The sequence below is a fragment of the Mesocricetus auratus genome, unplaced genomic scaffold, assembly GCF_017639785.1.
Source record: "Mesocricetus auratus isolate SY011 unplaced genomic scaffold, BCM_Maur_2.0 Super-Scaffold_100007, whole genome shotgun sequence".
Lineage (NCBI taxonomy): Eukaryota > Metazoa > Chordata > Mammalia > Rodentia > Cricetidae > Mesocricetus > Mesocricetus auratus.
The window spans coordinates 36,682,584-36,748,141 of record NW_024429191.1 but is presented as its reverse complement, the minus strand read 5'-3'; the positions used below and the strand labels follow the sequence as shown (position 1 = coordinate 36,748,141).

The 65,558-nt window shown below is 44.0% G+C and overlaps 2 protein-coding genes across 5 annotated transcripts; one reads left to right on the top strand and one right to left on the bottom strand.

The window, feature by feature from the left end:
• Positions 1 to 9,423: 9,423 nt before the first annotated feature.
• Positions 9,424 to 21,712, bottom strand: Mfap3 (microfibril associated protein 3). Of its 2 annotated transcripts, none has more exons than XM_005067737.4 (3): positions 21,604 to 21,712; positions 12,146 to 12,580; positions 9,424 to 10,872 (listed from the first exon to the last, which is right to left on the bottom strand). In XM_005067737.4, the coding sequence occupies exons 2-3, from the start codon at positions 12,417 to 12,419 to the stop codon at positions 10,088 to 10,090; spliced, it is 1,059 nt and encodes a 352-aa protein (XP_005067794.3). In that variant the 5' UTR covers positions 12,420 to 12,580; positions 21,604 to 21,712; the 3' UTR covers positions 9,424 to 10,087. The 2 variants fall into 2 exon arrangements, with proteins under 2 accessions (XP_005067794.3, XP_040604623.1); XM_040748689.1 differs by having other exon boundaries at positions 21,583 to 21,607.
• On the top strand, positions 21,683 to 55,367 carry Fam114a2 (family with sequence similarity 114 member A2). 3 transcript variants are annotated; one of them, XM_013111751.3, is made up of 14 exons: positions 21,683 to 21,772; positions 26,014 to 26,228; positions 26,562 to 26,661; positions 26,945 to 27,037; positions 29,985 to 30,073; positions 31,339 to 31,470; positions 31,920 to 32,078; positions 33,386 to 33,509; positions 38,167 to 38,246; positions 44,730 to 44,852; positions 45,654 to 45,793; positions 48,336 to 48,408; positions 52,102 to 52,155; positions 54,090 to 55,367. In XM_013111751.3, exons 2-14 carry the CDS (start codon positions 26,028 to 26,030, stop codon positions 54,222 to 54,224), a joined length of 1,503 nt encoding a protein of 500 aa, XP_012967205.2. In that variant the 5' UTR covers positions 21,683 to 21,772; positions 26,014 to 26,027; the 3' UTR covers positions 54,225 to 55,367. The 3 variants fall into 3 exon arrangements, with proteins under 3 accessions (XP_012967205.2, XP_012967204.2, XP_012967203.2); XM_013111750.3 differs by having other exon boundaries at positions 21,684 to 21,772; positions 26,011 to 26,228; XM_013111749.3 differs by lacking the exon at positions 21,683 to 21,772 and having other exon boundaries at positions 26,011 to 26,207.
• The last annotated feature ends 10,191 nt before the right edge of the window (positions 55,368 to 65,558 follow it).

The following is a 65,558-nucleotide window of genomic DNA, read 5'->3' as shown; positions in this document are numbered from 1 at the left end:
ATGAGAGTGTCAGATCCCTTGGAACTGGAGTTACAGACAATTGTGAGTTGCCACGTGGGTGCTGGGAATTGAACCCACGTTCTCTGGAAGAGCAGTCAGTGCTCTTAACCACTGTGCCATCTCTCCAGCCCAAAGAGTAGTTTCTTAATAAGGAAGAGCCTAAGCTTTGCTCTTTGTTGGAAGCGCCTCCGATACTGGGAAATGAGTTGGCATTTTAATAAGAACAAATGTTTATTAAGCGTATTTTTATACTCTTCACACTGCATTTAATGCTGCACATGAATTATGCTCCTCTAAACACTTGTTTGTCTCCACAGTGCTCTGAAAAGTTCTGCTGTTGTCTGTAATTTACTGGCAAAGGAGTCTGAGCTCTGGTGAATGAGTTTTCACTCCTACAGACACAGCCAGAGAGATGGGAGAGCAGAAATCACCCTAGAACCCGGGGTGCCAACAGCAGAGATCCCTCTCACTACCCAAAGAGACAGAGCTGTGGGGGTGCTCCTTATACACACTTGGACTTTGATAGTCCCCCAGAAGGAACACAATAGTAGTCAACAATCAGTTAAAGCAATCGTGACCATGGCATGGTGTACCCATGCCTCACATAAGCGTCGCAGGTCTTACCCTGGCACTGTGTGGTGGTATGCAGGCCTTGCTTACTGTCTGCATCACCCCCAGTGTTCCCATACAGCACTTCAGGGGGCAGATGCTGATTCCACGAAAAAAATTGGGTGCTCACATGACCCCTGACCACGAGTTGTCCCAGGCTGCAGGTCTTTGCAGGGTCTGAGGACACGCTGTTGTGACAGTGTGTATCCTCAGTAGAAGCAAAGGGAAATAGTATCTATATTGAGTTGAATTGTGTCCCCCAACTCATGTCCACTTGGAGCCTCAGCAAGTGACATTTAGAAACAGGGGCTTTGCTAGCATGAATGTTAAGATGAGGTCATCCTGGATAAGAGTGGGTCATATTCCAAGGACGGTGCCCCTCCCTCTCTTCCTCCCTTCCTCTTTCCTTTCTTCTTTTAATTTGAGATGGGAACTTGTTCCCTGTGTAGCCTAGGCTGATCATCCTTCCCTCGTTGAGTGCTGGGATTACTGGTATGTGATGACAAGCCTGGTTCTCTTTTATGAGAAAATGAGGACAAGGCCATGTGATGGTGGAGGCAGAATTTACTGGGGTGCAGTTATAAGCCGGGAAACACCAAGGCTGGCTGGCAAACGTTGGAAGCTAGGGAGAGCAAGAAGGATCCTTCCCTGGGTAACCTAGACAGCATGGCCTTGCCAAGGCCTGGATTTCACATGTCAACTTCACATTTGTCACAGAGGACATTTCTGTTGTGTTAAACCACCAAGTTCATGGTGATATCGTCCTCCGCATCCTGGACAGGGTTTCTCTTTGTAGCCCTGGCTGTCCTGGAGTTCCCTCTGTATACTAGGCTAGTTAGTCAAATTCAGGCAGTGCTGTCTTGGCTTGAGTGCTGGAATTAAAGGTGCGCACCACCACTGCCATCAACTAGCATCCCCCACATACTGGCAGTAACCTGAGAAAGGTTTTGTCCCCCCCTCCCATGTGAATTAATCACTGGATTGAGATCTCCATTAAGGATACACCAAGAAGGGGCCCTGCTGGGAGACTCTCTGGAAATACTGTGACTCAGAACTGATTTTATTTGTTTGTTTGTTTTTTGAGACAGGGTTTGTCTGTGTAACCACCTTAGGTGTCCTGGAACTCACTCTGTAGACCAGGCTGGCCTAGAACTCACAGAGATCCACCTGTCTCTGCTCCCAAGTGCTAGGATTAAAGGTGTGTGCCACCACCACCACACAGCTTTGGAGCTGATTTTAAAGTCAAGCAAGAGCAAAGGGCCACTCAGAGAGGTCACACGGTGAGGTGGCGGTGAGGTAGTTGCAGGCCTTGCATCTACTTTGGCTCACAGTCCTCTTGGTCTCCAGCAGGTGACCAGCAAATATTTGTTGAGTGATTAACAATCACAATGCAAACGTTCAGTTTCTTTCCCAGAGTTCCTGGCTTGTAGGATAAAGGCCAGTGCTACTTTGTTGAAGTCAGAACCACTTTTCCTTTAGAGGCTCCAGTTAACATCTCCTGGCTGCAGTGACATTATACTATTAAAAATGTCTAGGCTTCTTGGAGACGAGGCCAGAGGACATTTCTAGTGTCAAAGCTCTGCAGGTTTTCCTTTGCTATGGAAAGAGGACTTCATGGGCTGGCTAGATGGCTCAGTGGGCAAAGGTGCCAACAGGCCAACGTGGAAGACTTCTGAGTTTCATGGTGAGGTTGACAACCTTCCTTCCATATCATGGCTTGACTGAACTTCCATGCTTAGCTCATATCTTACCCTGACCTGGGAGCACTGCTGTTTTCCATCATATTTCCTTTTTTCCTATCAGCTCTGTATTACCCTGTGATGAGTCATTTAGCTCCCATCATGTAAATCTCTTTTAGGTGGCTTATTATAGGAATATGGTATTGGGGGCTTACCGTTTCAGAGGGTGAGTCCATGACCGTCATGGAGGGTGTAAGGATTCTGCCTGTCACCTGGCAGAACGCACTCAGGCAGTATCCTGGTCAGCCCAGGGTTCTATGATTGTGTAGTCTGCACAATGGTGCAAAGGGCCCCTTTAAGAGACAGAGCCCCCCACTTATGCTCCCCTTTCCAGCTCTTTTCCCGCTGTTCCCCTGGGACAGATAGGACATTTTCTGTCTCCCTCTTCTCTTCTGTCCTCTCTCTGTCTCTTTACCTCTTTTCTCTTTCCTTCCTCCCTTCCCTTTCTAATAAAACTCACTTAAGCTCTGTCTGCCTGGAGTGTTATGTCCCCAGCCTTGGTCACCCTCGCCTGTCATGGAATCCGCCAAGGTCCCCCATGCAAAGTCCCTCTCAAGCTTTATCCTAACAGAGGGGAGCAGGGGGACAGGCAGGCAGGCATGGTGCTGGAGGAGAAGCTAAGAGTTATCCCCAGGCAGCAGGCAGAGAGACAAAGACTGGGCCTGGCATGAGCTTTTGAAACTTCAAAGTCCACCCCCAGTGAAGCCATACCTCCTCATCTTTCTCTAAGAGTTCCACCAACTAAGGTTCAAATCCAAGCCCCAAGTGATTCTTTTTACTTTTTCAGGAAACTTTTCCTAATGCCAACGAGCTCAGGTCCTTTTGATCAGAGCCCCTGACACGCTGTTGACTGTCTGTCAATTCATAGCCTTAGTTACCTTTACTGTAAGCTTGTCTCCAACCTTCTGCCTCAGGATCCTTGAACACCATACTTGAGACATTTGAAAGGCCACAAGTATAGCCCTAGATGTTCCAGATGTCAGGGGGAAGGAGACTCAGGAATGGTTTGCTTGAGGTCTCTGAAAGAGCAATGAATTTCACACAGGGAGTTCTTTAGGGATTTCCATTCTCTTAGGGACAAGCTGTTTCCCAGAGGGAACCCCTTAAAGGCTGATTCATTGATACTTAGGACACTTGAGTGCTCCTTCTGGAATGGCTGAGCTGGAAGCGACGCAGTGTGCCTAACTGTCAGAATTAATAAGCAGCCAGCAGTGCCACAGGTTCTCTGGCATATGGGGTGACATGTGTGTATTTACATATATACATTGCCTGATTGATAGTCAGTGAAAACACGAAAACTCAGGAACATGGCTGGAATTTAAGGGGCTCCGGTGGAGTTTCATTCTATGAAGAAAATCAGCGGAAGTGTCTGTAAGCTGCAGAGGACTTCAGGAAAACCAAAACTAATAATACTATTGAATATCAACCCCCCTTCTAGAAATATGTAGGCCTCCTTTTCCAGATCAGCTGTTTTTAGCATCTCTTCTGGCAACAGCCTGGAAAAGCTTGGGAATCTACTTGCATCCACGGCCCTTGCTCGTCTGTCTCCTTATGAGCAAAAGGCTTGCTCCTCTTAATCAGGGCCCCTTGCGTTGCCTTTCTTCTGTCTTCATGCATGTCTTCAGGTGGCTTGGTGAGGGAACTTAGTCACCATCCCACATTCTGATTGATGAGAAGGTGACCTTGCTGCACACTACCTGTGGCCTATAGATTTCATTCTTCTATCCCTAAGAAGTCCCTTGGGTAACATACCCAGCCAAAAATACAGTAATCTTAACCTCAATTTTTCCATTTATTTACTATGTGTGTGTGCACACTTACATGCACACATGTGGAGATTGGAGGACACCACGTGGGACTCTTTTCTCTCCCCCCATGTGGGTTCTGGTGATAGAACTCAGGTTCTGCTTGGCAGCAAGCACTTTCACCTGTTTCAACGCTAGGCTTTACCACTGAGCCATCCTGCTGCCCTCATCTCAGACTTACGACTACAGTGGTAACCATTTGTGGTAGTTTACTTGTCTGCTTAGCTGGACTTAAAACTACCCAGATTGTCGAAGCAGACCTCTGTAACGGTGTCTCCAGAGAGGATTAACTGATCCTCAGTTAGACTCACTCTGGATGAGGGTGGTGGCATCTCATGGGCTGGGTGCTTGGATGGGATAAAAGAGGGAAATGGAGAAAGCTAGCTTGGAACTACTATCCGTGTCTCTGCTTCCACGATCTGCTCAGGCGAGCAAGATCCCGCCTCTACATCTTCCCACCATGGGCCGTGCCCTCACAACAAGAGCCCAAGCAACCTTTCCTCCCTTAGGTTGCTTTTGCCAGGTACTTGGTCACAAGATAGGTGACACACCCTAGCCCAGTTCTGGGTGCTGCTGGAGACACACTACATGGATACAGTTTCAGAAAGGTTATTGCTTTCTTGATTAAAAAAAGAACAGACTCAGCCACTGTCTTTTGCCCTTTGATTGTCTGCCCTGAGTGCAGAGCCACGCTGGAAGCAGAAGGGTTGTCCTATTCGCAGGTGCTATTGGCACCCTGCCAATAAATCCCTGCCACTCACTATCCGTTCAATCACCACAGACTTCCTACTGACAGACTCTAGTCTCCACCCAGAGCATTCATCTGTTGAAGGATACTAGAGACCCTGAGAACAGTTTGTAACTAATACGATTCTTTGGTGGGCAGATATCGAAGCTTGCTGGCCTTGGGCAAGACAACTTTAGACATGAGTGATCCCCAGGCACCAGGTGCCCATAGCAGTAACCCACTCTGGAATGTTCCTGTATTGGCTGCCTTCTCCTTCCTGTCTTACTTCCCTGCATCTCTAGAATCATCTCCAAAATAAATTTCTTTAAAAAATGTTTCAGGAGCTCCTTCTAGAACCCAACTATGACATCTTGTGACCATGAGAATGAAAGTCACATACATGAATGGAGAGATGTCTAGGAGCCAAGTTCTCAACAGCAGGCCTGAGCCCTTGTGTCATTCTTGGACTGCCTGTGCTGGGATTATTTGAGAAACACAGTCTGCTTTTGGTAGGACACCATCCTCAGGTTGCCTCAGCACACAGCCAGATGCAGTTTTGAGCGGTGTGAGGAACTTGTGGCTGTCACGTGTTATCATTTGGACATGGCAAGTAACAAGTCTGATACAGCCTTGCGAAGTCTATACACCATGCTAAATTAGACGGCATCAACTCATCACCTAGCCCAGTGAATAAATGTTGAAGTATGTGGTGGGATTCCATGCTGAACTTAAATTTACTCCTTTTTAAAATAACATCAAACTCCATACGTCCATCTTGGACTTCAAAAGCCAGGGGTGGTATCAGGGTCATGCCTTTTGTCACTGAAAGTCAGGCTGGATCCTGTGGCACTTAAATAATGACTGTACCACTCTTGACTTTCTCCTTTCTCTGCTCGGTTCTGTCACTAGTGCCAACACCACACTTCTCCCGGAGCCAATGCTTCTGGCTGCTGAAGCTCATGAACACGACACACCGGGAACACACACCAGTCCTCTGACCTCCAGGCCTTAGTTGGATCTGCTTCCTAGTCATGGAGAGCTTCACTTCACAAGTGGGAAGCTGTGTTGTTTGGGTCCAGAGTGACAGTTAGCCGCTGGCTTGCTATGGGAAGGGTACCCACCAAAGCCTGGCTCATGGCACCACACAGATTAGGAGAAGAATGTTGTGTTGAAACAATCACATTGCATTCAAATACACTCTTGTTTACAATCATAAGGTCAAACTTCAGGGGCTGGAGAGAGAGAGAGAGAGATGGCTGGCTAAGCAGGTTAGGACACTTGGTGCTGTTATAGGGACCTGGGTTTAGTTGCCAACCACCTACATGGTAGCTTACAACCGTCCACAGACATACAAACAAGCAAGCATTCCCACACATAAAATAAGTTTGAAAAGAGATCAAACTGGGTCATATATGAGAAGAAACCTACTCTGTGAACTCAAATAAACACTCCATTTGATATACAACATTCCACTCTGACTTCTTAATTCAAGTTTTTATTAAAATAGCAGTTGAGACACAAGTACTATCAAAACAACACTCATTATTTCCTTTTGTGAGACAAATCCATAAGCACGCAAAAGTTTTCATGAGGCTGAGTGTTGTCACGATCCTGCCCAGGTGAGAAGACTGTGGCTCTGGAAATAGGATGCACTAGTTCCAGCCCCTGGTGTGGGGATGGGGCCCGGATTGTGCTGAGCTGGGCTCTAGACAGCAAGCATGCAGCCTCCCGGGACGCCCAGGGACCCAGCTTAGTCTGCTGTAGGGTGAAACCACATGCAGGGTATAGAAAGCATTGGCCCAAGGGCTCTCGAGGTTCGGGGACTGAAGAGGAAGTGGCACTCGGATGGGGATTTGACCTTAAGCTTGTGGAAGGGAGGCAAAATAGCAGAAGGGGCTTTCTCACAATCGTCCTAGGGTCAGCAGTTCTGATAATGTTTATTTCAATGGGCAGTGGACAGGAAACAGACAAGGTTACAGGGCCTGACTCAAGAATCAAGCCTAAAAGTCAGGCACAGTGGCATATACTTGTAACCCCAGTGTTTGAGAGGCAGAAGCAAGAAGATTGCTTCAAGTTCAAGGCCAGCCTAGCTACATACTGAGACAAAGGCAGATGAAGGCCAGCACGGCAGTCATGCTGTAATTCTAGGATTCAGGAGGCTGAAACTGGAGGATCACAAATTTGAAGCCAGGTTGGAAAATATGGCAAGATCTGCTTTATAAAAAATATATTTAAACCATAATAGACACAACTTTGAGGCTGGGGTTACCAAACTGCTATAAACACAATAGGGCATCAACTCAAAGAGTATATGTGTGGAAGGAGTACATGAAGATGCTGAAATAGCAACTTTTAGTAGATTTATAAGCCACTATTTAATTCTGTAAGGACACTGAAGTTCATTAAATGACAATACAAAATTTACAATATGGCGACAGACCTATTTTAGACACATTTTGCTGCTCAAAGGCATTAAAAAAACTAACCTATAAAATTCAGCAAGACAGAAAGATAATGACACCAGGTGGTAACAACAGCTAAGGTGAAGGTTTACAAACAGATGAGCCTGTTAAGTCCATTTGGTTTGATTAGACACAGACCATATTGACAACTGTCCCTTCACTTGAAAACAAGTTTTGCAAGCCTGCCCTTCCTCCTGAGTTTGACCTACCCTTGGTGATGGAATTCAGAAGGCTCAAAGCAGGGTGGTTGCTTTGGCCTCCAGGTAGGATACCAATGGTGGAGGGCTCAAATCCAGCCAGGCTTAGTGTATGCAGGAAAACTGACCCCATCCCCAACTACATGCCCAGTGGTTAGTTTACGGAGGCTGGGTCTTGCTAGATAGCTCAGGCTGTCTTAAAATTTATAATCCTCCTGAGCCTGCCTCCCAGGTGCTGGGATCACAAGTATGTTCCACCACACCTACTGCCTGCCTTATGTTTTTGTGCTGAACGACCCAGACTACATTGGAGTGGCTCAACTGTTTTGGTAGTTTCTAGTTTTGCAAAGTACTGTTTTCTGAAATTCTGGTCATTAAATATGTCTACCTTAAAGTTGAAGACGTTAATGTCCCTTCTAGGAACATGTGGTGTAAAACCAGTATTTAAGGCAACAAACTTCATTGTAAGAAGTGACCCCAACCTTGCTTTACCAGGTAAGGGACTGCAGATCTGAGGGACAATCAGGAGACTGGCCCCACAGAAGAGATTCTTAATTTTAATATGTCCAGAGAACAGTGTAAGGAGGGAAAACATGTTCTATAATTTAGGATATGTTCAAGAGCCCTTGTTCTGCAGTTGAATGTATGAGAACAGCTTCCCTTAAAGAAATACACACCTGAGCCAAGGCAGGCTTTTTGGTTAAATGATGGGTAGCTTTTGTTTGGCTCTGGAGGTTTCCATGGAAACAGCCTGAGAGATAGAAAAGGCAGCATTACCATATTATCCTTATGCCACCTGATAAAACTGCACACCGATTCATTCATGCTGTCCAGAGCAGAGGCGTCCTATCTGATAAGCTGGACAAAGGCAGGTACTGAGTTCACTAGTCCACTATGAATCTCCTGTTGTCCTGCTGGTTTGACACTTCCAATTAAATTTCTGACGAACACCTCCTCTGTACAGTTCCCTCAGGACTTCTAGTTCAAGCAATGCTTCCACAACCAGAAGCCAAATGAAGCGAAGCATCGCATTGAGCTCCATGGTCATGATTTTAAATTCTACAAGAGCTTCCTGCAGCCGAGGAGATGACTGTGTAGATTATTTATGATCTGTCATGTCACTTTTGGCTAGGCAGAAAGTGGCTGCTTCAGTACTTACTGTACCTGGATGAGCCAGGTGGCACTACCTTCCATTCCCCCCTTATATCTGGATTGTCTGTTTTAATATAATAACTCACTGAACACAACGATCTCATCTGATTTCAGGTAAGTGCTTCAGAAAGGCTGCAAATGCAGCCCTCACTCAAGGATGCATCTGAAGAACAAAACCACCAGCAATGATGAGTCTCAACAAGACAAGAATAGTGTATCTATCACCTTTAGCACCAGGATGAGGACCACAGAGGGCAGGGTGTTGCTGGGCTTGCTCTAAAGTGGATTCTGCAGTTCTGGACCCAAACAGAGCCCACCTAGGATTTCAGTACTCTCAAGAAGAGGAAATCTGAGACATTATTAAAAAGTATCAAAATTGATGATTTGAAAGAGATGAGGTGACATCATTCTTGTTTACAAAACACTGAAAACATTCTTCTTTGGGGGCATTGAGGCCAGCCTTGCTGGACTAAAGGTCTTGGTAAGCTAAAAAGACAGGATGTATTCCCAAGAAGGATACATTTCTCACAGAGAGTGTTTTTTCTTTTCTTCTTCTTCTTTTTTTTTTCTCTACAGTTTTTCAAGACAGGGTTTTTCTGTGTAGCCCTAGCTGTCCTGGAACTTGTTCCATAGACCAGGCTGCTCTTGAACTCAGGGATCTGCTTGTTTCTGCCTCCCCGTGTGCTGGGATTAAAGGCGCGTGCTATCACACCTAGTGAGAGTGGGGTTTTTTTTTGTTTTGTTTTTACAAGACAGGGTTTCTCTGTATTGTTTTGGAGGCTGTTGGTCCAGCCCGGCCTCGAACTCACAGAGATCCGCCTGCCTCTGCCTCCCGAGTGCTGGGATTAAAGGCGTGAGAGTGGTTTTCTAATGGCAATTTGCTCTCCGGATCTGTGTAACACAGTGGTGCCTCAATGAAAAGATCTGCTTGCCCCAGCACATGTGACTGTTCACTCCCCAGGGCAGAGCATCTCCCTGTGTGGCTCTGGTGGACAACCTGAGTGCACACTGAAGTCTCAAAGGAGGGACCAAAGGTCTAGTGAAACGCCGACTTAGAGGTGGGACAGGCGACAAGTGCTGGGCCAGACACAACTCATTGAGAACAAATCCCACATTTCACTGGTGGGGAAACCGGGGCTTCAATGTGTCACACAAGAGCCAGAGAAAAAACTGTGACCAGAAAAGAAGCCTCACAGCTTAGGTGCTTTTCAATCTTAGCACACATCACTCCAGCAACCTTAAAGAAAATGACAAAGTATCAGAAAAATGTTGTCTTGTCACAAGGACTTTGGCAATTCATGGCCTGGTGTGCTTAAGGTTAAACAGAAGACCCGGCCATCTTGTAATAATGCTATGTCCTCACAGCAGGCTCTTTTCCTGAGCACTGGGCAGGCTGTCAGTTGTCACAGCCTCGGTCTCTGTGGTGAGTGTTGCCCTCAGCAGGTGCAGGGTCATCTGATGTGCTGAAGTGACTGCTGTCTTGAGAATCTGTCCCAATACTTTTGGTCTCTGACTGAAGGTGAACAGACACCTGCACTGCTATCTCCTGGCCTTGCTCACTTAGAGAGCCATCATCCGAATCCCCACCAGGTGAGTTACTGCGTCCCAGCTCTGGATTAATCACATAGATGCTACCTTGAGCATCCAAGGCAGGTCTCTCCTTAATTCTCTCTCCCATGTCATCAGGGTCATCCACTCGCACTGCCTCAAACATCTCCTCAACAAAGGCCCGGCAGTTCAGAATAAGGGGCGGGAGAGGGATACTTCTGGCCAGTTCTTCAATGTAGCGGGCAAACTCCATGGTCTTAAACTGGGTGACCTTGGCAAGCTCCAGGGTTTTGGCTGAGGTGATGATGGGGATACGCTTTGCTATCTCAAAGGCCTTCTGGAGTTTTTCAGCCCCCTCAGTCCTGAAGAACTCATTGATGGCCTTCTCGGTCTTTCGGAGATGGGTGCTCATCAGGCATAGCCGAGTGACATTCAGGATGAGTGTGATTGTGAAGGCGATCAGGCAGACAACCATATAGTAGATACTCATGTCTCCAGAAGTGAAGATCACACGGAGGGTAACTGAGTAGGAGGCACGAGTTGGAGAAGTGACGATACAGGTATAGAGCCCACGGTCATCAAAGGCTACATTGGTGATATTTAGGAAGTTATCAGAAACCAACCATTTTCCACCTAATAAATTCAACAGAAATGAAAAAAAATTACAGAGAAGATCAAATGCCGTGCCAATATTCACCTTTTCATAAAACTATTGCAGCTAGTCTGTTAGGCTCTACTGTTTCAATTGTGCTAAAAAAAACAGAAAGAAAGGAAGAAAGAAAGAAAAGCAGACTGCCATGCTTGACAGGATTCCATTAACATAAAACAAGTAATGGAAATTGATCTTCTTGACCATCCTAAGGCCAGCATTTACTTCTCACAGCCAGACACCAAGCATGCATGTAGATCTAAAAGACCAATCTTTCAAAGACATGCTTATCCATGTGTGTAAGACTACACCATACTGCTATGCTACCTATACATTTTCATACCTGAGATGGACAAGTCTCAGAAGTATAGAGAGTCTGTTTATGGGGCGATGGGCTATACACTTTTATCTTTATTGAAATGTTGCTTACTTTTCATCATAAACTCATATGACAATGTACTGAGGTTATTTTTAAGAAGCTGGAGACAGTTCAGTGGGCAAAGGCACTCCTCACTAAGCCTGATGACCTATAGCAGTTGAGCTGAGCAGCAGCATGCTTTCACAGCTCTTTGCTTCCTGACTATGGATGTAATAGAATCAGCTGTTTTGAGCTATTGCCACTGGCTTTCCTGCAACGACAGACTGTAACCTGGAATTGTGAACTATAACAAATCCTTTCTTCCCAAGCACCTTTGTCAAGGTATTTTACTACAGCAACTGGAAAGAGACTAAGGTAACTATACTTTCAGAGCATGGTGCTGGAGAAGCAACCTGGATTTTCTAGGAGAGGACTTAGCACTGACACAAACTCCATGGCTTAGTGAATGGGTATTTGAGAAGGAAAGATCACCTGTCTCTTCTGCTTTAACTTAGTATTAGGAACGAATATCTTCTATGTTTTAGAGTGTTTCTTGAAGTTTAGCTTATGGGGGATTCTGGGAAGGCTTCATCATTTTGGCTTTCATGGTAACTTCTCTTTGAGGTACTTTGTAACTCAAGTATTTATTACAAAGTGCTCTCTCTCTTTATACCTATCCTTTTTTTGTTGTTAAATAATTATACTTCTTTTTGATAGGTATAATACTTCAGACTACCCATCAAACCTAGGGCTTTGTGCATTTTTGGAAAGTGCTCAATCACTGAACTGTATCTCTAACTCCCTTTGAAGCCAGCCCATCTTGGAGAATTATTGCTCAGTATGTCATAACCCCCCAAAGCAGGGTTGAGTCACTGGCTGACTACATCTTACAGGATTACCTCTGTTGTGTAGCCGCCGTCCTTTGGAGTTGTACCAGTAGACATCTCCATACTGATCCATTGTGAGAAGACACTCCAGGGAAACATTTGTTCCCTCTTTGGCTATGATGACATCATCACCAGAGTAGGAACCTGCTGAGAGTTCAAAGCTCGGGAGAAATGATACATTGTAGGAACTGTGATTCGTTCCCAGTGGGGCCACATCTTCCAAAACCAGAACAGCTGGCACAAGAGTGACCACCAGTAAGATGGACAGACGCAGATGCAGCTTCATGGGAAAATCCAAACCAGTCCTCTTTAGCTTGGAAAAATCAAACGTGGCTATGCTGAACAGGATCACAGTGAATGACTTGCTGCTGGTATAAAAGTTTTCCAAAGAAGTGGTCCAAGAGTGCTGAGGATTTCACAACTGAAAGGATGAGTGTGGAGGCCAGCCTAAAAGAAAGCCACACAGTGTTTACCTAACTGAGATTCATCATGGGGTACAGAAATGAATAGACACGAAACCGATTAAGTAACCAATGCTGACAGCGATGATTGCACCAAGTCACAGAGATGGAGAGGCAGTGCCGAGCATAGCACCAGCAGACTGAGTCCAGTCAAACCTTGCTGCCAGTGCTCCCATCTTGTCACGCAGCTTTCTTTGGGCTTCCGCTTTCTCATCTGCCCATTGAAGGGAGGATGAGAGGCTCTCTAAGGATGCTGGTTCTAAATGCTGAGATTCCATTTCACTTGGACAGTTTCTATGCAACAGGGAGCCAATGAGGGCTGAAATATAGTTTCACAATCTTTTATTTCAACCTGCACCACTACCATATGCTATATCAGCATGTAAAGCAACTGATATGTCTTATTCATTACCATTGAGCTCAGAATCCATGTAATAAACTATGTATGCAGATTAAATAATTCAGGGACATCTGAGGTAGATTCTGGTTTTGTTAGGAAAAAACAAAAAAGAAAAAAACTGTGACCTACATGTTTTCAGAATTCTATATAAAAAATTTGTATCTTCTTTACAACTAAGAGACAAAAAGAATATTTAATGGCACATACACTTAGCAAATTTTGAGACTGAACAAAATTGACATCCTAGTTGGCAGAAATCATATACAACTACAAGGAAAGACTATTAGATTTGGAAGAAGAATGAACTATTACTAAAAGCAAAATAAAAGTCTAGGTTGAGCCCAGTTTTTTTCCCCCCAACATAAGGATTCTTTGAGTAGCTTTGTAGACCAGGCTGGGCTCAAATTCATAGAAATCTGCCTGCTTCTGCTTCCCAAGTGCTGGGACCTGGGACTAAAGGCATGTGCCACCACTGCCCTGCTGAGTCCAGGTGTTTATTATTTTCTTCTTGATAATTTGATTCCCCACTTAAAACCACCAGTTTGCAAGGAAAATGTCATTTTACACTTCTATAAATATGTGTCAAGACTCTGCTTTATTTTTTGTCAAAGTCCAATGTAATTAGCTTTGGAGATAATGTTATTTACTTTTATACTCACAGGAAGGCTGCTGCTTGATCACAGAACATAAAAACCAATGGGTCTTTGTATTTTGCCATTACACCCTCAAAGTTTGAATTACAAGTTTTAAAATGTCGTTTAGTTTTCATTAAGCTCTTGAAGGATTGGATGAATAATGACAATAAAAAATCTCAAACTTTAAAATTTAAGGATAGACTATTTAGAATAAAACAAACTTCAGACTTTGGCTCTACAGGATAGATTAAATGTGTGTACTTCCATTTCCTCCTAAAAACCTGCTAAAATGACACAGAAGGAAACAGCATTGGGCATTTAATAAGTGATTCAGCTTAATTTATAGACTTCACAGTGATGACTTGTTAGTTAGGATTATGCTAGAAGTTAATGGGAGAGTCTGATCTAATAACTGAGGTGACAGACACAAACACTGATGAGGACCAGGAGCCAGGCTCTGTGCTAGTATAAGCTTCAAGTTCTTGGTCACTGAAGATGAGCAATATGTGACAGACATGACTGTGTCCTCTTTCTATAAAAGCAGTTCTCATGGTGAGTGTTACAAGTTCTTCCCGGCATATGGACAGGGAGTTCCCAGGCTCATCCGAATTAAACTTCGAAATGTCATTCACTCCATTGCCATACCTTTTACTACTGACTAAAGCAAAATCTTTAAATCCACTCATTTTGTGTATTTATTTTAAAGGGGAAACTCTATACCACTTCTGTGTATAAAATCACCTACATGGTTGGATGTAAAAATGACTCACTCCAGAGTTACTGCCACCTGCTTCAGGCTTAGAGATGGATACCCACTGTCTTTGTAGCCTTGTGATGTGAGGACTGCTGCCAGCCATTGCCTAATGTTGTTTGTCAGAGGAAGGTCTGTTCCCACGCTGTGTTCTCCTCTCACTGCCCTGATCCTACAGCCAATGCCCATTCCACAGGTGAGCCACTCCTCTTGACTACTCCATTCTTTGACCACGTGGATTCTTGGTGTTGGACAAGCATATCCCTTGCGTACCGGTCATTACAATCCCCGAGGCTATCCCTGATTTCATATCAGAACCAAGAATCCAACCCAGTCTCTTTGCTTCCAGAATCAGGATCCAGCATTCTCTGCCTCCTGGGTTTGGTCATGAGATGTACCTCTCATTACAGCTTGTGGCTCTTTCCTGTACACCTCTTGACCAGTGACCCCCTGCTCTTTGCTTGTGCCTTGGCCTTCTAAAAGAGCAGTTCCATTCTTGATCTGCATCCCTCAGATCTCTGCATTGCTTACTGTCTTGGGGAGGCTTTCTGCAGGGAGCACAGCTCCACATTCTGAGTCCTCCTGCATCTGCCCCTTGGGTAGCATCTAGTACAATGCATGTCCTCTGACAGGTTGGCACATAGTATGTGCTCAGTAAAATGTGACTAGATGAGAATCTGGGTCTCCATACTGAAACCCAGTGCTGGTAAAGGCAGAGAGGAAGGAGGTAAAGCAGAACTGGTACAGTCTAGATCTTCCTGGTTTGTATTTTGCTTTCTCTATAAACATGGTGGTGTTCATTTCTGATTTTGAACCAGGTAGCAGCACTTCTAGAGTAATACTGCATTGTTGTTTTTATTTTCAAGGGTACAGACATTTTTTCATTGCAACTTCTTCAGTATCTGGTACTAAAGGAAAAATGTGGAAGTAAAAAAAATTACCAAATTCAGGAATTCAAACCCATCTAAGTATTATCATTACTTGGGAGGCAGAGGCAGGAGGATCTCTGTGAGTTTGAGGACATCCTGGGCTGCAGAGCTAGTTCCAGGACAGCCAGAACTGTTATACAGAGAAACCCTGTCTTGAAAAACAAAAAAACAAACAAAAAAGATCCGATTTGGGCTTGGATTAGCATCCTGGGTAATTCTGAGACAAGGGTCTCTGGACCGACATCAGGCAGCTCCTCTCCTCTCTGCTAGCCTCACTAATGGTTCTCTAGACTGCTAAACACTTCCTTCCACAGAGCTGAGCTGTCACATTCCGTTCTGGCTCTGACCTCCTCTGCCCCAGTGCAACTGAATGCCTGAAATCTGATAAAGTCAGGGTGACAGAGGAGCGGAGTGCAGACTTGAGCCTGGTTTCCTAGATGGGCATTCAGGCCTAGATTCTAACCAGCCCTGTAGTTTTTACAAAGGGCTTAACGTCTGTGTCTTGTCCCCTCATCTTTAAAGTAGGAAAAACAACAGTACCTATTCTTACAGGAGAGTGGCAACTAGAGGTAATTCATGCGACAACACTCATCAAGTGCATTCTAGTTGTTTCTGTTGGTGTTTTTTTAGATGTGCCTATATGCACACCATCTGATAGTTACACCATTAAGCATTTTCACTCAGAATACCACAACAATCTGGGTTGGGAGGCACTGATGAAATCTCAACTTTCAATTCAAAACATCACTTTTCTTATGGTCTCACCACAAATCAGTATTTTTCAATAATGTGAGTCACAAGGGGCACTATATGTCACATTGCCTGTGCCCCATATTTGTGTAGACAAGCTTCCTTATGATCCACTTATCCTGTGGATCCCTTTTCAAGCCCCACTTCTGTTTGGGTCAACCCTGCTACAGGTTAAGTAAGCTAACTGAAACCTTTGTTCTTGGGATTTAGGATGGAGACATTTAGGGTCATTTGAGAAGAACAGGCATTCAGGGGTTGAGACAGTTTGGTTCAGCCTATCTACAATGGACAAGAGGCATGAGGAAAAGAGAAAGCCATGAGAAGATGCAGGAGGTGGAGAAAGAGGCTCATATATGCTGCTTTGGCTTCTACAGAATTCAAGTGGCTGGTACCAATGACTGTTTTTTTCCCTTAAAGAAGTAAACATCTTTATTTGATTTATTAAAAATTAAAACCAAGAATCATTAGAGCTTACCTTGCAAACAAGGAAGCAAATGGGGGACATAGTTAGGTAGGAGAATCATCCATCTTCAATTATTCTCCTTATACTATGGCAGCAGTTCTCAGCTTGTGGGCCTCCATCCTTTTGGGAGTCTAATGTCACTTTCACAGGGGTTGTATAACAGATACCCTGCATATTAGTTACATTATAATTCATAACAGCCGCAAAATTACAGTTATGAAGTAGCAAGAAAATTTTATGCATGGGGTCACCCACAATATGAGAAACTGTATTTTTTTTTTTTTGGTTTTACGAGACAGGGTTTCTCTGTATTGTTTTGGAGGCTGTCGGTCCAGCCTGGCCTCGAACTCACAGAGATCCGCCTGCCTCTGCCTCCCGAGTGCTGGGATTAAAGGCATGCGCCACCACCGCCCGGCCGAGAAACCGTATTAAAGTGTCAACGCATTAGGAAGTTTGAGAACCACTGCACTGCGGGGTGTTTTGAACTAAGTGCCCTGTGGCCAACATTTGTAATCTTTGTTTTATACTGACATAGCCATTTGTGCGGGCTAGGGGTTCACCAACCCTGCCAAACAGGGTCTAGAGAAACACTACAGCTGCCCTGAAGCTGCCCTATGCCAAAAGCAGAGCAGGCTGAACCTGACTTCATGCCAGGAGAAAAGCAGATCTGACAACAGTCCCCAGTGCCCAGTCAGTACCAGCACTGCAGAGCAGTCAGGCCTTGTCATGCCAGCCATGAAGATACAGAACCCACTTGCAGGTGGGAGATGTTGAGCAGCGGGAGAATACAGTGACAAAGTCCGAGGTGACAGCAGAAGGGGAGTGAGGCTTTACATACTCATGGTTTACTCCTCATATGAGATCTTAAGTTAGCTTTGGTGGTTTCAGTGACCATCCAGGGACCATTTCCTTTCCATCAGCAGTGATGATGGAGGTTAGTAACTGTCACTGCTCAGTCCTTGCCCGACTTTCTATCAATTAAGCAGGAACCCATCACAAACAGAAGTACCAATGCTTCAAGTGCTGGTCATGTGAGTCAGACTCTGTCCCATACACTCAGGGATTTACAAACTAGTTTAGAAGCTAAGGGTAATAACGGCTAACTCACACACACACACACACACACACACACACACACACACACACACACACACACACACACACACACGATGGCATCAACAGTGCCGAAGGAAGTGCAACTGTGCTGTGAAAGCAAGAAAAAAGAGGGAGTCATGAATTTCAGGGGTGCGGCCCACTTTTAAACTTGACACTTCCAACACCATGCCTGTTATTCTCAGTGTAGCAGCTGACATGTTAGAATCATGAATAAGCAGAAATGTACATGATTTTACCCTAGAAAACCATTATGAATATTGACTATTATTTTAGAAGTCAGGAAGAGAACGGCCTTCACTGTCATAGCAGACTGCTGGGCTGCTGTTCCTGCCAACTTTGAGTGAAGAAATATTTCCATTCGGCTCTGATTCTCAACAGAAGCAAACAAGGAAGCAATGTGGCCGACTTCCGTTCCGGGGGCTCAGAATTAAGTTGGCTGAAGAAACTGCCGTATTTGGAAATCATTCTGGGATAAGGGGGAGAACACTGGCGCCCAGATGGCAATGTTTTTCACTCCAATTACAGCAGGCTACTAGTGTCTTATTCTCCATAATTAACTGCTCTTTGCTGTATTTACAGCGCAGCCGCTCTGCTCTGCTTTCAGTCACATGTGCAAAGTGGAGGCGCTCCTACAAACTGCCACACAGATGACAAAGTGGCATTCTGAGCTGGCAAGGAGGGAAGCAAGTGGAGAGCAACTTGCATGTACCCTCCATCCACTACAAAGAGCAAACAATTGTGCTGCTTACTGCCAGTGTTGCCATGGGGATCTGTGACATTACAAAGTTCTGGGGCCAAAGAGATGGCCCCGTTGGTATAGACACCCGTTGAGCGAGCCTGAAGACCTGAGTTCCACCCTGGGATCCACACAAAGGTAGAAGGGGAGTTTTGTAATGCTAAAATGATAGGATTATGTAGTTTAGAGGCTAGAAGAATGGGTTCTGGAGTTACAAGTACTCAGTCCTTCACTCTGGGTGAAGCCAGCCTGGAAAAGCCTTTGTTTTCACATCTATTGAATGAGCAGTAATGATCTTGGAATGTCTGGAAGCATGAATGTGGGTACATTATAAATACATGCTGTTGTTATTATTATACTTTGTAGATATTTTCCAGTTAGGTCAAATGTATCTACCCAAATCACAGTCCTTCTATCATCTAAATTGAATCCAACTTCTTGTGATATATCCAAATACTGTCGTTCAAAGAAGGACAAAATCTATTAGGGGACATTTCACTATCCAAGACATAAGCTAAAACTCTAGCTAGCAGCTGTAACTCTTCAGGGGCTGAATATGTAAGCAGCAGTGCATGCATGCATAAACTGCTTGAGGTAGGCATGCTTATAATTTGGCACGATCCTTAGCTGCACCTCTATCACTTGCTGTGCTCTAGGACTCTCTTAGTTTCCATATCTGGAGGCTGATTCCATCACCATCCCTTTCTTGGACTAAAATCATACAATGTTTCCAGTATGTAAGCTTCAATTATCTGTGTCTTACTTTCTGCTGTCTCTAAATAATTTTCAACTTAATGTTCTGGTTCTAGTTGCTCTTTTTGCTTATCACTTCCCTTCCCCTGCGACATCTTCCCATGAAGATTCTACTACTTGCAATTCTCATCTCCTATTATTCAGTAAACCTACTTACCCAAATTCTCCCCCTGCCCTCTTTATTCGGGGTTTCTTTGCTTGGTCAGGTCAGTAAGACTCATCAGTTTCCGTCCAGCTATCTCTGTTTAGAAGCCTGTGAGGGTACACATGCCAGCCTGAAAAACCTCAGCCTTTGACAGAGGCCACTTTCTGGGGAAAGGTGCAACATTTGGAATTCAGATGAGCATCAGTCTGGGAGGAGGAAAGGTGTCCGATAAAAATTTTTGAACTAGTTTTTCATTTTCAGGCTCTGGAAACTGTTTATAAAGAGATCCGAAGAGAAGGAAACAGTCTTGTTGTTGTTGCCTTTTTTTCTTTAGGAAAGGCACTCCAGGGAATTTGATCTATAAATGGCTTTGCAAACTGAACTTTGAGAAAATACCAATTAATCTGTAGTGCTTGTTAAAGATGTTGAGTTCTGGTTTCTCTCAGATGCACATTATAGCTGTATTGATTTACAAATCAAGCTTACATTTCTGTTAACTGTCATGATAATACTGCAATTCAGCAATTCTCACCTGTGGAACAGGGAGTCCTGGGTGTCCCTGAAACAGTTTCATGTCCCTGCTCACAAGTGACAACATTTTTCTAAAGGTTATACAAGGATATCCATACTTCCAGAGAAAATAGGAAGAATCAGAAACCTAGCTGTATTCTAGGAAGCCAAGCTTAGAGAAATTGTATTTTTGAGAAAATGTCTCATGTAGTCCAGACTGGCCTCAGATTTGCACCCCAAGATACATTTGAACCCCTACCTGTATTTCCATTTCCCAAGTGCTGGGATTACAGACACATGCCAGTACTTTCAAGTGGAAAATATTCTTTACAGAAATGTCAGTTGCCATTTAATGAACTTACTAGCTAATTTTTTGAGAGTGATTTTGATTTATTTCTTCTTCTTCTTTTGTTTTTTCTTCTGTGTAGCCTTAGCTGTTCTGGAACTCACTCTGTAGACCACTCAAGAGATCCACCTGCCTCAACCCCCTGGGTGCTGGGATTAAAGGCATGCACCACCACTGCCCAGCCAATTTTGATTTCTTGAGTGGAAATTATTGGTAGTTGTAATCTACATAAACAAAACCATTTGAAATTCTTGGTAAATTTAAGTGCATTGGGTTCCCAAGACCAAAAATATCACAATTGTTGTATATTAATAATCATAATGTATAAAAAGGTAAGACAGTTAGTAGCTGACCAAGATATACTCCTATTCTATACATTTTCCTTTACAAAAGAAAACCAGAGGAAATCCATTTTATACTTTTAGTTTATTTGTTGACCAGACACTTTTGTTTGAGATAGGATGTGATTATGTAGCTCTGGCTGGCTTAGAATTCACAATGTAGCCAAGGCTAGCCTTAACTTGTAATCGTACTTCAAAGGAACAGGCATTAGTAAGGTCCCAGAGTGTGCCAAAATAAAGGAAAATAGTTAAAGGGTTTTAGAAAGTGACAGTTACATCTGGACATTGATATAAGGGATTAAATAGACGGAGGAAGCCTGACTCCTGTTTTCTTTTTTGTTTGTTTGGTTTTAGGTGCTAGGGATCAAACCCCAGGGCATTGCACACAACAGGCACACGCACTATCACTGAGCTATACACCACAAAAGATCTGTACACTTGAAAGCAAGCCTTTGCCTCCCTGGACTTCAGGTGTCCTCATTTTCCCACCAAATTGTGTTTAATGTCTTCCTGGCATTAAACGTCTATTGGCGTTTTGTGCATTCAAACTGCTCAGGGGCAAATGAAGCGACGCACTCAGGGCGCATTAGAGCAACCCTAAAATTACAAATCAAAAGCACGTCACCTTCCTGCTTAGAAACCTTTAATTACTTCCCACCAAGTTCCAAATTAAAAGTCAAACTTCTTGGCACTGACCCGACAAAGACCCAGTGCCCAGGTCTCTGTTCTTGTCTCCCTCCTTCCGTGTGGTCCCCCCCTTCGCTATTCTCTCTTCTTGCAAAGCTCCACTCCTACTCCAGATAGGCAGAAGGCTTCCTCTTTTTCACTTCCCCACCCAGTTCCTGTTCCATCACCTAATTTTAACTTCGATAAAGCACTTAACTACCATCTCTAGATACCGTTGTTTTGATCTCCCCCACCGCCTTTGCAGTGAGCTGAGAGCAGGGTCTTCAGTGGTTTCCCAGTGGGACCCGGTGCGTCGCTGGCCCTCTCTAGTATTCTGTAAACACTTTACGGCGGAATTCCAACACCCACACCAGGCCTTCCCGAAGGGCGGGCAAGCCCGCGCCCACCGCGCTCAGCCCCAAGCATCCCTATCTCTCAGGAAGCTACCTGAGCAGAGTATTCACTCACCGAACCGGGGTCAGCTCCTTCCGCTCCTGCGGATGCTTGACCCGGAAGCACTGCTTGACGGCGACCCCGCCTCCGCGCGGAGGTCAGGAGTACTTCCGTGACGGTCGGAGTGGCGATCGGGCGGCGGTAGCCGCGGTGAGGGGCGGTGTCTGGACTGCGGGGCTTCCTGGTGAGGGCGGCGACGGCTGGGGTTGCTGGGGTCACGGGTTGAAGGGCTGCTGCACTTCCTTCTGTGTTTGGCGTTTTTGTACCCCTAAGGGGCTGGGGAGCTTGTTTACATCAGGCCTGGGGGTGGGGCCTGCGTGTGAAGGTGCAGAGACCGGAGACTGGCCTCGTTAGCCCGGGAGCCGCAGCTGCCCCGACTCCTTGTCGCGCGGAAGGGCTGCAGCGCTGAGCCCCGGCCCGGCTCTCAGCTGGTCGGAGACGCCAGCCACGCTGCATCTGGGTAATGCGGTGGGGACGCGTGTGCACTGAGTGTGTTTATGTCTCGGCTGCAGTCTTCCGGATCTTTCTCTTCCAATCAGGAAAACACAGTGACCACAAGAATACCCGGCAAACATTAAATAGTCCAGTTCTGTATGTCTGGTATGTGTTTGATTTGGTTTACAGGGACGGTGGAGTCGGTCATCACTACACACAAAAATCTCGTGGTCCCAAACCCCTCGCACGTCCTCGGTGCTTATTAAAATGTTTGTTGTGCAAGTGAAAGAGTAGGGGCAACCAGGGTTTGCTAATTTGGAATGTTCTAGTTTCATAAAATTCAGTGAGTTTTTGCAACATGTATATTTGCGTACGTATAGCGCATTTATGGACTTAATTACCATATGTTGGAACTTGGAGAAAGAAGAAAAAAGTAGTTTTAAAAGGTACTTTTTCTTTTTTACACTGCTCAAGAATACCTTCTGAACTTTGTCCAAGCGTTTTGGTGTCTTTATTAGATCAGCCTTTGGACGGAATGGGTCAGAAATTGCCTTCTTCTCTGTCTCCAGAGCTGGGTACCTAGTGGGAATGCAAAAGGTGTTTGCCATGAATGAGTTTTTTTTTCTTTTCTTGAGTTGGCTTGTGTGGCAATTGTTACTTTTATATGGATTATTTTTCTTCATGCATTTTGGGGCTACTAAATATATGTATATCATGTACCCACAAAGTTTAGGTAACAGTGTGTTGTCTTAATGCACCTTGCTAGCCTGTGCTTCCCTTTGCTTCTTCCCTAATATAGTTGTTACTCGAGGTGACCATATATCATGGATCACTGACCTTCCTCCTGTGTTGTTTCCATACCCCTTGTTTTAGTTACTTTCCTGTTACTGTGACAAAATACCCAGATAAAAACAAGGAAGGTCGGTCTTACCCCGAGTCACAGTTTACTTGGCCATAATGGCAGGAAGGTCACATAGGAAGCTGGTCATATTGCCTCCACGGTTAAGAAACAGAGAGCAGCAGTAAATGCTTGTGATCAGCCCTCTTTCTCCTGTTTATACAGTTCAGGATCCCAACCCGAGAAATTGCAACACCCACAGCAGGTGGTCTTCCCACATCGGTTAATCTCATCAAGATAACCCCCACAGATGTGCCCAGCGGACTCTGGTGGTTTTAAAGCTTGTCAATTTGAGATTGACCACCACACCATTGAATTCGTTCTTTAGTTGGCATTTTTTTATTTGTTAAAATCTTAAGTGTCTTGAAGGTGGATGTTGTGAACACAAATGTGTCCAGGGTCTGATCAGATAGCTATACAAGAGTAATATAAATCTGGAGATAGTAGAGAATGAGAGAATACCCTTCATCCAAAAGGGCTCAACAGCCATTTGGCACCAATTAGTTATTGCCTAGTCTGATGACCCCAGTTGGCTACCTCTCACTTTCACAAGGGGTATTGGAAACTTCTATTTTTTTTTCCTATGGAAGATGAAACTTTAAATGGTAGTAACTAATTAAAAAAAAAAAACCCTGTTTAAACAGTGTAGGCCAATTAAAAACATCTGAAGCTATAGTTAGCTGACAAATTTCCAGTTTGTGAGCACTGCTCTAGGTTTATTTTAGGTGCACTTTATGAATCATTCTCTGCTTATAATGTATTCTCTGTTCTTTAAGTTTTGTGGTGTTTTTGTGTGTATTTGTGTGTGTGTGTGTGTATGTGTATGTATCTGTGTGTTTGTTTGAGACAGGGTCTCACAATGTAGTTCTGTCTGTCCTAAAACTAACAATGTAGACCAGTCTGACCTTGAACTCTCAGAGGTCTGTCTGCCTTTGCTTACCAAGTGCTGGGGTTAAAGGCATGCACTAAGTATTTTTTTGCATATGCTTCAATTATTGTGCTATATCTTTCCTTGTTAATTTCCTTTTGTGCTATATGCCTTCCTTGTTAATTTATTTTTTAGTGCATTAAAAGCATGACAGCATGAGTTGGATTTATCTTGAACTTAGTATATACCTGAATAAAACATTTGTCAGCATACCTGGGGTGTGTGTTGTGTGTGTGTGTGTTCCTTAGTGATAACTAGTTATTCTGGGAACTAGTATTTCCTAGTAACATGTTAGCTTTAATTGCCAAAGAGCTGTACTTTTGGAAGGAATTGAATTGGATAACATTGCTATTCCAAAGCTAGCCTAAGGGGCCAGTGGATGCATTTAGGGAATAGAACTCTTACCTAGCATGCATGAGGTCCTGGGTTTGATCCAAGCGGGAGAATAAATGAAATAAAACAGTGGAATTCAATTATGCTTTAGTTATATCAGATGGTCTAACTATCAAAACCATGTTTGGAATATTTACAAGGAATATTAAAAAATAGAAAGCTGATCTGACAAAGTGTTACTTGATGATTTAAATAGTTTCTGAAAAAAACTGATACATGCTTAATGATAAAATTTTGAAGGACAATGTAGTAAAAGGAAAGACTGATAATGGTCTTTATCAAAGTGAAAAAATTTCTTGGTAGAAGACCCTACGAAAATAATGAAAAAGCGGGCGTGGTGCCTCATGTCTGTTCCAGCACTTGGAAGTTTGAGGCAGGAGGATTGCCATAAGCTAGTGGCCAGCAAAGAGGGAGATCTGTCTGAAAAGGCATAACAAAATGAGACAATGAAAATAAGCTTTAGACTAGGATGATCTTGAACCTAGATATTAAGTGCTTCAAAACGCAACAGAAAATGACAGAGCAACCTAACTAAAAAAATGTGTCAAAGATGTAACTAGATGTTTCTCGGAAGAGAATATTTAGATAGCAAATAAGCACCTGAAAAGATGGTCAGTGTCTAGTCACTGAATAATGTAACATAGAAATCACAGTGAGCTACCACTACATACTTATTCAAGTGGCTCACATTAGGAGAAAACATCTGGTCAGAATGCAGAAATTTTTGGTTAATTTATACTACTCCGGAAAAGATGGCAGTTACATATAAAATGAAGCATGGTCTTACCATATAACCCATATTTCACCTAAAACTAAGTATGGACTTACCATATGACCCATATTACCAATAAAGTAGTTGTCATTTGTTCCAGAGAAAAAGCTTATGTTCACATAAAATCCTGTACGTGAACTTTGAAATTTGTTTTAGTTGTGCAGTAATCTCATGTTGGAAACTGCAGATTACCTGGAATGGGCACATTCATTGTGATCATGTATATATACAGTTGTGTACTGAGAAAGTGGAAGGGACTTTTGCTACAACCACAGTGGAAAGTAGGGACTTAGGCTGAGTGAAAAAGTCACTGCAAAGGTAGTCTGCATGCTTCAATGTATAGACTATGGATTGAAATAAATGTGGGAGGAGTCTGGCTACAGAAAGGACGGCACAGGGATTCTTAGGATTGAATTGTGCTTTCCCTGGAGAGTTAGGCAGTTGACGTGCTGTATCTGGGACTCAGCATTCATAGACTTAACGAATCGTAAGTGGAAACAGTTGGAAAAGTTGCATCTGTACTAAACCTATATGGACTTGCTGTTGTTCTTAAGACAGTTTAAAGTCATTTACATTCATTGCATATGGGTTAGACATGACAAATGAAGTGGGGGTAACAGAGCACGAGGATGTGCCTTGGTGGCATGCAGACACTGCCCATTTCATAGAAGGGACGTGACCACTGCAGAGTGTGTTGTCTGCAGGGTTCCTGCAGCCAATTCCCTGCAGATATCAAGGAACAGGTGTGTACGTGGTAACATTTTATATAAATAACGTACACATATATGGGCAGATGTAAAAAGTGTAAAATTGGAAGGACACTGGTGAATTGTAACAATGTCAGGTATATAGGATCTCTTTGTGTTATTGTATATGAATCTGAAAGTCTCAACATTAAGCAGATAGTTTATACTAAAGAAGTCAATATCAGTACAAGTAGATAGTGTGTACAAAAGAAGTCAATATCAGTAGATTCTCATTGGGCTTTTGTTTCAGCAGGTGATGTTCTAGCCATGTCAGATAAAGATGCTACAGAAACCTCAGCGGTAACCGAAGCAGCCCCAATCCTTAAAGATGGGAACTGTGAGTCAGCCGAGAAGCCAGAGAATAAGTCTCAGCCTGTAGCATCCACTCGGAAAAGACCAGAGACCAATCCTTCCAGAGACCTTGAGGCTTCCCAGATTCCTGCTCAGGTGCCACAGGATGCAGCCAAAGTAACAGTCTATTACAATTTTGGGATTTAAAAATGCAAGCCTTAAAAGGGACATGGTAGCAATAATAATTTATAGTGGCACTTCCTTCTTTTTACAGCCATAAAGTAACAGCTTTCTGAGTTCTAGAAATACCTTTATCAGTGATTGCATTTGCTGCAGGGTATTTATGTGCTGATGGTGTTCACCTGTCGGTCAGGCAGTATTTATTTACCCAGGTCACAGATTTACCCACCTGTGCTTGTCTAATGATTCCATACCTTGTCTGGGACTTCTGAGTTCCTCTAATTTTCCTGTTTTCTTTTGTCTTGTTTTTGCTCTCTTTGGAACAAATAGGAGACTGTGTCTAAAGATGCACCCCAGACTGGATGGGGCTACTGGGGCAGCTGGGGCAAGTCCCTGCTCTCCTCAGCCTCAGCTACGGTAGCCACAGTAGGTAAGACCGTTTGTTGGTCATGTCCTGGTATACTGGTGCTCATACTATGTTCTACTAGGATGTTGAAGTCTAGGGTTAATTTAAACCTACGTTTTAGGATGTTAAATCAGTGGGATTTTTGTTTTTTGGTAAAGAGATAATGACAAGAATACATATTAAAATAATGTGCCTTTGGGACCATAGTTTTAGAAATATTGCAGGTTTGAGTTTTTGTTTGTTTGTTTGATTCTTCAGTTTTCTTAACAACACAGAGCACACAAATGTTAATTGTTTTTCTCATTAGGACAAGGTATTTCAAATGTCATCGAGAAGGCAGAGACTTCTCTTGGAATTCCTAGCCCCACTGAAATTTCAACTGAAGTCAAGCAAGCAGCAGGTCAGTACATGTGCTCGAGGTTTTGGTAGATATGGGCAGTTCAGTTCATTTTCAGCACTAACACTTAGTAATAAAACTAATTCAGTACCTGACACTCAGGGTATCTTGAGACTGTGAGGAAGAGGGTTGGAATCTTGAGCGCTAGCTGCATCTCCCAAAATCATTCATGTGTCTGTTTACTGCACTTTGCATGGACGGAGTTATGCTATTTTGTTTGTGATCTAACAAATAAAGCTTCCCTGAAGATCAGAGTGCAGAGCTAAGCCACTAGTTAGCTATGGAGGCCAGGCAGTGGTGGCACATACCTTTAATTCCAGCACTTGGGAAGCAGAGGTAGATGGATCACTGTGAGTTCAAGGCCACCCTAGACTACATGAGATTGATCCAGTCTAAAAGAGAAACAGAGCCAGGTGGTGGTGGTTCAAATCTTTAATCCCAGTACTTGGGAGTACAACTTTAATCCCAGCATCAGGGAGGTAGAGACAGGAGTGATATGGCTGGATGGAGAGAGGAATATAAGGCAGGAGGAGACAGGAGCTCATTGCATTAGTCTGAGGATTCCTAGACAGGATCTCCCTTTGGTCTGAGGATCCAGTAGAGGGAAGAACTAGTGGCTGGCTATTCTGCCTCTCTGATCTTTTAGCATTTACCCCTATATCTGACTTGGGTTTTTATTATTAAGACTGATTAGAATTCTGGATACATCAAGTAATTCAGAGGATTGGTAAACATTCAACAGTAAGACATAGACTGTAAGTGCTCGGTGTTTTGCTTGCCATAATTAGGTTTATCATTATTAAGAATTAGCTAAGTTTGAGTAAGTCATGGTAAGACAAAAAGATTTTAGTGTGTTAGCTTTTTGTTTTCACTTGGATTTTTTATGAAGGTGAAGCTTTATTCTGCTTTGTCTGGTTCAAAGGGAAACCTGTAGTCACTCAGACCCAAAGAATACAATTATCACTAGGGAGCAGGAGGGTCAGGGGCTGGAACAGAGTTTTAAGACTGGGTTTACGTCTGTCCTTGGGCCTTATTGTGTCTCACTATTACTTTGCTTATTTATACCACTCTTCCTTCCCTTGAAGCCACCTGGCTCACTTTGTTTTCTCCAGCTCTACCTTCTGGCATACATGACTAGCTGGCACAGTTATTCCCACTTAGGACTTCCTTGGAGTAAGAATTAGATTGGCACTAAAATTAGGTCACTTGACTGCAGCTTAGTTATGGCCAGAAGACAAGTTCATGTTACACATACACGGCCCCACAGGCTTCTGCGTGTGAATTTGAGGTGCTGTTCATAGTTAGCGTGCTTGCCTAGACTGAGTCTGGAGTAACCTTTACTCAAAGACTTTGTTTCAGGCCCAGCTCTTCTGGGGCTCTATCCACTTTCCAGGTACTTAATGTGTCTGCTTGGTAGTCAAGTTTCTTAGCCTCGTGTGAACCATAGGGATTGTTTAGCTTACTGCTCCAAGGCAGGTTTTTTTTTTTCCAGCCTTGAGGAGTCCCCTTGTGCCTGTATACTCAATGCTGAGCAGTGCAGTATTTATGGAAGGACACTCAGGCATGTGTGTAGAGGCTCAGAATTCTGGCCTGCCTCTATACTCTCCAGTCTTGCAGATTCCCCCAATCCTTTCTGTCTCTTGTCTCTGCCTTTGCCTTCCTGGGTGGTAGTTGGGAAGTTCTCTTGGGTAGCAAGCCAACTCAGTCACAGCAGTCACTTTATCTCTCTTTTCTGTTGCTTCAAACTCTCCTTCTTGTATGACTCTGAAAATTGGTTCTAATCTCTTGTGCAGTTTTGTAGCTGCCATGGTAGGAGGACAGGCCCAACAGCAATTAATACATTGTAACTGGCAGCCAAAGCCGGCAGTTAATACATTGTAAATGGAAGCCAAAGCGGCCAGGCTATCTGGTAGCCAGTCTGTAAACTGCTTGCTATGGCATGAGGACCTGAGTTCCACTCCCAGAACCTGTGTGATAAAAAGTTGTACTACTACTTTTGGAAAGGCGGAGACGGGAAAGCTGTCTGGGGCCTGATCAGTGAGTCCTGGGTCCCAGTGAGAGGGACTGTCTCAGAAAAAATGCTTTCTTAAAGAACAGTTAGGGGTAACCTCTGCCTTCACATACATGCATACACACAGGTACTACACATGCATGAACACCAAATCAAACCCCTTAGCCCTCAAAGCTGATCTCTTACAGGAGTCCCCCTCCCCCGTGTCCGTCCCCCCCCCGAGATAAGGTTTCTCTATATAATAATCCTGGCTGTTCTGGAACTCGATCTGTAGACCAGGCTGCATCTGCTTCTGGAGTACTGGGATTAATGGCGTGTGCTACCACCGCCTGACCTCTTACAGAGTTTTGAAAGTTAATAAAATGGAACATTGTTTTTGAGACATGGCCTCCTTTGTAATGTAGGCCACTAAAGAGCATTGTTTTCTAGGACAAAGTGAGTTGTAGTTTAACTGTATAGTTTTATGTTTGGATGTTTGGAGAGGTAGATATGTTTATGTTATGTAATCAATAGAACACTGATGGGTACTTCCCTGGATCTATATACTTGAAATATAAGAATATTTTATTACCAAAAAGATTCATGTAACTCTTCTCCCTGGTCAATCACTTGTCTGTTTTCCAGTGCTGAATAGTTGTCCCTTGTCCATAAGTTTGTGTCTCTGAGATTATTCAGTACATAGTCTGATTTCACAATAACCTTTAGTTTGTTCAAGACTTGACTTTATTTTTGAAATGAAATAAGTGAAAAAAAAGCTGCCTACTTTAGCTTTCATTTTAACATAGACAGATGTTTCAAAATAAATACAGAAAGGCCTGAGGCTTTGTGTGGAGAAACAGGGTCTAATTTGGAAACAAACCAAAACAAAAAATAACAACACATATTTGCTATTAAAGCAATTAATGATTCTTTCATGTTTACAAACCTTCTCTGTTTCAGGAGAAACAAATGCCAGTGAGAATGAAAGCTCACCAGTGGCTGGGCCTTTTGGGATGCTCTCCACCATCTCAACAGCAGTGCAGAGCACGGTGAGCAAGAAGTGTACGAGCCTCCCCTGTATCAGTATGATGGGCTGTGTGCCTATCTCCCTGTCTTGGGATGCGTGAGTACTGTTGCTCCTAAGGGAGTCCAGATCACTGAGGCTAGAGTAAGAACCGGAGAAATGGAGTGTGAGTTGATGATTTCAGGGACTGGCAAGTCTTGATTAGTGTCTTTAGGGAATGTTTCTGCTTTGCAAGGCTAGCTCTCTTATAACTTGACCTTGTAAGCAGATGGGACATTTGATCTTTTTGATGGGCATTTGCTAAAGTACAGATGATGTGAGTGTTTAAAAAGGATAGTGTAGGGCCCTTAATGTCTTCCTACATGAGGGTAGGTGGCTAGTATTTTTGATTTTTTTTTTTACTTTAAACTTTTTTTTTTGAGACAGGGTCTTGCATTGTAGCCCAGACAGCCTCCAGTATGAAGTCACCCTGCTTTCGCTCCCCAGTATAGGGATTGCAGGCATGCCTTACTATGCTTAACCCTACTGTAACTTTTTGAAATATGGCAGCACATAGAAAATGACATCATATGTGCTGAGTTTGAATTTTCATAACATACTACTTTCAACCATCCTAAGAAACCCCTAAGTCCATTCTTTTCCTTTTTGAGGCATGTGTATCTGTAATACATCCACGTTGCAGCTTTGTTGTATTTGGAGTGTGACTCGGTCACATTTTATTGCTCCTACCATTGGTAAACAGGCTCCGGTAAGCTGTTACAGAGTGTTGCATTGCACACCCTTATACATGTCTTCTAGTACATCTCTGCACACATTTCTCTTGGGTGTGTAACTATGAGTGGGTTGCTGGGTAATGAAATTACAGTACATACTGACCCGCCCTTTCCCAAAGTGGTTCTACCTGTGTGCATTTGTGTGAGTGGCGAATGATTGCTTCAGCTGCTTCTCAGGCTGCCCAGTGCTTGGTAGTGTTGGCTTCTTTTTTTCTCTCCTGGTACTGGGATTGAGCCTAGGGCCTCACACATGGCAAATACTCCACCACTAAACTTAGCAATACATCCCTAGCTGCCTTTTTCTTTTTGTTCTGAGGAGGGTTCTCATCATTTGCCCAGACTGGCCAGAGTTTACTGGATGTTCCTTTGCTGTACCTGGACTTTCTCCTCCTTTAGCCTCCTGAGTAGCTGGGACTGTAGACCTGCATTGCCAGATCCACACTGTTCAGCCATTACTGAGTAGTCAAATGGTAAACCCTCTCAGTGTTGTTGTAATGGAGTTTTACGGCTTCCTTAGGGCAAGAGCGTTATCAGTGGGGGTTTGGATGCCTTGGAATTCATTGGAAAGAAGACAATGGATGTCATAGCAGAAGGGGACCCTGGATTTAAAAGAACCAAGGGCCTGATGACCCGATCTACACTGTCACAGGTACTGTTTCCTTCACCTGTTAATTCCTGCTAACTTGGGAACCTTGTTAGTGTTTTTTTTTTGAATCCTTTGAGGTTGTGGGTGGGCAGTGAGAGCTCTAGTACATAGAGGAGTTCCAGCTGTTTGTCCCTCCATGACCCTTTTGCAGTACCCTCCTGTCAGCAGAGTGGAATGCTAAACCCTGTCAGAGCTGTTAGATTAATTTTTAAACCACCTGCAGAACAGCACCTGGTGTCTTGGGTATTATTTAGCTGTCTAGCATAAGTAAGATTCTTTGTGACCACTTTATTCCTGCTGTTTCCCCCAACTTCTTGGATTTGAACTGCAAAGCCAGGATTGAAGGGACCATGCTCTGGATGGAGCCCGGGTGCTGTGCTCTCTTCTGCTCTGTAATCTCACTCTTGAGCTCTCGTTATTTGGTGCAGTGCAATGCTTCCATCTCTTTTTAGGTTTTACGAGAGGTGAAGGACAAAGAAGAGCAGTCGCCCTCCAATGAGGTAACCATGGAAACAGACAAGAAAACTCATTATGGGCTACTCTTTGATGAGTTTCAAGGCCTTTCACATCTAGAAGCTCTGGAGATGCTTTCCCGAGAAAGTGAAATTAAGGTAATTCCTAACTCCTAACCCTTCCTAAAAAAGTCCTCACACAAGAGAATGCTGCAGATGCTTTTGTGTTGTACATTTGGAAGGAGAGATATTTTTGGTGGAGGCTTGAGACTTTGGAAGTGCCTACACAGCAAGCAGAAACTGTGTATGAACTAAGTGCCAGAAAGATTCAAGGGTGATTGTCCTACTTATGTAGAAAGGTCAGAGTTAAAAAAGAGCTCTTAACACATTTGTCATTTTCCGTCATCTGTCTGTCTGTTTGTATTTATCTATTTTCTGCATTCTCTTTGGCTTTAACTGCTAAAAAACTTACTGACTTAAGCTGCCAGTTTGTATACAGTTAACTATTGGCTTTTAGTTGGTTCAAGGCTTTGTGTGTGTGTAAACAGGACCTTACTGTGTAGCCCTAACCATTCTGAATTTTCTGTAGACTAGACTGGCCTCAAATTCACTGAGGTCTGATTGATTGTGCTTCCTGAGTGTTGGGATTAAAGGTGGACATCTTCTTACCTAGATCAGTATTTATTTGTGTATGTATATGCCCTGTGCAGCAGGTTCCCATGGATGCCAAGAGAGGATACCAGATCCCTGGAGCAGGGATTGTAGGTGATAGTGAGCAGCATGGTGTGGGTGTTGGGATCTAAACTCAGGACCTCTGGAAGAGAAGCAAGTACTCTTAACTGCTGAGCCATCTCTTCAGCCCAACTGAAGACTGTTTCATTTATCTTTAATTTCTAAGCTGCTGTTAAACACTAATAGCTTTCAGATATCTCTAGCCCATGTTACTTTGCAAAGTACAGATCCTCTCAACCTTCCATTCTATAGGAATTAGCTTTTTGAATTAAAATTCTTATTTTTAATGATTTATTTATTCTTATTTTATGTGCACTGGTGTTTTGCCTGCATGGGTGTCTGTGTGAGGGTGTCAGATTCCCTGGGACCAGAGTTACAGAAATTGTGAGCTGCCATATGGGTGCTGGGAATTGAATCTGGGTCCTCTAGAAGGCCAGCTGGTGCTCTTAACCAATGAGCCATCTCTCCATCTCCAAGTTAAAATTTTTAAGGAATGGGAGTTGGCCACGGTAACACAAGCCTGTAGTCCCAATTCTCAGGAGGCTGAGGCAGGAGACTCGAGAGTTCAGGCCTAGTCTGGGCTGCATGGTGAGATGTTGCTCCCACTTCCTCTCCAGAGCAGCTTGTGCTGACTGCTTAGTTTATAGTTTAGATTTCATCTGACCTGTGAACTCACCTCTATTTGAGATTCGTTTAGTTTTCCCACACATTTTCACTGTCTCATATCTATTTAGGTGAAATCTATCCTTAGTTCTCTGAGTGGAGAAGAATTACAGACCACAAGACTTGAGCTAGAACAGCTCAAAGAAGCGTTTTCCCTTGCAGAGTTCTGTGAGGACGAGGAGGAGGAGAGACAAGGTAACGAGGCTTCTGCACCGAGTGGGTGGCTCCCTGGCGACTCGGCGACGCCCTTGAAGTCAGTCGCTGACGGGATCGTACTTTTCCTACAGAATCTCCATGCCTTCCCTCACCAGGGCTTGCCCACCCTCTGCTGTGGGCCCTGCTGCTTCCCTGAGCCATCTGCCACACAGCTCTGTCTGTGCTCCTGCTGGAGAGCTGCTCCTGTCAGGTTCTTTTCCTGTTGTGACTGGTCACCACCGTGACCTTCCCGCTGGTTAGACACTTCATCCATGCCTCTCCCGCTTCTCTAACCCCTGACTCCATCTTGAAGCAGGCAAGGCAGTTGTCACCCAGACTGTGGGTGATCCTTTGGCCTTTTTCAAGTTTACAATTTAATGTCTGTGTATGTTAGGGAATGTAAATGTTGAAACTACTCAGTTTTGCAAAATTAGCAGGAAATATGGTTTATTTATTGTGTAGTTTCCGGGCAAGGGCATCTTAATCTCTGATCAGAACGGTTTTACTTGGATATTTCAGTTGAAAATACTTCCAAGATTAAGAAAGTAGAGTTTAATGACTATTTTTGATGAAGCAAGCAGTTAGAAACATTGAAGTTGAATGTAAAGATCCCTTCAGGGGGAGCCTGCTGCCTGTGTGGCAGGTTAAGCTGGTGGTTTATGAAGTGTGGTGTGGAGATTCTGTGTCCCTGTCACCTCTCAAGGAGTGAGGCCTGCATAGCACTGTCGAAATGGAATAGAACCTCCCTCCAAAGAGTATTAGTTTAGCTTTTCCTGTTATAACACCTGGATGATGAAGAATGGCAGCAGGTGAAGCTGGTGCTGCCACATTGTGGCTGTCAGAGTGGTAGCACTGGCTCACCCGCTGTGTCGCATCTTCACTGCTATACATTCAGAGTTACAAGAGAAGGGCCCATTTCACTGAGCCTTCAGTTGGGGGAAATGGTATAAATTATCAGTGTTGTCAGATCTCGACTCTAGAGTGCACTCCTGTATTCTGTGCATTGGACACTGAAGGGTGGCTGTCGTCTCAGAAGAGCCTGTTGTGTTGAGTTTGAGCTGAACCCTCTCCTGACATAGAAGATGTTTTCACTTAGAAGTCTGAACAGCTGCATAGGCCATTCAGAAGGGAGTAGTTGGTGGAGCATGCCTGTAACCCCAGTACTTGGGAGGCAAAGGCAAGAGTAATGCAGTGAGTTCCAGGCCAGCCAACCTACCAAACACAAAGCAAAAAGTGTAATAACATCGCTGGAGAGATGGCTCAGTGGTTAAAAGCTGCTCTTACAGAGGACCTAGGTTTGGTTCTCAGAATCCATATCAGGTGGCCTACAGGCTGCCTGTAGCTCCATTTCCAGGGGGTCCAGAGCCCTTTTTTGACCTCTATGCACATACCTCATCTTAATCAGTGTTCTGTTACTGTGAAGAGATACCAGGACCACAGTAGCTCTTATAAGAGAAAGCATTTAATTGGGGCTTGCTTACAGTTTCAGAGGTTTAGTCCATTTTCATTATGGCAGGGAGCATAGCAGCACCCAGGCAGATGTGGTGCTGGGGAGGTAGCTAGAGTTCTACACCCAGATCCTCTGGCAGCAGGAAGAAAGAAAGCTACAGGGCCTGGCATGGGCTTTTGAAACATCAAAACTCACCTGCAGTGACACACTTCCTCCAAAAAAGCCACACTCCAACAAGGCTATACCCATACCAACAAGCACATGCCCTTAATCCTTTCAAATAGTGACACTCCTTAATCTAATCATTCAAATATATGAGCCCGTGGGGGCCATTCTTATTCAAACTATCATACACCCCCCCAACACAAGTATAATTAAAATAAAATTAATCTTTAAAAAGCAAAACAGGGTGAATGAAATGACCCTCATCTTGTTTAAGTCACTGGTGATAGAAATTCAGAATAGGTGAAAGTTAGAATTTGTAAAATATATTTATCATTTTGATGAACTTAGCAGTTTCCAGAGCTATTTGCATATTCTTCTGAGGAATCCTGTGGTGATAGTAACAATAACATTCACTTTTGTGTGTTTTACAGTGAAATGTGTCAGCATTTTGGATATCTTCATAACAGAAATGGACTTTTTTCCCTGACTGAGGTGTGATGTATGAAATTACACCTGAGCAGGAGATAGCCTAGTGGGTTTTAATTTGAAATAACCATGTGTGTATTCAGGTTCATCGTAATATAGGTTATTGCAACTAACCTTTAAGAAATAACCACCTGTTGACTATTTCTGTCGTATTAAAGATTATTCAGAGGGGGCTGGAGAGATGGCTTTGTGGATAAAATGCTTGCCATGCAAGTGTAGGAACTGACTTTGAGTCTCCAGAACTCATGTGAAAGCTGGGTATGGTAGAGGGCTTCTGTAATCTTATCATTGTTGTAGAGATTACAGGCATGGGTGACCATGTCCCATTTATGTAGTTAGTTTCATTCATGTAAACAAACATTCTACCCACTGAGCTACTCTGCTAGTCTCAATAAAACATTCTTTCAAAGAAAAATATATCTTCCCAAAAGGGAAAATTAATGAAAACAATGCCTTTGTTACATGTCTAACAGCTAGCTTAATGAAATAGCTAGACTCTCTTAAGCAGTTTTGCACTTAGACTGTTAAGACAGGACTTTTTAAGTGTGTGGACAATATCCAACCTTACGAGATGCACTGTACCAAAGGGAGGATGCATCGTAATGACTTTTCAGATGCCAGTAACAATTACTCTTGAATAATCTTGTGTGTGTATATACCGAAGAGGGAGAAGGAGGGGAAGAGGTAGAGAGGAGAGGAAGAGAGAGGGACAGGGGGATAAGGACAACTTTGGGTGTGAGTCCTTGCCTTTCTTTGTTTAAGACAGGGTCTCTTTGATGTTCACTGCAGTGTCCTCCAGGTTAACTGGCCTGCAAGCTCCCAGGGATTCTGTAGTCTCCACTGCCCACCTCCCTGTAACAATGATAAGATCTCTCAGTGAGTCTGGAGCTCCAGTTTCTGCTAGGCTGGCTGGCCAGTGAGCTCCCAGTGTCCTCTGCCCTGCCTTCCATCACTGGTATTAGACATGAGCTGTCATGCCTGGCTTTTCAGGTGTATGCTGCAGCTCTGAATGCAAGTCATCATCCTTGAACAGCAAGATGGAACCATCTTCCTAGTCTGTGATTATTATTATTAATTTTTGTATTTTTATTGAGAATAGATTTTCTCAAACAATATATTCTGATTATAGTCTTTATTAATTAATGAGTTAAGACTTTAGACGTTAGTTTTAATTTTTACTACATTTAAATGTGTATAATTTGCACTTAAAATAAAAGCTCCTGGGAGGCCACTGGGATTTAATGTTTGAGAATTTCTGGGTTAATTATGCCCAACCATAGCACTTTAAAACTCTCTGCGATTGTTTTTTAGTGCTGTGTGTCACTGTTAACCTTCTGTGAGTTTATCTTTTACTTCTGTTGAGTATGGGAAGCTTGCCTTGGACAGCTCTCAGTCTCACTTAATTGTTTTCATTTCTAGTCTACTAAGAGTGGGAAATCAAACAACTTACTCAGTCTACTGAGAGCAAAGCAAAGTTCCTTTGAGACAGGACCTTAGGCCTTTTCTGTGAGAGAAGAACAGAGGCTGAGTGTGGACTTTACGTAAGACAGGGATGTTTTCTATTCTCTTTGTGTACTGAGAAGTGAAGCTATCTGTGTATGTAACGTCTTACTAAGTGGCAACTTATGTAAAGTTTCAGCTCTTGATTAGAAATGGCATTTAAATGTATGTCTTAGAAATTGTCCAGGGATCTTGAGATGCCAGTTTGTAATCCAGATTATACAATTGGAAGTTTATCTTGGCTTCCAAATGAAGACCAGCCTCTCACAAAGCCATGTAAACTCTAAAGTGTCTCAGCATAGAGCCTTAGTTTCATCTTGGTTAGAAGGAGTAAATTAAATATATTTGTAGCCAGATACATAATAGGTACCTAACAAATATTTGCTACTATTTTCATAGTTTAGAAAAATATAAGTAAATAGGTAAAAAATCTGCATCTTAAAAACCTCAACAGGAAACCAATAAAGCAGTTTTGGTTTAAGTTGTCCATTTTTCCTAATCAGACCAAGGTATGACAGTTCCTATTAATTTGTCAACCTAATTATTTGTACATAAGTTATTTGTACATGGAGCAATTAGCAGTATTTGTTCAATTTAATCAACATCTGAGCTTTGCACAGTAATTAGAAATCTTCATTTTTCTTTACTGTTCAAAGGGCCCCACATTTTCTGAACAAATGGAAGAGACATTTCTTACCACTTCCCCCACTTTCCTACCCCTTCTCCCATCTGATCCTCAGAGAGAGTAAGACCTCCCCTAGGAAGTCTACTAAGTCTGTCCCATCATCTCCTTGAGGCACCAGCCTGATTTCTTTAGAACCTAAGAGCACCAGCCTAGGTGTGATACTGCCCACAATCAGCTGGGCCCTCCCCGACCAGTCACTAATGAAGACAGCACTCTACAGGCTTACCCACAGTTTGATCTTAGAGGGACATTTTCTCAGTCAAGGTTCCCTCCTCTCAGATGACCCTGTTTGTGTCAAGTTGACTTAAATCTAGACAGCACAGCATCCTTAGCTGTCTTTCTCAAATGTTTTATGTGGTTTTGGTTTTTAGGGGATGAAGAGTTTACCAAGGAGATAACAGAACTGTTTGCTCAGCTTCATGTGTCATCCAGACCAGAGAAACTTGCCAGGGTAAGTTAATTCACTTTGGAGATTTTCATTAGAGTAAGTTACTCCATTTTGGTGATTTTCATTATCTTGTTGGTAAGATTTTAATGGGTAGTCAGGTGTGGTGGCACATGCCTATGATCCCACTACTTGGGAGGCTGAGGCAGGGGGATTGCAAGTTCAAAGCCAACTTGGGCTGCTTACCAAACTTTGTCTCAGTGTCCCCAACACATATAGTATAGTGGATAATGAACATAAGATTGTAATTTCCTGGCCAGTGAGATTGCCAGCATGAAGGATATGTTCTTTTTTGTTGTTGTTTGTTTGTTTTTTTGAGACTGGGTTTCTCTGTGTAACATCCCTGGCTGTCCTGGAACTCACTTTGTAGACCAGGTTGGCTTCAAACTCACAGAGATCTGCCTACCTCTGCCTCCAAACCACTGGGATTAAAGGCGTGTGCCACCAATGCCCAGCTGAGGATATATTCTTGATAGTTCTAGAAAAGGATTCTATGCATTTTCCATGCCTCCTCCTCTCCAGGTTTGGAGCCCATACCTACTTCCCTAGCACATATTCCATCTTGACCTGTTTATATGGGATACTTCATTTGTTTGAAGCCTGTAGAGTTGGTCATTTAAAGTTGACAGTGCTGACAAAACTTCATGGAGCCAAATGTCAAGTGTCCATCGAATGAGGTCTCTGATCAGAGATGATGAGGTGTGGGCCCTGCTGTTTGAACCTGGAGCTCAACATTGCTTTGACCACACAATGGCTGACAGTGATTCTGCTAATGACCATTTAGAATGTAGGAACGAGGAAATCCCATGCCTGAGCCTGGTCTTTGGTGGAGACTCTGAACTGTCCTCATATGTTTGGGATAGAGTCTTATCAGAGCTCAGAGTAGGATGCTCCCATGTATTTCACTGTCTGTTGTCATGAGACACTGTTGTCATGTGCTGCTTCCTGCCTCTGCGTCCACCTCTCCCAACCCTGAACAATTCCAGCAGCAGTCAGCAACAGGCATGCATTGTTGCTTGGCTGCACAGCCATCTTTTATCCCCTCTCAGCAGGTGAGGAGTGAGAGGCTTTGTGTTGTGTCCCATGAGCTGGCCTGGGAAGATGATGCATTTCCCAGCATGCGCTAGGCAGCTTCTAGCATTCAGGCCTCTGGCAGTTGTTACATCACTGCGACTGAAATTCCTGATGTCAACAGCTCAAGGGAGGAAAGACTAGGTCTATCTAGCTAATGTTTTCAGAGGATCTTAGTCTACCATAGTGAGGAAGGCATGGCTGTTCAGTCCTGACCTGGTGCTGGCTGCCAGGAGTGTGAGGTGGTGGCTGTTCCTATGGCAGCAGAGTGGCCTGGGCCATAACCTTCAGAGTCTGGACCCTAGGAACCTTCTAGGCCCCACCGCTGAAAGACTTCACAGCCCACCATTATAGTCCCACTAGCTGGGAACTGTGCTCCAAATATGAGCCCTTAGGGGACATTTCAGATTCTAAGCATGACATTGCTTATAGCATATTGGAAACAACATCAAACTGAGGAAAAAGTTGCAAATCAGTACAAAAGCATTCCTGTCCATTCAGTGTTGACACGCTGCTTCTGTTGCTTAACCACATGTGCTTTTACGTGTACTTTCTCTGTAGTCACATGCACCTTGTTGTTCTTGTAGCTGTTTGAAAATAAGTAGGAAGATGTGGCTGTCCCTTTGCATAACCACAGTACAGTTGTCACTTCAGCACATTTAACATTAACGACAGACTTTGATTTTACCTCTTCTCCATATTTGTCAGCTGACTGTATTAGTCATGTTCTGTTGCTATGAAGAGACACCATGACCATGGCAAATCTTATAAAAGAAAGCATTTCATTGCGAGTCTGCTTACTGTTTCAGAGACCATTACCATCATGGCAGGGTCCATGGTGGCACACATGGTGCTGGAGCAGTAGCTGAGAGCTACAACCTGACCCAAAGGCAGCAGGCAAAGAAACTGGGCTTAGCATGAGATTTGAATAATCAAAACCCACCCCAGTGACACTCTTTCTCCAACAAGGCCACACCGACTAATTCTTCTAATCCCAGTGACTAAGACTTTAAATATATGTGCCTATGGGGGCCGTTCTTTTCTTTTCTTTTTTCTTGAGATTGGGTTTTTCTGTGTAGTCCTGGCTGCCCTGGAACTCACAGAGATCCACCTTCTGAGTGCTGGGATTGAAGGCGTAGGCTGCCATCAGCCCCCAGGCTTTGTGGGGACTATTCATATTCAAGCCATCACACTGACTTAATGGTGTTCTTCCTAGCTGGCGTTTTCTTCTAACCTGCAGCCAACCAGTGACGGAACTGGATTTAGTTGTTTTGTGTTTAGACTCTTTTAATATGTAGTAGTTCCTCAGCCCTTCTCTTTCATGATGTATATATTTTTGAAAAACAGAACTTCCCCTACCCATTCTAAAAGTAGAACATTTCCTGTCTGCTACCTGCCTTGAACGTTTGTCTGATATTTTCTCTCTTTTGTTAGGCTGTACATTCCTAGGGCCAAAATCCTGTGTGTGTGATGACTTGTCACATCTGCAGGTGACATATGCTGGCCTGTTCCTTACTGGGGATATGTTGTGTAATTCTCTGTAGAGTTACGATTTATTTCCTTTTGCTACTGGTAGGCTTCTGTGAAGAGACAGGTAAATATCCTACAATCATCTTACTCCTACTCATATTTTCCTTCATACTGTTTTTTTTAATGTTTGGTGCTGGGGTTTATTCCCTGAATTTAGCTTATGTTATAATTCTTTTGAGACATATAGCCCAGGCTGACCTTGAACTCATCCTGTAACTGTGAAAGACCTTGAACTTTTGATTCCCCTGCCCAGTGCTAGGAATAGGGCCATATATTACTATCCCTGGTTTATGCAGTGCTAGAGATAGAACCCAGGGCCTCTTGCATACTAGGTACTCCTACCAACCGAGCCCTATTCCCAGCTGTTATGGTCTTGATTCTTGTACACTGGTCCTTACTGTGAAAATGGTAAGACAGTGTTCTCTAACTTGTCTGTATTCTATACTCTGGTCTTGAGTTTGCTTAACATATTGAATATTCCTGCTTTTATGCTTTGATTAATTCTGTTGGTTTTTATGTGTGTACATATGCTTATGCTCGTGTGTTTGTGAATGTGGAGGTCAGAGGTCAGTATCAGATATCTTCCTCAGTCATTTCTCCATTTTATTTTTTGAGATAAGGTCTTTCACTGAACCTAAGGCTTACCGATTTGCCCAGCCTAACTGGATAGAAGGCACCATGGGTTCTGTAGTCTCTGGCGCACCAATGCAGGGATTACAGACATGGATCACTGTGCCTGGCTTTTGCCAATATAACCATCTCCCTAGCGTGTGCCCCCTCCCCATTTCTTTTTTCAGCAACAGAGAAGTTAATATTTAAATAATGAGAAGAGAAAGCTTATTTAGATCTAGATTGGATTGTTCTGCAGGTTCTTTGGGAGTAGTCCTCTTCTGAAGAGGAGGGAAAGAGCCCTGGAACAAAGGGACACCAGGTTCTCTTCAGCTTGTTCATGTTGTAGCCTTGCTTGCAGCACTACCCAGGCCTCTTACTGGCTCAAGTCCAGTGACATATCTGTAGTTTAGTTGGAATGACCAAGGTCATTTGTGATCTTTCCTGCCTGGCAATGCATTCTTTATGTCTGTATAAAATTAATTAAGTGGGTGCCTTTATTCAAAGGAAGTAACTTTTCTGTCACTGTGATAAACACCATGACCAAAAGCAACTCAGGAAATACAGGGTATATTTCTTCTTATAACTGTTACATTCCATCACTGAGGGAAGTCATGGCAGGAACCTGGAGGCAGGAACTGACTTTGGATGCCATGAGGAACTTTGTTTACTGACTTATTCCCCCTAGCCTTCTCAGCCTGCTTTATTATACAACCTGGGACCACTGGCCCAAGGGGTGGCACCACCCACAGTGAGTTGGGCTCTCCCACACCAATTATTAATCAAGACAATACCTCAGACTACCCATAGGCCAGTCTTATGGAGGCAATTTCTCAGTTAAGATTCCCTCTTTCCAGATATGTCTAGGTTTGTGTCAAGTTGACAAAACCCAACCAGCACAGGCATCAATGTGCTTCCTCTACAAATGATAAAAAGCCAAGTGGGGTGGTATAAAAAGAGAGAAGCTAGACCATTGAGGGGCAGCAGTGCTTCAGGTGTGGCTCTGTGAGGAGCCTGTTCCTTTGGGCTCTGCTATGTTTCTCCTTGATTTTGTTTTTAGGACATTTTTGTACATGGTGTTAAGGGACCATTAGCAGCTTTGGGTTGGTGGCTTTGCTTTCTTAGTAATTTTACTGATACTGTTTGTTTGTTTTAAGACAGAGTTTCTCTGTGTAACATCCCTGGCTGTCCTGGAATTCACTCTGTAGATGCTGGTTTCAAACTCACAGAGATCTGCCTGCCTCTTCTCCCGAGTGCTGGGAATAACGGCATGCACCACCACTACCTGGCAATTTTATTGATAGTGTATGAGTTCATTGACCCCATTGGATTACTTTCTTGTCCTCAAACCAATCATTGAGAGGACAGAGGGATTAATGTTTCTTGTACCTAATTGAAATTATGTGCTAACCCTTGGTGCTTGAGGATATAGGCAAGACTCATCCAGAATACATAACCAAGAAGAATCTAGAACCCAAACCAGTATGCTACAAAAATAAAGGAGATACAGTGGTTCAGAAACATACATGTCAGGGACTAGATACGCAAACCAAATAGACGTTCTACCACTGTCCTTTAGTATGCTTTAGGAGACTAATATAGTTGATTTCAGTGATACAAGACCAGAAAGTAAGCACTGCATTTAAGTGGTTTTCTGGAAGTGTGGAAATTCAGAGAAAGATTGCTTTTGTGTGTTGTCTCCTGGAAAGTCATCTTACTGGACACTTACTGAGAAATGAGATTGAAAAGTAGTTAGATCAAATGAAGGAATATCTAGTTGATGGGAGACCATTGACCAAAAGAGGTGTGTCTAAACTCTCTACTACTGTTTTAGTGTTGTGGCAAAACACTACAACCAAGGCAGCTACTAAAAGAAAGCATTTAATTAGGGGCTTGTTTACTCACAGTTTCAGAGGGTTAGTCCATGACCGTCATGGAGGGGAACATGGCAGGTATGGCACTGGAGGGACACACATACATACACACACACACACACACACACACACACACACACACACACACACACACCATGGGCCTGGTGTGGGCTTTTGAAAGCCCACTCCTGATGACATACTCCCAACAAGGCCGGATCTCTTAATCCTTCCCAAACAGTTCCACTGACTGCCGACTAAGCATTCAAACATATGCACCTATGGGGTCCATTCTCATTCAAGCCACCACAAGGAAAATGGTCAGCTCTGTATGGTAGGCATATCACTGGCAGTATTATGACAGTGAAAATAAATTTAGGATGAGCTGCGTCAGTAGCAGTAGACTAGTCATGCTGTGGCTCTGAGTGCAATGATGGTAATAGAGGAGGAAGGTGGGGGCAGATTGAAGAAAATTCTTGTCCAAAATCAGACTGTTCGAAAAATCCTAGTTGGCCTCTCTTGAGTCATTAGTATAGAACGGTACCTCTAAAGTTTGGCTAATGAAAGGGTAGATTAGGGCTAGGAAGATTAAAAATATTCCATTTCCTTTATATGCTGTATGTGGAGTAGTTGCAGAACATCAGTAAGTGTGTAGCAGGCATTTTGGGTGCTTTAATTTTTCCAGAGAAAAAAGTTAAGATTGGAAGTAATGATGTAGGCAGAAGCAGCAGTAGGGTGAGTGGGGGTGAGATCTGTAGAGTATAGGCAGGCCAGCAAGATCAGTTTTACACAGTGATAGTCAGGGTGGGGGAAGAACCAGAAGATCATGTTTAAAACAAACAAACAAACAAACAAAACAGAAAAACTTGAGAAAGGTTCATTATTGGAAGGAAAATCATGGAGTTTGTATGGAGTGACCATCTTCACATGGTAAGCTAGTGAATTAGTACATGTGACTGTGTGTGTCTGCCATTGACTGTGCTTTAAACATTCAGGCAAATGAGAATGAACGTAGGGCCCATTTTTATGAATTGTAAGAATGGTTGAGGTTGTAGATGGTGAGTAGAAGTCTGTGGTGTGAGCAGGATTGAGTAAGGGATGTGGAGGACTCTGGGCTGGGAGAGTGCTCTGGCTTCCAGCCTCAGAAGCACATGTACACGTCTGATATGTGCCCCAGATGCATGCACTCTACCTAACATAAAGCTCAATTTTAGAGAAGCCATAGCACTAGGGGATTCACAAGGAGCCATTGAACAGGGTTCAGTGTAGGAGTTTATATCTAGTAAGACAAGAGCTTACAAGCCATATGGTCTGTTATGGTAGGAAGAGTTTGTTTTCTAGGGTGCTGATGTATTTATTATTCCTAGTAAGAACTGCATTGAATTACTGAATTATCTTCCTTATTTAGGCAAGAAATACAGCCTACGAATGGATCAGGACATCTCTGGCTAGGCCAGTAACAGAGAAAGAAGAAGGGGAAAAACAGTTGGAGACAGAAAATACTGAGGAAGTCAAAAGAAGTTCAATAGAGGTAACCAAAGCAACTTAGTTCTTTTTAAAAGATCAAATTGAGGGGGTATCGGATGACTCACTTGTAAAGTGCCTGCTGCCCAAGCATTAGGACCTGAACTTGGGTTCCCAGCATCCACATGAAAGTCTGGGTGTGGTATCACACAGTAGTAACCCAAGCTCAGGAGGCTGTGGGAGTGTGAAGGCAGGAGGAATCTCCCATGTCTCACTGACCAGCCAGTCTACCTGTATCAGTAAGCTCCAAGTTCAGGGAGAGACCCTGTCACAAACACTAAAGGGAAGAGTGATATAGGGAAGGCATTGGACATGGCCCTCTAGACTCCATACACGCACACACACAGGTGAGTGCACACCTCCTCCCCCCTCTAAAATAGAGATTGACATTGCAGTTGAGATGAAGGTCCTTCCTTTTATTTTGTTATGTTGGTATTAATAATTTCAACATTATGATTCAGGATGGTAACATCTTAGTTCCAGGCTGTAGGAGAGGAATGAAGAAACGTAGTGAAGTGAAGGAGAGAGGGAAGGAGGGAGGGAAGTTGCTTGTAACTCACAGTAAGTTGTCAGACACTTATCTCAGTCCTTTGGCCATACTTAGTTACATGGTCACAGCCAGCTGTTGTTATAAGCCAAGCTGTGAAAGGTCCCATACTGTGGAAGAAGAGAGGGTCTGTTAAACAGTGGCCTTTCGCTTTTCTACTTGGAAGCACCAGGGTCTTCAGTGTGAGAAGCAGGGTGCTGTCATCTCCTCTTACAGCAATAAACAGCAACAACAACAATAGACTATTTCTTTGATTTTTAGGATATCCATGCATTTGCAATCCGGAGCTTAGCAGAGTTGACTGCCTGCTCAATCGAACTGTTCCACAAAACAGCAGCGTTGGTTCTGCATGGCCAGAAGCAGGAGGTGACCGCCTTAGAGAGGAGTCAGATGCTCTCCCAGTAAGTATGATGGTCTGCATCTCTCAAAGGGAAACTGTGGAGAGGATTTTCTTGCTGCTTCCAGGTTTTAGAAACTTGCTTTTTAAGAAGATTCTGCTCCCATTGCACATGGGTATGTGTTAGGGTATTGTTACTGAGCAGTGACAATAACCCTGCCCATCTCATTAATGGATTTGTTCTCTGAAAACTATTTCTTTGTATATTGTTAATGTCAGTAGGAGGGGAACTTGGCACAAATAACAACAGAAAGCAGTCCTAAGTACCTCAGCTCTTAATTACAGTTATTAGTTACCAGTGCTCATTGTATGCCAGGCGCCATGCTAAGGGGTTAACATGTATTAGTTCTAATTCTTACAGCAGTACAAAGGTAAATGATTAGCACAACTTTACAAATGGAGGAGCTGTGGACCCTGGGCAGTTAAAGGATGCCACCCAAGCCCGAAACATAATTAAAAAAAAACTTTGCTGATTTTGAACAAACATATTTCAAAGTTGTAAAATATGAATAATTCCAGTAGGAAGGATAAACCTAAGCCTAGTAGTTTCTAAATCTAAATAGACATCCTTTTGTATGTGTGTGTATGGGTGTGTATGAAAGAGACAGTCAGACAGATGCATAGAATTGTGTACACACACGGAGGAAGGGAGGGAGGGGAGACACACATACACACACACACACACACACAGAGAGAGAGAGAGAGAGAGAGAGAGAGAGAGAGAGAGAGAGAGAGAGAGAGAGAGAGAGAGAGAGTCTTGTTGTGTAGCCTAAGCTAGCCTCAATTTCACAATTTCTTACATTCTGAGAGCTGAAATCAGACACCTGGCCATTAACCTGACTTAGTAGCCTCCCTTAATTGCCCAGGGTTCATAGCTCCTCAATTTGTAAAGTTGTGCTAATCATTTGCCTTTGATGGCAGTCTGAGAATCTAGTGTTGTTCTCCAGCTTTCCCCATCTGCTGCATCCTTGCTGCCCTATAAGGTTCCTAGTGTTGTCTTGAGCATCCTTAAGGATGAAGGACACAGAGACCCAGAGCAGCCTATTGTGTGGAAGAGTGGTCATTCCTGCAGCTTGGAATGCCCTTCCATGCCTGCCTGATTCCTTAACCACCTGCTTCTTGCCACCTCAGGCACTTCGTCACCACACAGTCTAAAACAGCTTCTCCCACCATTCTCTAATCCTCTGTTCAGCTTTTTTTGTAGCTCATCTCACCTGAGAGAGAGAGAAAAAGAGAGAGAATGAATGTGTGCGTGTGTGTGTGTGTTTATGTGTGTGTGTGTGTGTGTGTGTGTGTGTGTGTGTGTGTGTGTGTGTGTGTGTGTGAGTGATCTCACCCTTGATTGGCCAGTTGGTTACAGCCTGTGAGAGCTGGAGCTTTGCTCGATGTTGTGGCCCATAGATGATTTTCCACAGGTATTTTCTGAGTGAGTACATGCTGAGCTGTATTTCTTCTGGTGGAAATTATGGTTAGTGTTTGGTGCTAAACTCAGTGACACTGCTGCCTTTTCTTACAGGTTTCTGATGGGGAAGTGAGCAGGCTTCTTAGGGAAAACTCTCCTAGTCAGTGTGGTGTTATGGAAAGAGATTTCAGTATTTACTTGCTGAAACATACCTCTGAGAGCCAGAAAGGAACACCCTGTGAAGAGTCAGTTAGGATAAGATCGCTAGACCCCCCAAAATATGAAGGTTCTAAGCAGACTTTTAGTACTAGGAGGTCCTGTAACTAATCTTTTGAAGCCGATTGTTATTTATAAGCTGAGTGACAGTGACCAGGCTGCTTAACTTCCTTTAGTTTCATGTTTTTCCAGCATTTTTGGAGCAGAGGCAGATGGATTTCTGAATTTGAGACCAGCCTGGTTTCCATAGTTTTAGGATGTTCAGAGTTATATAAAGATAACCTGTCTAAAAAACAGAGCAAAACATAAGCAAAAAACCCAAGCCAATAATGTCAGTGCCTGTCTAGCTTATAGTGGTGTTGAGTAAAGGAGTCACACCTGATAAGGAGAATATGCCAGTGTTTGAGCACCAGGAATTGTCACACTAGGCGTGGAAGAGCTAAGAAAACTAATGGAGGCGAGAGATGAGCAAGGGCAGGGAGCTGTTTTCACAACTCAGGCTGGAGGGACAAGAAGGCAGGGAGCTAGAAAATGGAGGGGCTGCCCCTCAGAGCCTGGAACCTGGGAGAGGATGGTTGGTTCACAAGTCATGATGAGGAAGAACAGATGACTTCTGGTGCAGTCAGGAGTTCATTCACCCAAGGAGCATCCCTGATAGGAAAAGGCAGGTAAGGGTCTGTCTCTAGCAGGAAGAAATGGGCTCTTAACCAGCACTTAACACCCTCCAAGTACCGTTGATGGCCACTGAAACCCAAGAGTACAGAGCAAGTGGCAGGGTCACTTGTGTATTTCATACTGAAACAGTGGGGGAGAAAACTGTTTCTACCTCTTATGACTTCCTTCTCCATTGTTATTAGGAGAGTGTTTAGTTTATTAAAGGAGTAGAAAAAGAAAGAACAGAATTCTTCTGATGTGTTCTTCTCTCCAGGTTGACAGTCATGCTGTGTAAAGACCTGGGCTCTCTGTCTAAAGAGTTCACCACCTGCCTCACCACTGCTGGGGTAAGAGTTCCTGCCTCATGGGGCTAATGGCTGAATGCTTTGGATATGATTTACATACCATAAAGTTCATGTTTCAGGGTACAAGTTGATGGTTGTTAGTACATCTATGTACAGAGATGTACACTTGTTATTAGAATTGTGTTTTAGGACATTTCATCACTGCCTCTTAAGTTTTCCACATAGTAGCCCTCCCCATTTCCTTCTCCATACTCCCCTAATTCTAGGCAATGATTGTGTGTTTTCAGTCTCCATAATGCTTTCCTAGTCTAAATTTTATTTCAGTGAGATCACACGTGTATGTTTTGCTAGTGTGGTAGTTTTGAAGTTGGTCCTGTTTTAGCATGTATTAATACTTCTTGTTTTTTATTAATACTTTATTTTATGGCTGAGTATACCACGTTTTATCTTTTCAGTTGATAGACATTTGGGCTGTTCCTATTTGTGATTGTTGTGAATGATACTGTCATGAATATGGTGTGAGCTGTTGTGTGAACATGTTTTCACTTTTCCTGGATAGAGTATGAGATGCAGAACTACTGGGCTTTATAGGTGAGATAGTAAATGTCAAATTGCTTCCAAGTAGCTCCATAGTTTTACGTTCTTACCAACAACATATGAAATGCGGGTTTCCCTGCATCTTTACCAGTATTAGCTGTGGTTTCTTTGTGGTTTTGATGTTTTGGTGAGTGTGAAGTGGTACCTTACTGCTGAGAAGATTTGCATTTCTCTAGTGTCTAATGATACCGAGTGTCTTTCCACACACGTCTTGGCCACTTGTGTGGTTTTGGAGAGATGTCTGATGCAGTAACTTTAATTGGGTTGTTTGGTTTTTACTACAGACATGTAAGAACTTCTTGTGTCTTACAGATATCAGTTTCTTGTCAGGTATATGATAGTACTCAGTACTTGGTTTGTTTTTAGTTTTTGCTTGTTTGCTTTTGCAGTGCTGGGATCAAATCCAGGGACTTATACATGTATGGCAAATACTCTTACCATTGAGTTATAGACCCATCTTTTGGGTTTTTTAGACAGGGTCTGTGTAGCTCAGGCTGGCCTTGAACTTGCTATCCTTCTGCCTTTGCTTCCTGACTGTTGGAATTACAGGTGTGCACAACCATACCAGGGTTCCTGTTTTATTTTCTTGATAATGTTTTATATATAGTTTAAAATTTTCAATAAAATTCTACATTCAGTGATCATCATCACATACAAGTTTGGTGTTTTAACTCAGAAGGCATCAACTAACCAAAGATCAGCTTCGTGTTTTCTTTGCTGAGTGTTGAGCTCTTATGTCTGTGATGAATGTTGAGCTAAATCGTATGTGTGGTGTGAGGGGCAGTGTACACTTTCATGGCTTTGCATTCTTCTGTCTCATGCACCACTGTCAAAGACACCCCCTTCCCCACTGAAGTCTCTGTCTTCTCTGCCAGAGGTCATGAGACCAGAGACACACGGTTTTATTCTTACGTCTTTATTTGAGTACCATGTATTGTACCATGGTGGTTTGCAGAGGAATGCCCACTATAGACTCATGTGTTTGACCACTTGGTCCCTAGGGCTGTTTTGGAAGGTCATGGAATTTATAGGATGTTGAGCCTTGATGGAGGAAGTAGGTCACTGGAACTGGTTTGTAGCTTTGCTGTTCACTTTCTGTTCTTGTGCGGCTGAGGTGTTTTCAACCAGTCTCCTGCTCTGGATGTCTGCTACTCTGCCTGCCCTGCCTTTATGGCCTAAGATTACTGAAGGTTGGTGAGTGATGTGGAAGGTGATCGGGAAACCAGTGATCACAGAGTGAGATACACCAAGGGCTCTAGAGCAGATGAAAATAACTCCACAGTGTGCATATCAGTGTTGTGCTGGCAGAGTTGCTGTGAGGCCCTAAATTTAGCATAACTGTTGCCAGGTGAAATTCTAAAGCTGGAGTTTGGACTTTTTCTCTTTGGAGTAATCCTAGACTATAACGTCTCTTCCCTCCTGTTATTTTTCTCTAACGAGCTCCTGGATTTCCTGAGTGGAGTAATTTTGTGTATTCTGTGAAGGCACTTTAAGGTGGCTACTTAACTACAGAGTGCTGACATGTTCAGTTGAAATCCATGCTGTGGAGGCTGGAGAGATGGCTCAGTGGTTAAGAACACTAACTGGTCTTCCAGAGGTCCTGAGTTCAGTTCCCAGCAACCACATGGTGACTCACAATTGTCTTCTATGAGATCTGGTGCCCTTTTTTTGGCCTATGGGGTACATGCAGAGATGTATATATAACAATATATATATATATACACTGTATATATAACAAATAAATAAATCTTTTTTTTAAACTTATTTTTCAGTTTAAATTTAGATAAGAAACAAGGTTGCTTCACAAGTCAGTTCTAGGTCCCTCTCCCTTTCCCTCCCCTCCTTCCGTGCCCTCCCCCAACCCCCTATTATCCCCTCATTTCCCCAGGGAGGGTGAGGCCCTCCATGGGGGTGTCCATAGTCTGTCATTTCATACAGGGCAGGGCCTAGACCCTCCCCCAAGAGTTCAGGGTGAGAGTGCACCTCACATTGTTGGATGGGAGTCCAAAGTCCGTGTGTATACTCGGGATGAGTACTGATCTACTGCCCAAGGCTCAATAGATTACCTAGGCCTCCTCACTGACACTCACATTCAGGGGGTCTTGATCAGTCCCTTGCTGGAACAAATAAATAAATCTTAAAAAAAGAAATCCATGCTGTGTTTGCATGAAATGAAACTCGTAAGAGGCCTCCCTTCAGAACAGTTGAGGGATTGACTGCTTGTTTTATAATTGTTCTGAGTTTTTTAGTCAAACTTCTAACCACCCTTCTAAAACGAAGATTATTTTTCCTCTTGCGGTTTATCTGCATGTGTATTTCATTGTTTTAATTTCTTTGAGTGCGCTGTCTTGGTTTCTTTTCCTGCTGCTGCGATGGAATACTGTGACCAACCCGGTCTAAGGGTAAAGTTACAGGATGAAGTCCACCATGGTGGGAGGTCAACCAGCAGGAGCTTGAGGCAGCTGCTCAGTGTCTGCGGTCAGGAGAAGAGTGCAGCGGATGCGTGTGTGCTGGCCTTCAGCCTGCACTCCACTCCAGCAGCGCAGAGCCCCTGCTCAGGGGGTGCTCCCACCAGCGGTCACTTCAGCCACTCATAACCCTCACAGGCTGCTCGGAGGCCCGTCTCCCCGCTGGCTCTGGGGGGCTGTCAAGTTGACAACATATGTACAAACACCCCCAGTTTCCTCTCTTGTCCCTCCTAGTGCTGGATGATCACCCATCTCTTAAATAGCCCTGCTAATACTGCGCTACCTCTCGCACCCTGTTCAGAAGCCATGGTAGAAGGAGGGAACTGACTCCTGAGACATTGTCCTTTGTCCTCCAGACTCATGCTGGGGCTCATGAGTACCACGAGAATATGTGCCGCATGCGCACACGCACACACACACACACACACACACACACACCCCAAGGAACATTAACAGCAGCACCCCTCCCCCCAAACTACAAAGCAGTGGTATAAAAAGGAGTTTATAGCACTTAAAGTTTCTTTCTAGAGGCGACACTTTGCCCACTTTTCCCTTCCCAGGTTGAGATAGTCTGTGCCTTTGTTTACCTTTGTGTGTTTCAGAGTGGGAATCTATTCTGCCTGTTGTTTTCTTAAGGCGCACTGTGACAAAACTCTCTCCTTTATTCCAGGTCAGAGAAAAGGCAGATGTTCTTAATCCATTAATCACTGCAGTGTTTCTAGAGGTTAGTAGTAATGGTTTTTACATCCCTGACTCCAAAGGCATTATGCATTATTTTATACATCCTTAATTTTTGCTTTTTAAAAGCCAGATTGCAGTTTAGCCCTGCTGATACAGAGATGTGATGTTCATTCCCTACTCAGCATTTGGAAGGTGTAACAAAACTGCAGGGTAAACTTGGATGGAAGAAGCCATAGGCTGTCATTACTCAGTCCCTACTCCTTGACAACTGAGGCACAGTGCTCAGTAATGAAACACCCGGAGACCAGTTGCTGAACACGAATGGCTGACACTCCCTCAGACAAGCACTGCTTCCTGAAGGACTGGGCCTAGTGCAGAGGTGTTAGGAAACAAGGCTTGTGGCCATTTCCAAGTAAGAATCCTCTGACGAGTGTCACCGGAGCTTGCCATATCCTTGTCAGTCTGTGAGCATCATTAGGACTGGAGGGTTTAAGTCTCCAGAAGAGGGGCTGGAGAGATGGCTCAGCAGTTACTGAGCACTGGTTACTCTTCCAGAGGACCAGGTGTTTAATTCCCAGCACCTACATGACAGCTCACAACTGACTGCAGCTCCAGTTCCGTGGATCTAACACTCTCACACAGACATACATGAAGGCAAACACCGGTACACATAATGTCTCCAGAGGCGGTGTGAGAGGATGCCATAGTTGATCAAATTGTCACCAGGGTGGGGTGGTTTCTGGAGTCTGTGCTTTCATAACTTTGACAACAGAGACCTGTAATGGCCTGTTTAGAACACACTTATGTAAAGCTAGTGAGAGAAATATGTTGATAATTGGCTAGGTTTTAAGTATGAATTGAGGGCCAGTGAGATGGCTCAGTAGATAAGTGTGCTTGTTACCAAGTTTGACAACATGAGTGTGATCTCCAGATGGAAGGAGAGAATGAGCTCATGAAAGTTGCTCTCTGACTTCCACATGTGTATTGTAGCATGCATACTCCCACATACAAGTGCACACACAAGTAAATCAGAACCAACTCGACTGTTTAGTTCAAAATAGTTTTACGTTACTGCTAAGGAACTGCTCTTAACCTTCAGCCATACAGCTTTGAGTAGCTCAGAGCTCTTGTGATCAGTTAAGCTATTTTTAAACACTAGTCTGTGGTTTAGTTGTTGGCAGAGTTGAAAGCACTTTGCAGCCAGGAAGCCTCCCTGGGCCTCCCTCAAGTGCTCTGTTGTCCTCCGTTAGAGATACCCTTCCTGGCAATCTTGTTTTAAGTGCAGGGAGCTGTAACTAGATGATCTCTAAGGTCTCTTTTGGCTGGAAAGTGTGTTATCAAGTGTCCCACTGAAGTTCTGATAGGACTGTCAGCCATTGATAAGTGCACAAAAGGCAGGCTAGGCTGTCTTGGTGTGAGCTCCCTGTTGCCATTTGAACAGGCTATTTGTACACACAAATTTGAAACACTCTTGTCCTTGAAAATGTCCACTTCTGTTAGTGTAATGAACTACCTGTTGTTATTCTGGAAGCGGGGAGCTGGTCAGATAGAGGTCAGATCTGCACTCTGGGCGTGATGATTCTCCTCTCATGTCCACTGACCAGGCAGACCTGTCCGTAACTGTTCTTACTGAGTGCAGTCTTTGTCACGGCATTGAATCATGGGAGAGCCATGGTGGTTCAGCTCCTCCTGAGAGCATGTCAGTACTTGACTACAGTGTGGGAACAGAGTGCACCCATGCAGTTATGGGCTTGGCAATCCTTGAATGCCAAGTTTGAGCAGCCACAGAGCTGCCTTGTCTATTGGGTGAGTTGGGTGCTGCCATTCTTTTTGGTGTTGCCGTGTTACCTCCCAGGGCTGTCTTGTCCCATATCATACGAGTGCAGTAGCCAAGCCTGTCCTTTGTTTACTTCACAGGCTATGGCTTCAGGTGATTGTAACGTTGTTTTCTTTTTGATAATTTTTCAATCCTGCCAGGCCTCAAACAGTGCCTCCTACATTCAAGATGCCTTCCAGCTTCTCCTGCCTGTGCTACAGATCTCTCTCATCGAGAGCAAGACGGAGTCACCCAGGGGGGAGCCGCCAGCCCAGAACCTTCTAACAGAACACTGAAGAACCAAGAAGAGTTTGCCTGAGATCATAGAGAGCAAGACGGAGTCACCCAGGGGGGAGCCGCCAGCCCAGAACCTTCTCACAGAGCGCTGAAGAACCAAGAAGAGTTTGCCTGAGATCATGAAGGCCGAGAAATCCAACTTTGCTCAGGGAGCCCTGTAGCCAGAGCAAGACATTACTGAGTGCGGGCTCACAGGGGCACAGGCTCGCAGGAGCACTGGCTTACAGGGGTGCTGGGGTGTCTGCTTGTCTATGTGGCCTAGGCACTCAGGTCCTACACTGCTCTTCCCAGTCTTAGAAGTAATAAATTATTTGAAGAGACATATTTCAGGGAAGTCAGTGGGACATTCTGGCAAAAATACTGGACTTTCTTAGAAATATCAGAAAACACTAACATGTTTGCCGTGGATGTAATTTGTAGCCAGTAGGTTGTTAACAGGAGAGAACAAAACCTTAATTTGGTATCCTGGGGTTTACAACATTCTTTTCACCATGGACTTTCTTTTTACTGGAATAAAGTCTGTGGCTTTTACAGAACTGAGACTACATAAGCCCCAAGTGAGATGGTCAGACAGCATCTTCTGCCCTTTCATCTTGTAGATGTTTGGCATGGACGAGAAACTTGTAGCTACATGTATGAACCACAACAAAGTGCCCTTTGGCTCCAAATGATTCCTTTCCCAGCGAGACCCCTGCTCAATTCGGTTCAAGACCATGCAGTTGCATGTCTGCAGATGCTCGAGTCTCTTCGGGCTGCATTGTGCACACCCTACTTGAGGCTGTATTCATGTAGGATGCATTCTTCAGTTGCCCAGTCCAGAGGGGGAGGAGGCTCTCTTGGTGATAAGGTTTTTGTTGAGTCCTGTGAAAATGTTTACTTACAGCAGGATTTAGCCTCAGACAATACATTTCCCCTTCATTATTCCTTTGTTTTAATGTATTTGTTAGTGCACACTGAAAAAGGTTCAACAGCTATCCTATACTCTTAAGCCTTCTTTGCAGTTTTCAACAATTAAAAGCTATTTTGATATCCAGGCTTTTTAAAAATGTTTCATAACTTGTGGTTTTTTTAGTGGCTCTGGTAACTTGAGAGCCCTGCCCTTCATCTTTGGACACCTTTATAATAAAATATGATTATACCTATTTGTAATTGTGGTATTTAAAAACATTAAGGCCGGGCGGTGGTGGCGCACGCCTTTAATCCCAGCACTCGGGAGGCAGAGGCAGGCAGATCTCTGAGTTCGAGGCCGGGCTGGACCGATAGCCTCCAAAACAATACAGAGAAACCCTGTCTCGTAAAAACAAAAAAAAAAAAAACAAAAAAAAACAAAACCCAAAAAAAACCATTAAGAATTAAAATAATGTTGCTCATTCTCATAAAAGACTTAAAAATGAAGCATCTGAAAAACAAGGATATTCCGAGGAAGACGGGCCTCTTAGGTAATATGTCTTTAAGGCCCTTGTTGAATCTGGGAGGGGGAGCTTTGACAGTGCACGCACTGGTGACTCCAGCTGCTGTCTGCTTCTCACTCACAGTCTGCTCATTTCTGCTTATTGTATTGTCTGGAGAAATCCCATGCCCCTAAGTGTTTTGTGTCTGTCACTTCCCAGAGCGTTAGGGGACATCCACGTGGTCTCTCAGCACTTGTTGACCTGAAGGTAAAGAAGACTGATGGGTGCTGCATTCACACGTCAGTGCTGCACTTGCCACACACTACCTTCCTCTGGAGACCTGAACAGAAGGAAGCTGCAGTGGCCCGCACTTGTGTTTTCTGTACACATTGCTGCTGCTGTGTACTCCAACTGGTCCTAAGGTGGAAGTCAAGCGGCTGTGCATGCACTGGCATTCTTGAAGTGTTTTTGTTCCTGTTTGAGAATTTCATGCATGTGAACACATGGACGCTGTATACTCCCAGCCCCATTTCTAATTCTCTTAGACCACTACCACAGCATCCCCTCACAACTTCATGTCCTTTACAGAGATTATCTTAAATAACCCACCGAGTCCCATTAGTGCTGCCTACATGTGCATATGTGTGGGACCCTCCACGGAAGCCTGGGCAGTCTACCAGGGGCCTCCCCCTGAAGAAAACGGACTCATTCCTTCCCATCCATTTCAGGAAGTTGGCTGGCTTGATCTTTTTCAGGTTGTGTGTAGACCATCACTACTGCTGTTAGCTCATGAGTGCAATGCTCCTGCTGTGTCTGGAAAACACTTTCTCAACAGTCCTCCATAAACTCTGCTCATACAATCTGCCTACTCTTCCATTCTCTTTGTTCTCTGAGCCTTGTGGGGACGGAGTGTGATACAGGTCTGACATCTATAGCTGAACATTCCACTATCACTCATTTTCTATACATTGACCTAGATAGGCTTAATTTTATTTTTTGAGACAGAGTTTCATTCTATATCTCTGACTTATCTGGAGCTTTAGACTAGGCTGGCCTTGAACTCAGAGATCCACCTGTTTCTGCTCCCAAGTGATGGGATTAAAGACATTCACCACCATGTCTAGCTTATATAACTTTTGAAGACATATTTATGAATAGAATGAGCAGTCTTATCTGAGTAACTTAACAGTGACTGGGGATTTCAACTGAGATTTTTAAACCCAAAAGACTTAAGTTTTCATACATCTGGAACCTCTCTTGCCTCTCATGTGGCACTGAATAATTCAGGCTGCATATCTGTGAGTTAGGGAAGTTTCAGAAATTGAACATTCTGAGTATGCTGTTCTCAGTAAATCAGGATGCGCTTAGTAAGGGTGTCACTAAGGGTTCTAGAACTTACTAAGAGTAATAGTATTAGTAAGAGTAATAGACCTTATAGAATGAACCTGTCTTTATAGAAAGGGGGTTTATTAGGATGACTTACAGGCTATGGCCCAGCCAATCCAACAATGGCTGGCTAGAAATGGAAAGTTCAAGAATGGACTGGATGCCCAGTCTGTGAGGGTGGATGTCCCAGCTGGTCTTGATTGTACACTGGAATCCCGAAGAAGTAGGCCGTAATGCCAGTGAAGAAATGGACTTGTTAGGAAGGCAGCAGAGAGTGGGCAAGAGAGCAGAAGCTTCCTTCTTTCATGTGTGCCGGGAGTGGCCCCCAGCTGTTGACAAGTTCCAGACAGGAGGTAAGGAGTAGGCGAGGGAAGAGGTGAGACAGGCCATGGTGGTGGCAAGAACCTTGCAACCTGACTGAGTAGCAGTCAGAATGCTTTTTTATTTATACAGAATTCAGTACACAGGGATAGATTAATGTTCTGGACACATGTGTAACTTTTTCTGTTGCACATCTGGGGTCATAAGTCACTGATGAACCGTGACAGAAAAGTTATCTTTTACAGTCACTTTTTCTTAACTTTAGTCGTCATTGATAAACAGAGTTATCTTTTATAATCATTTTTACTCATCAACCCCATAACCCAATTTTTAAGAATCTAGAGACATATGACAGCTTATTCTCAGGCTGGTAGTCTTGTGTCTTCAAGGACACTAGACAGAAAACCTTCAAGCCAGCCTGGGGAAGACTGCCATGTCCACAGCATGTCTTATTAACTCTTGATGGTCAGAGTGTCCAAAAAAATATCTTTAGGCCAAAGCTGCTGCGGTTTTATTCAACTTCGGCATGATACAATGTTTCACATTTTATATCTTCATGGAATTCATGTATCTATTGAATTTGTTTATATGTCTAATCCCGATAATCTGTTGTTCCTTAGTTAGTGGCTCTGTATGAGTTAACTTTTCTAAGAAAGGGGGTCCTGACTCCTCATTCTTTTATTGTCTTTCCATACCATTCTTTGCCCATCAATATAAGTCCCTGTGTTGGACAGAGGTAACTTTAGCTAGTCTAACTCTTTGCTGTATATGCCGTGTAAGAGCCCAGTGTAGAGTGGGAAGAGACTTGCAGTCTGAACTGCGGTCAACTCTAGCCCACCAATCTTGTTGACCTTTAAAAATGTACTTTGATTATCTTGTTCCTGAGTAAGTACAGGGGCAGATGTTTCAAGAACATCTCAGAGCCTCATAACGACGAGATCTCTGGCTTCTTTATGTGCGCCACAACTTGCAAGGAGTAAGAAAGACTTTCAAGCAGATAAGAATTATCTCCCTAAAAGTGGAAGGAGTAGTATGTTCAGGATCTTCCTGGGGAAGCTTAGAAGCAATACTCCTGGGAGAAGTATTTGTAATCGATTCACACGAAATTTTCCATCAATCCAGTATCCCCAGATTGTACAAATATTAAAAGCTCCTCAAGCATGTAACATGTGGAAATCAAAAACAAAAGTAGCACGGCGGCCATCATGTCGCTCAGCCTTGCTGGATCTTTGTCAAGCAGCTGTGCTGGCTTTCTGATCCCATTAGATATGGCTGCACTGCATGTCCTTACATATGCTTCTTGCAGAAAGTATGGCCTAAATTAAAGGTGTGTCTTCCCACTTCAAGATCCTCATTAAGGCGTGTCATCTCCCAGTTCAGAAGACCTGGATTAAAGGCATGTCTTTGTATCTCAAAGAGCAAAAAATCCTTCACAAGTGTAGTGAGAGATCTACCAGAGGCACCTGTGGCACTGACCACACCCATTTGGGCGTCGTCACAGGTGCATACATGAGCGTGTGGGATTTGGTCTGGGGTTGGGAACAGGCTTGCGCTCTCTCTCTCTTGGTTCTGGTCGGGTCATAGAGGGCAGCTGGGCATTGATCCACAGGGTTGGGACTCGTGGGCTATCCATTTCTCATGTAAGTGATTTCTCCCTGAATAAAATTAACCTATATTATCCTAGTCCCATGTATCTTAATCTGTAAATCCACACACAAGTGTCCCCTCCATTTTTGGAATTTAGTTGATTCCAGATGTAGTCAAGTTGACGACCAAGAAGAGGCATTACAACTTTCCAACTCACTTTGGTATTCTGTTGCAGGGTCAGAGGTATGCCCAGTGATACTTGTTAGCCAAAAGAGAAGGAAAGGAAAGGGGACAGAGAGGAAGGGCAGGAGCCAAGCAATGCATAGAAATGACTAGTTTAGAGCGTTCTGTCAGCACACGGTAGGGACAGCAGACATCTGGAATGTGTGGTTGAATGGTGTGACTTCCAAGCCAGAGAAGCTGAAGCCTTCTAAACGGCAGTGTCAGGAGGCTCAGCTGGGCCCTGTACCCAGGTCTTCTGATGTGTTTGTACCTCTCTGACATTAGATCCCACCTGACTTCAGCTTGTGTGCAGACACTGGGCTAAGTGTTGAGGAAACAATATAGAGTGTATGTGTTCTGTTCCAGATTGGTTCATGCTGGTGGCTCTGGCTGAGTCTTCTCCAGAGGAAGGCAGGGGGCAGCTGCTTGTAATGAACCACAGCTGAGTTGGATGAACTTGTCTCCAGTCTGGTGGTTTAGTCAGGTCAACATCGCCGATGTTTATAGATACACTCTGATGTTTATATATACATTCCGATGCTTACAGATATACTCATCACACCGTTGTTTCTGCCTTAGCTGGTTTTTGAAGCAAGGAGTCGATAACTCCTGAACCTGGGACTACAGAATTATCAACCACAAACAGCTAAGAGGAAGCTTACATAGAAAGCACTTTGAATAGGAAGTACTATGGAGTGTACTTTAATTCTCATAGCTACTTGGGGGCCAGGGTAATGGCACCCCCAATTTTGGAGTTGCAAGACTAATGCAGACAGATGCATAAATAAATCTCTGCTCCATGAGAGCCGGGTGTTGGTGGCGCACGCCTTTAATTCCAGCACTCGGGAGGCAGAGGCAGGCAGATCTCTGTGAGTTCGAGGCCAGGCTGGACCAACAGCCTCCAAAACAGAGAAACCCTGTCTCGTAAAAACCAAAAAAAAAAATCTCTGCTCCCTCATTTTCCAGCTCTATGGAGAGTCTGCAATGTGACAGTGTCCCAGACACTGTCCTGAATATGTATGATGTACTGCTTACACCATTTAATCCTCACAACCACCCTGCTGTTAACATGCCCATTTATAGATGAAGAAACTGAGGCACAGGAGAGTTCAGTCATTTGCCTGAGGTCACAGAGGTGTCAGCGATGGGGCTCAATCCCAGAGTTTCCACTTGCCATGACAAGGAAATGGCAATTCTCCGCTGTTATCACGATGACCATGAAACAGACTAAGAGGACTGGCTTTTCAATGTCTCAGCTCCTTGCACAGCGCCTCTGCAGCGAGTCTGTTGTGGTTTTAACCTCATGATTGTTCCATGTTATTCCCTAAAGGATTTTCCAGAGCCACTAGGACTTGGCACAGAAAGGAGGATGTGGCCACAGAACATGTTTGCCACAGCAGGAACAAAGACCTCAGTGAAATAGGGACATCTGTTAATTAGTGGTCAGAGAGGAGAAAGCAGCGTGCTTAGAGCTATACTTGTCACCCCCAAAGCTGGGAAGCTCCAGATTCTGATACAGCCATCTTACGAGGACTGCTCAGTAATTAAAGCGATGAGCCTATACTAGATCTTTGCAAGAGCTTGGGTCAATCCCAGAGGAATTAATTATGTGGATTTAAAAACAAACCTTAAAGGCTACATGCTTCATAATTCTATTTATGTAGCATTAAAGTGACAATACAGGCATAGGACCTGGCTTCTTGTCTGATTTCTGTATGTATTCCATAACCAACTGAGTCTAAAGATAGACCAGTTTCCAGTTCCTTGATGGCTGTAGAGGATGGAGGTACCTGTCTCATCTCATGGCCCTGGCATCACCTCGGAAAAAGTCTCAATTGAGTAATTGTCTTTGTCAGGTTGGTGTGTGGGCATGTCTATGGGGGAGTGCCTTGGTTGCTATTTGACATAGGAGGGCCTCCTAGCCCACTGTGGGTGGTACCATTCCCTGGGCAAGTACTCATGGGCTGTATAAGAAGGCCAGGCAAGCATAGCCTATGGAGAGCCAGTAAGCATTCTCCTCCACGGTTTCTGGTGGAGTTCTTGGTCCGACCTCTCTCTGTGATGGACTGTGACCTGGAAGTATAAACTGAAACAAACCATTTCTTTTCCTCAGTTGACTTTGGGCAGAGATATTTTTCACAGTGGTAGATATCAAACTAGAACAGTGTCCATTCCACTGTCCCAAACTTTGGATCCTGACCTTGAGATAGGACACTCTACCTCCAGAAGACTCCGAGAGAGAAACACCTGTACCTGGAAATCAGAGGATCTGGCAGGGGAGGGAGGGATTAGCATGGGCTTCTGGGAGATAGAGTTGTCCACGGCTAGCAACAGACCAGCTCCAGAGTCTGTGGAAGGAGGTTGGAGACACCAGGGAGGTGAGGGGATGGAGCGGACACAGAGTTCTAGGTTAGCTTGTGAAGCTGCTGATGGAGGGGAAGGTGTGGGACTCCCATGACCTCTGTGCTCGCTTGTGCCCTGGCCACCCAGCCTCTGCCACTTCCCTCTACCTCATCATCTTGGTAATGTCTGATTGCTTATCCCCCAGAATCAGGAAGTGATGCCCAAGAAACAGAAAAAAAAATGTGCCTAGCCTCAGGACCCAGCTGACAGATGTTCACAGCCCAGGGAGGGGATGAAGACAGAGGAAGTGAGAGGGTAAGCACAGGTGTGAGAGTCCAGAGCAAGAGCAGCAGGGAGGGAGAAGGGCCACACAATAAAACAGTCCACATGTACGCATTAAGACTTTGTGTCCGTATTAACCATTCATTTTTGACATGCGTAGAGTGTATGTGCAAATCTAGGTGCTCTAATTCATTAACCTGAATCCCCTTCATTATTCTGTATTAATCTATCACCAGCAAACTACAATTAGATCAAGGTATCTTGGAATATATTTTGCTTGATCAGAGTCCTGCTGGCTGTGCAGGGGCGAGTAGGGAAAAAGATAATGGCTGGCCTAGAGTCTTATGTCTAGCTTTGCTAGCTAGCAGGTGAGAAACCTCAAACACATTTCTTATAGGGGCTTTGTTTCTGCCCCTATTGCTTTGGAAATTAAAAAACAACAACAACACAACAAAAAACTGGAAATAGGAGCCAATGGGATGGACCAGCAGTTAAAGGTGCTTGATGCCAAGCCTGAAGTCCTGAGTTTAATCTATGGGGTCTACACGAAGAACCAACTCCTGAGAGTTGCCTTCGGACCACCACAAAAATGTAGTGGCACTCATGTGGCCCTTGTAAACAAACAACAAACGAATGAGCAAATGAACACATTAAAAACAAAAACCAACCCATCAAAACCCAAGCTGGAAGTCTGTTTAGGATTCCAGGGTGCTTGGCTCCATCTGCTGGTCACTGTACCTTTTTGCAGTAATGCCACCCTCAGTAAGAATTCAGGAAGGCTAAGATTTCTAGGAAATTTCTGTCTTCTGTGGGGCCCTGGGCCAGGGCTGGCCATGCCACAGTTGTCCTGAGAGTCCAGAGAGTTGTTGTCATCTCTGGGTCACATTGGTGCTATTTTCAGCCTTCTGCAAGGTCTTATCTTGATTCACATCAGAGAAGTCCCAAGTGTTGGGAATGTGGGGTGCTGGAGACCACAGGGCCTGATGCTTCTGGTGGTCACAGAAGTCCATGCAAAAGAAGGGACTCACTCCAGGTCACTCATACAGGTACAGTTTCCTGACACCAAATCTATACTTCGCCTCTTACCTCTTCCTCCTCCATCTCCAGACCTTCTGTCCTGGCTGACCCCTATGTTTCCCCCAAAGCAGGCAGAGCCAAGTAATACCCACAGTGCTCTATCCACTTGTTACCATGACAACCACCTCCTGCTCCTAGCCCCAGTCTGACTTGGTGGGGGTGTTCTTCCTTCTCTCCAAGCCAGAGCATTCCTGGAGGAATGGAATGTGGAGGGGGAAAGAGGAGAGCCCTGCATTTGTCTACAGTCTGTTCCTCTTTCATTTCCGCCTCTCTGAGCCTCAGTTTCCCTGGCCAATCAGCTCTGGGAGATGACTGAGAAGGACGAATGAGTGGTTGGATGTAAAGTGCTTTAAGAGTTAGTGAGCCTTCTGCCAAAGTGTTAAGTTTCTATGTCTGTAGTTTTTCCTAAGTCACTCAGACTTAGGAAAGTTAGCACAGACTCTATGGAGCCTCAGAGCAGAGAGGTTGTATAGGGAGCTGGAAAGGGATTCAAAAGGCAGCAGTGAGAAGAAGGGAATAAGACAGTAGAAGATGGAAACACATCATGTTCACGGCTTGGCAGAATTAATATTGTGAAAATTGATATATTGCTAAAAGTGATATTCAGATTCAATGCAGACCCCCATAAAAGTCCAATGACCTTGTTCACAGAGCTAGGAAAACCAATTTTAAAACCACAGTGACACACAAACACCATGCATAGCCCAAACAGTCTTGAGCAAAGAGCAACGCTGGAGAGATGACTACATGTGAAACTCAAGCTACGTGGCTCTTACACTGACAAAATGACCAGGCACTGCCACAAAGATGGGCACATAGACAAGCAGAAGAGGACCCAGAAATAACCCCCAAAGCTGCAGTCATCTGGCTTGTGACAAAGATGCCAAAACACTCATTGGAGAAAACCAGTCTCGGACATCCCTGAGTAGAAGATTGAACTATACCCCTCTTTCATGCTCTGCAAAAATCAGCTCCAAGTGGATCAAACACCTTAAGTAGGGACTAAAATTCTGAGGTGAACACAGAGGGACTCTTCAACCCACAGGAATGAGTGAGGGTTTCCTGAAAGGCTCCGACAGCAAATGGTAGCAAGAATAGACAAATGGGCTGTGATGGGAGTGAAGGGGCGCACAGCAGTGGAAGCACTCAGTGAAGTGAAGAGACAGTGAGAGGAGTCTTGCCGACTTTCCGTCTAACAGGGGATTGCTGTCCCTAGCACACGGAGAACTAGGAAAATTAACCCATACCATCCAGTCAGCAAATGGGGACCCGGATGACCAGACTGTCTGCAACAGAAGAAACTCAGGCTGCACGTATGGTATCACCTGCAGTGCCAGCACTTGGGAGGTGGAAGCAAGATCAAGAATTCAAGGTTATCCCCAGCTACACACCCAGTTTAAGTCTAGCCTGGGTTACTTTGAGAGGAGTCTTCAAAACAATGTAAAACAAAAAGAACAAAAGTAATATCAATAAAGACACGAAACTAATGTTTAACACGTTTAGCCACTACAGAGATGCAAATCAAAACTACACTGAAACTCCATCTTAATCCAGTCAGAATGGCTGTTTAAGAAAGCAATCTTGCCAGGTAGTGGTGGCGCATCCCTTTAATCCGAGCACTCAGGAGGCAGAGGCAGGCAGATCTCTGTGAGTTCAAGGCCAGCCTGATCTACAAAGTGAGTTACAGAACAGCCAAGGCTGTTACGCAGAGAAACCCTGTCTCAAAAAACAAAACACTAAAAAAAAAAAAAAAAAAAAAAAGAAAGAAGAAGAAAGAAAGAAAGGAAGGAAGGAAGGAAGGAAGGAAGAAAGAAAAAGAAACAAACAAAGAAAGAAAACAATCAAGGCATGGAGGCTCATACCAGTAACTCCAGAACCCCAGAGGATCACCATGAGTTTGAGGTTAGACTATACTATGGTGTGAGACTCTATCTAAAAGTGACAAAATCAAAACCAAAAAATGAACTTCAAACAAAATTTCTTAATGGAGGGATACTCTCTCAGCCTAAATACATGGTGGGGAGTTGGGGGGGAAGCCTAGGCCCTGCCCTAAATCATGTGACAGACTTTGATGGTCCCCCATGGGAGGTCTCACTGTCCCTGGGGAGTGGATAGGGAGTGGGACTGGTGGGGAGAAGGGATTGGTGGGGGACATGGGAGGATAGGAGGAAGGGGGAACTGGGACTGATATGTAAAATAAAATCATTTCTAATTTAAATAAAAACACACTGAAAAAAGCAAATGACATCAAATCCTGGGAGGAAGGGACAGGAAGGGAGAGGGGATGATGACAGGGAGGTGGGGAGATAGAGGTGGGGCAGATGGACTCAGATCCACGGTTCCCCTGCCCCTCCTGCCTTGCTGTCCCTGAGAGAGACCCCAAATCATTCCAGCAACCACGGGACACAGTTTGTCACTCTCAAAGTTGGTCTTCCAGCTTGGTGGTGGCTTTGGGGAGGGAGCTCTCAGTTCTTCATGGAAAGCACATGTTTCAAGCTGTGGCAAATGCTGCTGCTGCGTTCTGCTCAACAGGCTGGCTGTCACTCTGGGTTTCCTCCAGGACCTATTGATGACGCTATCCTCTCCAAGCCATCCACAAGGCTGCCGGACTCGCAGTGGTTTCTTTGGTCTCCTTGAAGTGAGTGACCTGCCTACACTGTTGGTACCTGGAGGCTTTTGCTGACTGATGCTAGTGCCTTCCCAGGGTTCCAGGCTGTCCATGCT

Coding starts and splice junctions, on each gene's coding strand:
- Mfap3 (XM_005067737.4), bottom strand. CDS start 12,419: ATGAAGCTGCATCTGCGTCTGTCCATCTTACTGGTGGTCACTCTTGTG. Junction 10,873..12,145: donor ACGGCGGCTACACAACAGAG/GTAATCCTGTAA, acceptor TGAATTTATTAG/GTGGAAAATGGTTGGTTTCT.
- Fam114a2 (XM_013111751.3), top strand. CDS start 26,028: ATGTCAGATAAAGATGCTACAGAAACCTCAGCGGTAACCGAAGCAGCC. Junction 27,038..29,984: donor TGAAGTCAAGCAAGCAGCAG/GTCAGTACATGT, acceptor TCTCTGTTTCAG/GAGAAACAAATGCCAGTGAG. Junction 31,471..31,919: donor CCCGATCTACACTGTCACAG/GTACTGTTTCCT, acceptor ATCTCTTTTTAG/GTTTTACGAGAGGTGAAGGA.